This window comes from Rattus norvegicus, chromosome 15, assembly GCF_021556685.1.
Source record: "Rattus norvegicus strain SHRSP/BbbUtx chromosome 15, alternate assembly SHRSP_T2T, whole genome shotgun sequence".
NCBI lineage: Eukaryota > Metazoa > Chordata > Mammalia > Rodentia > Muridae > Rattus > Rattus norvegicus.
Window position 1 is genome coordinate 10640302 of NC_141548.1, and position 60948 is coordinate 10701249.

General features: G+C 47.5%; 2 long non-coding RNA genes and 1 other non-coding gene across 3 annotated transcripts; all 3 read left to right on the plus strand.

Moving 5' to 3' along the window:
- Positions 1-28499: 28499 nt before the first annotated feature.
- LOC102552344 (uncharacterized) lies at positions 28500-40979 on the plus strand. The gene is made up of 3 exons (XR_015638222.1): positions 28500-28655; positions 34549-34730; positions 40636-40979. It is a non-coding gene; the product is annotated as an uncharacterized LOC102552344 (long non-coding RNA).
- Positions 40980-44009: 3030 nt separating this feature from the next.
- Trnas-aga36 (transfer RNA serine (anticodon AGA) 36) lies at positions 44010-44090 on the plus strand. Its single transcript has one exon. It is a non-coding gene; the product is annotated as a tRNA-Ser (tRNA).
- A 4309-nt stretch (positions 44091-48399) lies between these two features.
- On the plus strand, positions 48400-59134 carry LOC148000816 (uncharacterized). Its single transcript, XR_015638223.1, has 4 exons — positions 48400-48880; positions 50160-50253; positions 55930-56069; positions 57572-59134. It is a non-coding gene; the product is annotated as an uncharacterized LOC148000816 (long non-coding RNA).
- Positions 59135-60948: the final 1814 nt, after the last annotated feature.

Genomic DNA, 60948 nt, shown 5'->3' on the forward strand with positions numbered 1-60948 from the left:
TAATTTCAAGGCTGGGGCTGAGAGGTGAGCTGGCACGTGTCCCTCAAATTCACCTGTAGACCAGGCTTGTGCTCTCCTGCACAGGAGTATGGCCTCAAACACAGAACCAAGCAGGAAAATAAAATGGGACCAGGCTGGCCAGGCGCTCCGTTGTTTTCCCCCACCCATTAAGTCCTAGTAGCTGAGCCTTTGGGGGATTTTCAGTCTTGACAAAAGGAACCACCAGGGGCCAGGCAGGCAGTTTTCCCCAAACCACACCATCCTCTCAACAGGTGTCTGCAGTGTTATGAAGAAAACCGTGCCGGTAGCTGGTCTTGACCTAATTCTAGAACTGACTGTCTGGGAGGAGTTAGACTAAGTGTCTTGACCTCACACCTACAATAAAGTGGGAGGGAAATCGCTTTTCTCCCAGTTTGCCTCCTAGAACTCTAATTCCAGAAGCAGAAGAAGGGGCTGCGTGGAGATTCCTACTGTCACCCCATTTCCAACCCTCCCTTCCTTTCCTCAACAGCCCTGTTTCCCTGCTTTGTCAAAGCTGAACTGTTAGAACAAAAGCCATTGATTAGCAGAATATTGATTAGCACCAGTGAGATGATTAACCTTAGGACTGTTGTTCAGTTGTTAAGTCTGCAGATGCAAGGAGAAAGACCCCTTGATGCAAATCATGGCCAAATTTAATTACAGCGGCCTATTTGTGTTCATGGACTCAGCTGTCTCTCCCCAAGGCGGGGTTCAGGAGATCCTCATTGGCCATGGGGAAGATAGGGTTTTCCAAATGGGAGATTTGGTGGCAGACAGACAGTGTTACAACCACAGGACATAAGCATAACAGGTTGGTCATAGCAGCCCCCTGAAACAAAGTCATGGTTCAAGGTGGTCATAACTGTTTGGTTTTGGACTGGGACAAGGGACTGAAGTGCCCATTTTACCTATGAAAACAGACCTGGCCTCCAGATTCTCCCAGCATCCCCCAGCCCCTACCTGGCATACCTTGCCCCCATGAACTTTCCAGGCCAGGGACTGAGCTGCCCTTCCCCGAGAGGCTCTTCCCTATATAATCCAGACATTTTGGTCTCCTTGTGCTCTCTCTCCCTCTCTCTGCATACGCTCTTTGGTTCTCTTGCCCCTCTGCTCCTCTCTCTCCACATAATAACTTCCCTGGCCTAGGTCCTTAGGACCAGTGAACTCACCCGAGAGCAGCTCGCAATAAACCTGCCTTTAATATAATCTAATCTGGCTTGAATTGATTGGCTCATTCCGTTGGTTAAGAAATAACTTATCGACAATCAGTCAATACGTAGTCAGAGGTGGTCACAGTGGGTTTTTAAACAAAGGCACAGCTGCTGTTTCCTGGAACAGGCAGTACAGAACTATTTATCTGTAGTTCTTATTACAGGTTGGGTGTAGCCCAGTCCTCGAGAAACAGAGATTTACTCAAAAACAGGAATTAACCTAGTTTGCCTTTACTGTGGGATGGCTTTTAAGCCCAAGACAGAGACAGGTTAGTTTATCACAATCCCTGAGACTCACATAGTAGGAGAGAACTGACTCCACAAGTTGTTCTCTGACCTCCACATCAGTACCGTGGCACATGCTCGGCCCTCCCCGAGTAGATATGTAAATCATGCTGGTGGGCTTCTGTTGCTCCTGCTGATGCTGGTGGCGGTGGTGGCAGCAGTGATGGTGGTGATACCTTGACAAAGCTAGAGTCATCTGAGAGAAGGGAATCTCAATTGAGAAAATGTCTGTAGAAGGTAAACCTCTAGGCAAACCTGTAGGGCATTTTCTTGATTAATATTATGTAGGAATGTCCAACCCACTGTGGGTGTGGGAGGTTCCTGGGCAGAACCTCCTGACTTATGTAAGAAAACAGACGGAGCAACTCATGAGGAACAAGACGGTAAGCAGCACTCCCCGACCGCTCCTGCTCCAGGCCCTGCCTCCAGGTTCCTGCCTTAAGTTCCTGCCCCCGACTTCCCTCAATGATGTAACCTGAGAGTTGAAAGGGGAAATAAACCCTTTCCCCCACAGATGCTTTTGGGTCATGGCGTTTGATCACAGCGGTAGAAATCTAACTAAGATGTAAATGTAATTAATGTTTCTTTTTTTAAAGAAACAATGACCAAAAAACTTTGTTGAACAGCTTTTGTATACTAGGTTTTTGAAACACAGCCTTAAACAGAAGAGACTTCCTGCCCTCTAGGAACGTTTAATGGTGGAGTGACTGGTAAGCAAATGGAGAAATGCTTGTTGAATCATCTGTGTGGTGAGACTAGCTGCAGAAAATAAAATAAGGTGATGTAGTAGAAGGCCTCTCTAGCATTCATTCACAGCAATCAATGTTCCCACACCTGAGGCCAGGTAACCTCTGGGGTTGTTGTTCAGGCCTCACGTGCTTGCTAAGTGACTTTAGCCTTACTACACACACACACACACACACACACACACACACACACACACACACACCACAACACACACATAACTGTCTTCACGTATACATATAGAATTGTATGTGTCCATTTTACAGATGAGGAAATTGAGGCTCAGGGAGGCTAAGCGATTTGGCCAAAGTCACAGTGGCAAAGCAGGATTCATACTTCAGTTTCTGAGCCTTGAGGTTTTCCTCACTCTTCCTTGTGGGATCCAATAGAATGGTTTAATGTTTATATCTGTCTTCCTAGACACAGTGGCGGCCTTGGCAGCTGCTATGGGTGGGGGGTGGCCTCTAAGACATGCAAGGACAGCAGGGAACCGAATAAACCAGGATAGTGAGGTTGCTTAACACAGGTCTTCACAGGAAGCCACATTAGATTAATGGTGCTGAGCATTTATTCCCTTACCAGATTGGTCTCCACTTCTCCCACCTTGCCCCATCCTACCTCCTCTGAGAACAGCATATCACATTATGCTTTCTGGACCCCAGGCTGGCCCACTGTAGGAATGCCTGGAGACATCCAAGTTCAGGAGCTCTACCTCACTTGACCTGACAGATGCTTGGCAGACTTGAATTGTAAGTGTGGGTTTCCCATATGTCTAATGTGGGACTGCAATCAAGGCCCTAAAGGCTCCTACGGTGGATGTCATTTCTGGGTTGCTGAGACAGGGATTTTCTTTGACTTCCACAAGGCACCATTTTTTTATAGTTTGACCAAGCCAAGAGATGGCTCTGTTTCTTGCAACCCAAATAGTATTGAATGCTCCATAAAGCTGTGGTCTAGCGGTCAAACAGAAGACAGAGGAATCATAAATAATTACAAGCTTGAAAAACTGCCATAGCGGCGTGGAAGGGTGAGGTTAGAGACAACAGGAGACTCTGTTCAGACTGGCTACAAAGAAGAGTCTTTGGGGGAGATTCCACTTCAGTTGGAGCAGGGGGAAGAATATATCACTGAGCACAGAAGACACACGGAAAAGTAACTCAGAGCAGGAAAGGGCGCAGGCAATCCAGAGACTCACAGGAGTAAGAGCACTGGAGCACATGGCAGAGTGTTTCCGAGTTGAGTCTCCTTCTCTTCTCCTCTTGGACAGAGTGGTGTGCATCTCTGAGGGCGTTCCCTTGAAGGGGGCCAGTGTACTTTGGGGGATTGTGTGTGTATATATGTGTGTGTGCATGTATATATGTGTGTGTGTGCATGTGTGTATATGTGTGTATGTGTGTGTGCATATATATATGTGTGTGCACGTGTGTATGTGTGTATGTGTGTGCATGTATATATGTGTGTGTGCATGTGTGCATGTGTGTGCATGTGTGTACATGTGTGTATGTATGTATGTGCATTTGTGTGTGTATGTGTGTATGTGTGTGCGTGTGTGTGTGCGTGTGTGTGCATGTGTGTGCGTGTGTGTGTGTATGTGTGTGTGTTTGGCGGTAACTGCGTGTATGTGTGTATTTTATGTGGTGTGCATTTGGGGGCTGTGTATGTGTGTGCCTAAAATGAAAGTCCATCTGGGAACAGATGCCTTTATTCTCTACAGCACATGACTTACCTCCTGCCCATACATTCTGATAAAGGAAAAACTTGGTTTCCTCAGGTTCAACCCTGGCAAGTTAGAGATAAATTGCCGTGGGCTGTGGTAGCATTGGCCACACAGCCATACTACATAGGGCATATGGCGTGTGTAATCAATGAGTAGAGGAAGACCAGGAAAAGGAGGAGAGGACCCTGGGGATAATCCCTCCCTGCCTACTTAGGTCAATCCACACACCACCTGGTATCTGTTATCTATGACTATGGAACAGATTACCACTAACTTGGCAGCTTCTATCTTGTTGAACAAGGCAAGAAGGCAAGGCATTGATTCTCATTGAGGCTGATTCTCATCTGAGTACCATAGTCCACTATATGATATTGTTGGCAGAATTCACTTCCTGGTGGCTGTAGCACTCAAATGCCCACTTCCTGCTGTCACACAGGAGCACTGGCTTTTCCCAGGCCAGAAGGAAGACAACTTGTTGGGTCTTCCTCTGACACCAATTAGAGAAAACTCTGTGTCTAAAGAGCTTCGGTTAGGCTAGGAGCGGAAACTAGGAACTTCAGTGGTGTCTATAATATGCACTTACCATACCAAGTGCCAGAATTGGGGAAATTTCCCGGGAGGTGAACCACAAGCTGTCTTGGAATTCCACCACCAATGGAGTCATGGCTGTTTACCAATTCCGGCAATTCTGCACAATGACTTCAGAGACCGTCTATCTCCCCGAGTGCTTTAGTTTTATTTCTGTTGATGAGAAAAAAAAAAAACAACCTAACAAAAGACAGCTTGGAGAAGAAAGGGTGTGTTTCAGCTCACAGTTTCCTGTTCCAGGCCCTCACCACAGGAAGTCAAGGCAGAGACCTGAAGCATCACTTCCACGTCTCAGGTGAGAGCAGAGAGAAGAGATGAACATTTCCTGTGCTCACCCACTTCTGCTCAGGACCCGCTCTGAACAGGGTCTCACTGTTCATAAATGTGGCCCAGGTGTGGAATGCTTAATCTTCCTGCCTCAACCTCCTGACTACTGTTCCTGGGATAGCATACATTACCACCATGCCTAGTTTAAAAGCTAGTTCTTCATCACCACCACCACCACCACCACCACCACCACCACCACCACCACCACCACCGTCGTCGTCGTCGTCATCATCATCATCATCATCATCATCATCATCATCATCATTATCATCATCATCATCAAGTAAGCTATTATACAAACCAGAGAGTTCATTGTGGCATTTCCATACATAGGTCTTGCTGTTGTTTCAATTTGCCTCTCCCCCTGCCTGGCCTTCACCATAATCCCTGTCCCCTTCCCTTTCTTTCCGTTTTAAATTTAATTGTGTTTGTGTAGGTGTGTTTTCTGCATGTATGGCTGTGCACCTTGTGCAAGCAGTACCCAAGGAGGCCAGAAGAGGGCACTGAAACCCCTGGAGCTGAGTTAGTGACGGTGATGAGCAGCTACATAGGTCCTGGGAATCAAACCTGGGTGCTTTGCAGGAGCAACAAGTGTTCTCAAGAATAATAAGAACATGTTTTCCATATGCAGAAACCAAGAAAGTTTCCCTGAGGGACAGAAGAGATGACTTCGAGGTTAAGAGCCCATACTTCTATGGCAGAGAAACAGTTTAATTCCCTGCATTCACATAAGGTGACTCAGCACCACGTGACCCTCCAGTTCCAGGGCAGCCTACGCTTCTGGCTTCTGCAGACACCTGCCCTCATGTGCACATACCCCCTCCCCCACCATACGTATGATTAAAAATAATTAAAACGAATGCATCTTTAGAAGTCGAGCTGAAAGTACAACAGGAGTTGCTTGAGATTTGGACAGGAAAAGGGTGGGAGAGAGCAGTAAGCCTACACAGGACAGGTCAGGGTATGTATGGAAATAGCTCCCGGGATCCCAGCAAAACAATGCTAACAATGACTACCTAGGAAAGGGAACTCCAAAGCTTAAGATGCAGCTGATGCTGTATACAGCTGTCTTCTCACGTCGTTTTACACGTTATTAGTAAGTATCCTTAAAGTGTAATCATTCAGGCCGTGTGAAGGCTCAGCAGGGTAAGCATGCTTGCCTCCAAGCCTGATGACCCGAGTTCAGTCCCTGGAACAGCCCACATAGCAGAAGGAGAACACCAACTTCTATAGCTGTCTTTCACACTCAAGCCCCTGTACAAGTGAAACCACCCCACACCTCATACATACACCACACACACACACACACACACACACACACACACACACAAATTAAATAAATAAATAACATTTTTAAATGTGACGATTCCTGGTTTAACCTGGGCTCTGGTTATCCTTGTATTAGTAAGGGTTCTCTGGAGGAACAGAATTAAAAAGATAAGCACATGCTTACTGGTTTGCCTTACAGAGTACAGCTGTTACACTCCAACAATGGCTGTTTGCTATCGGAGGAGCTGAGAACCTGGTAATTGATTCATCCGTCTGCTGGGTGCCAGTCCTACTCTGACACCAAAGGCCTGGCGGATCCTGGAGAGCTCCTGGCCTTCAGTCCATATCAGAAGCCCCTGGGGCTGGAGAGATGGCTCAGGGATAACCCCTGTCTGCTCTCCTGGAGGATCTGGACTGAACTCCCAGCACCACATCGTTGCTCACATTGGAAGCCCAAAGAAGCTGGTTCCAGAAACCAGGAGCAACACAGGGCAGAGATGAGCTCAGCGGCAGGAGGAAGCCCAAGCCCCCAAACGTCAACAGCTCTCCTTTCACGTCCTTATGTCTGGCCTGTCAGCGGAAGGCATTGATTATATTGGGGGGGGGGAGCTTCTCACATTAATTAAGGCAATCAAGGCAATCCCCCATCTGGGCCAATAGGAAAATCCCTAACTCTCTCTTCCCAGGTAGTTCTAGGTTGTGTCAAGATAATTAAAACTGAGGAGAGTCTCACTCACTGCTTGGGAAGATTCTGCACAGAGAGGAACAGAGGACGGGCATTGCAGGAGACACCTGTCATCCCAACTCTTGGAAGGAAAATGATCAGAAACTCAAGGCCATCATGGGGTACAACGCCAGCACCGACCACATAAGACCCTGCCTCAGATAGATGAAATAACAACAACAATAATTAATAATAATAGAATAAACGAGTCAACACCAGCAAATTACCATGCTGTACAAGGAGCAACCCATCCCTTACATTATGAAAGAGACAAGTGATAGCCGCTTGCCATGTGGGCTGGCGGTCTCCAGGAAGGAAGCGTAGTTCTAACGGCCTCCTCATCTGACGCTTTATCGTCCCAGTGCTCAAGACACACGCATTTTTATGACAGCCTTTAAAATATCGAGAAACGTATCATAGAAAAAGAGAGTATGTAATATACACACACTACTTAAGATTAATAATAAAACAAGCACAAGGCATTTCATAAGAGAAATAGCAGCGTGTAAAGGCTTGGTATCACTGGGTATGAAGTATTTGACGTTTTATTGTGGAAATGCCAACATACAAATTATCCTGTTCATTTTTTTTATTACTACAGTTCTATATTTCCCCATACGATGCTGTGTAAACATTTTTATCAGAAATGTTAAAGAAATCCCACCATTAACACACTAGGAATTTGATTGCAGATATAACAGCCCTGGGCAACCGAGGTGGGGGTGGGGATTGTTTGTGCTGGTTGCTGCACTCAGAAAGGGGTGAGAACAACATATTGAAGGTGACTGTGAAGAAGCACAGCACAAGCTTGAAGGGCTACACAGAGATGAGCACTAGCTCCTTTTCCACTGGACCTGAGTTTGGATCTTACCATTCACATTGGGGGCTCGAAGCTGGCTGTGATTCCAGATCCAGGAGACCTAGCGCCCTCTTCAGGCTTCTTTATGCATCTGCACATATGTCACACACACACACACACACACACACACACACGAAAATACATTTAAATCTTTAAAAAATAATAGATAGGCAGTCGCAGCCCACACCTTTCAAACACTGGGGAGTTTGAGGCCAGCTTGATTTGCAGAGTGAGTGCCGAGACAACCAGGGCTACAGAGAAAAACCCTGGTTCTAGGGCTTGAGGCCCAATTGGAAGATAATTGCATGCAGCACGCACACTCAGACTGAGGTCTTGGGCTTGGAAGTCTGGAGTATGTGGAGCTAGAAGGGAGGGTTTGGGTCATAGTGGAATCTGAGCTAGGCCCACAGGTCTACACATCTACAGTGTAAGGAGGGTGTAGACAGGCCACTTGGGCCAGAAGCCTGAACTTCTGTCTCTGGTGGCGGTTTAGCCATGTGGGAACTCATGCCTTCTTGTGCCTCAGTTTCTTCACCTGTGACAGAAGCAGGGTGGCGTTATGACAGAAGGACTTAGCATGGAAAGTCCGTAGAATAGAAGCAGCCACAGTACACGAGAGCTTCCTGGTTCAGCAGTAGGATCCTGCAGAAGCCTGGGAGACACAGCCTGCCAGTTTCCCTGACTGTCTCCTCCCTGGGTCCACTCTACCCACTGACTTGCCTTCTGCTCCGCCAGTATAACTGGCTGCCCCTGTTCCCCACAACGTTCAGGGCTTTGTGGCACTTCAGGCTATCTCCCCAACCCCCCCCCATACTCCTAGCCCCTCCTAGCACCAATCTGTGCCTGTTATTTCTTTAATGTGTTTACCACCATTTGAAGTTTTTATTAAATTGTATTTCTTTGGGGAAAGCACAAAGTCCCCCACTACCAAATGTGGCCAAGTTTCCCACATTTGGGGATACACTGGAAGGGTCAACATGTCCAACGTGCAATGGACAAGCCTCACCATGGGACAATGACCTTCACGGCCTTGGGACCTCCCTGACAGGCAAATGTTGACATATACATATACATGCACACATAACATTTGGAGACAAAGGTCTCCCCAGTCCCCATACTGGACTTGAACTTACAATCCTCCTGCCCCAGAATCCCAAATGCTGGGTTTACCAGCCTGAGCCACCAGGCCTGTCTGTCGCCTTCTGGAATTCTTCCATTTCATTGTGTACTCGTTAGAGGTCTCCCTCGATAGGGTAACCCCCTTGTCCCAGTTTGCCCGGGACTTATGAAGTTTTTGCTTGGAAAGGCCAATATCCTAAGCTTCCTAGGAACCCCAAAGCCTTTGCTCAGGGTAAGTTATCTGAGGTCAGGGACTGGGCCAGTGCTACCCATGTGCTGAGAGTCAGCTGAGCCATGGCTGCTCCTAGTTTACATTCCCGGAGTCAATGAAGAATAAAGCAGTGAATGCGATGGGAACTCAGGAGACAGCGCTCGTGGGGAAGCACATCTATCCCAGAAAGACAGACCTGCTGATACCATTTCCCTCGTCTGCCAAATCAATCCTACTGCCCTGAGACTCACCGCCTGATTCTGGTACAGTCACTGATGCTTATATTCCTGTCTCCATGGTTACCGAGGTACCTTCAAGGCCGGTAGCTGCTTTGCACCCCAAGATTAACGCAGTGTCCAGAGACTGTGGCTGATCAAGGCTAGGTGTACATTTGGAAGTCAGCGTCACTTGCTTGTGGACTGTCACAAAATCACACTTGGCTTTTTGGGGCTGTGAGCTTTTCCCTCACTCTGCAAACTGTAGACAAAGCAAGGCCTCACCAAAAAAACTTCTTCTAAGCAATCAGACCAAGAGAAGTTAGAAGGACGTTCCACAGAGCTAAGAAGTGTAGATGGCCAAACATTGAGGAATTAAAAGCCAAGACGGGTTTCTGTTTCCTTATAAAGTTCTACCATACAGACACTTAGGACAAATATAACATATAACAGAGTTGAAAAGGAAAAGAGGAAGTCCAGAATCATCCCCCTCCCTCCCCCCCTTCCCACTCCTATGTACCTATGGATGGATACATTGTTATGTATGTAAGTGCCCTCAGTGTAGCTGTGGGTGGATACATTGTTATGTAAGTAAGTGCCCCCTGTGTAGCTGTATGGAGGACCTAGTGAACACACTGTTAAGTAAGCACCAACCTTGTGGGACAGTGAGAGTTGTATCTAATTGTCTCCAGCCATTAAAAGGGAATGTCGTTTCTACCCAGACTTACTCATGAAGATATTTGTTTCGTTAGTACTGGTGATCAGCCTTGTCCTGAGTTGAGTGGAGTAGATGTTCTCCTAGGAGGTGTGATTAAGTGGGTGTGTTGTTCATGATGAGTAAGTTAATCAATTTCAGTTGCGAGGTTGGTTCCTGCTGTTCCCAGAGCTTTTACAATGGAGCAGAATTACTGTCTCTTAATCCATCAAAACAATGGGGACTCAGAACAACTTCTAAGGAAGCTGTCTAGGACTGGGATGTAGCCCAGTGGTTGTGATGGCTACATTTATGTCAACTTGACACAAGCTACAGTCATCTGAGAGGAAGGAATCTCAGTTGAGAAAATGCCTTCATAAAACTGGGCTGTGGGCCAGCCTGTAGAGCATTTTTTTGCTAGTGATTGATGGGTGAGGGCCCAGCCCATTGTGGGTGGTACCATCTCTGAGCTGGTGGGCTTGGGTTCTATAAGAAAGCAGGCTGAGCAATCCAAAGGGTGCAAGCCAGTAAGCAGCACCCCCTTCATGGCCTCCAAATTGTCTCCTTCTTCGGGGATCCAGTCCTGTTTGAGTTCCTGTCCTGACTTCCTTCAAGGATAGACTACAGTATAAGTATAAGCCCAATAAACCCTTTCCTCCCTAACTTGCTTTTTGGTCATGGTGTATCATTGAAGCAACAGAAACCCTAACTGAGACAGTGATGGAGTACGCACTGAGACAGTGATGGAGTACGTACTGAGCCTGCCACAGGTCCTAGGCTCAATCCCAGCAACACCAAAAACTTAACTCTAAGGCTATGTGACCATAATTTAACTTTGGATATTAACGCTTAATATTTATTTTTGAAGCCACAAGGGTAAGAATATTCCAAAATATATTCTTTTAAATAAGAGGGATAGGGACTTTGATCCGTGTCCTACAGGATGAAGGTGATGCAGTTGGCATCACCAACCAGTGTGGTTTCTACTACAAGGAAGCTTTCCAACTTCTTGGCTCACAGAGAAATCCACCTCGTCGTCCCTTCTTGAAACCCTCTGCTCTGGGCAACCTTCCCTCCGTATTTTACTTACGCCGATGCTTTGATGCTCTTGACCTCCCATTCTGGCCCAGGAAATCCCTCCAATGTCCTCATCCTGTGCTGATCCTGTTTGCTCTCTCCTCACACGAACCGTCGGTAGCTCTCCCTTCAATCTAAACAGCAAACTTGTGCCGGCAGAGCCTATGCACTATTAATTACTTACTGAATCCTCCCCAGAGCCCACGGTGTTCGGCTCAACACGGAGGCTCAATAATTAGTTATTAAATTGAATCCAAGCGGAGATTGGGGGCCACCTTGTCTACATGACAGACTCTAGACCAGTCAGGGCTGCAAAGTCAGACCCTGTTTAAAAAATAAAATTGAACCCAAGTGGGACAGAATCTCTGAAATTGACAGGAACAATGCAATGAGCTGAGAAAAGCGTGTGTCAGATGTCAGAGCACAGGTCCTAGTAGTTAGGTCAACCATTCTGCACCAATGAGCACTGCATGTGTGTGTGTGTGTGTGTGTGTGTGTGTGTGTGTGTGCATGCATGTGTTTGTGTGTGAGAGTGTTTGAGTGTGTGTGTGCATATGTTTCTGTGTGAGAGTGTGTGTGTGTGTGCATGCATGTGTTTGTGTGTGAGAGTGTTTGAGTATGTGTGTGTGTGCATGTGTGTATGTGTGTGTGCATGCATGTGTTTGTGTGTGAGAGTGTTTGAGTGTGTGTGTGTGTGTGCATGTGTGTATGTGTGTGTGCATGCATGTGTTTGTGTGTGAGAGTGTGTGTGAGAGTGTTTGAGTGTGTGTGTGTGTGTGTGTCTGTGTGTCTGTGTGTCTGTGTGTGTCTGTGTGCCTGCCATGGTGTCATGTATCTGAAGATTTGGAATCTTCAACTGAATGCTGTCTCTTTCAGGAACACTCAGAGGGGAACCTAGTACACAATGCTTGTATGTGCTCGGCCACAGGGCCTTCACAAGTCACTTAGATATCAGAGAACAAAGATCCAGGAACAGGTGTGGACTGAGTACCGTGGGACATGTTTGATTATAAGACACCATAGGGAGGAAGAGTCTCCAGTCTCCATGGGAAAATGTACACCCTCTTGCACCAGCCATGTAAGGGAGGAGGCTGGGGAAATGTGTAATAATTTGCACTTCTGCCCAGAGGATGAGATGTGTCATTTTTTTCTGCAACAATCTGTGCTACTGGCTGACAGCATGGAATTTCCTCCTAGTCTGAGCTGGCAGCTGCTCAGGCAAGTAGCCAATCGGGCTGTGCAAAAGCAGCAGCAGCAGCTTGGATCGCTAGAGGAGGAAGAGGGGAGGGGAAGGCAGCTGGGTTCCATAGCAGAGGGCGTCTGCCCTCGGCAATTCACAAGTTCCAAGTGATTTCACTTCTTAGTACTTCCCACCCCCATCCTCCTACCCATCCCTCCCTCACTAGTAGCTCACTAGCATAGCTGACACTTCATAAAAGTCCTTCTTCCAGCCCTGCCTAGACCCAGGGTTGCAGGTCTGTTCTACCCACAGAGCCTGGGACACAGTGTTATATAACCAGGGAGACTGTGGTGGCTCCCATAGGCTCATCTATGTGGACCGCTTAGTCACCAGGGAGTGGGACTATAGGAAAGGATTAGAAGGCTTGGGGGGTGTGGCCTCGTTGGAGAAAGTGTGTCACTGGAGATGGGCTCTGAAGTTTCAGAGGCTCATGCCAAGCTCTGTCTCACTCTCTCTCCGCCTGCAGATCAGAATGTAACTCTAGACTACGCTTGCTGCCACGCTCCGTGCAGTGATGATGATGAACTGACTCTCTGGAACAGTAGGCAAGTCCACAACTAGGTGCTGTCTTTTATAAACATCGCCATGGTCATGATGTAGGTCTCGGGGTGTTTGCAAAGATGCTATCTAGCCGCTACAATCATTAATCTTGGCTGTCAGCCTGACTGGACCAAAAGACTCTAGGAGTAGGAAGGCTTACTTCCGGGTGATTGGCTTAGGACAACGATTACTTATTCTCACAGCTGTGAGGGTCAACAGGAAGCCAGATGCTGTCTCTGCTGCCTTTGTCTCTCTGATTCCTCCTAAGACTTGAGGTCTAGCCTAAGAAGGTTGCTGTTGCCAAAATTCCTTTCTAGAAGGGAATGTAAGCAAAGTCTACCCCTCCTCCTAGCTCTCAGTGATAAACCAAGGCACAATCCCACCAAAGTCACTCTAGGGAACTGGTGGGTTTACTGGGTCTCTTTACTTACTATGAGGGAGGGAGGGGCTACTCACAGGGGTGTGCGTGCTCCTTTCCTTAATGAGCTGCAAGTGGAAAGCCTTTACCCAGCAAGAATGAGGGTTTCCCTATAGCCACGTAGGTGAAGTAGCCCCCCTTTCCTAGTCTAGCCCCTCCCTGTAATTAAGGCAGAGCTGCACAAGTGGTAGAGAGTGGTTGGATCCTCGGGGAAGGGTTTCATGGCTGTGACTCCTCTCCATGAGTGGGTACAAGTCATCAACAAACCCACCTTGTATACTCCCTTTGCAAGGAGGGGTCACAGCTGAACTCCGAAGATGGCAACAGTGTGGAGGAGTCACTGACAGTTCAGGAGGGACAGAACCACCTACAAGCACACCCCAAGCCTCTAGTCACACTGAGTATCACAGGATCCCGTTAGCCAAAACACTTGTCGCAGTCAACTACAAAATGAAGGCCAGAGTGTGAAGGATGTGGCTACATGGAGGGCCAGAGAGTTGGACAGCATTTCCTTGTCCACTAAGCAGGCGGTGGGAGACGTTAGTGCAGTCCAAGACCAGTAGCTCTCTTCACAGTCAGGCACAGGTGAAGGCATGGCTCCGGGTGACTTCTCTAAACCATGAATTTCTTTTCTAGTCATGAATAGTATGGCCAAAAGAACACATGGAGGACTGTCCGCCGTCCAATAAGCTGCCATTCTGCTCATTCGCCCATTCTTCCTGCCTAACTCAGGATGACAGGTCCCAGAATCCTCATCCTAACCCTCTGGCAAAGACATGGCCTGATGCTCAAGTGTTTAATCAGCCTCTGAACCCACTGCTGTCTGCTGACCACAGGGCAGGGACTCAGACACAGATGTGAGTGAGGCCTTTCCCAGAAGGCTCAGCTCTTCACATTCAACTTTTGATTCTTGTGCTTAAAATAAACATAGTCTTAGAAAGTACTTTCTGGAATGGTCATTCTGTTTTGTTTGTGCTTATTTTCAGATTGTGTGGGGTGTGTGTGTGTGTGTGTGTGTGTGTCTCTGTGTGTGTGTCTCTGTGTGTGTGTGTGTGTGTGTGTGTGAAGGTCAAAAAACAATTTGCAAGAGCTGGTTCTTTCCCTTCCCCCCTCCTCCTCCTCTTCCTCTTCCTCTTCCTCCTCCTCCTCCTCCTCCTCCTCCTCCTCCTCCTCCTCCTCCTCTTCCTCCTCCTCCTTCTTCTTCTTCTTCTTCTTCTTCTTCTTCTTCTTCTTCTTCTTCTTCTTCTTCTTCTTCTTCTTCTTCTTCTCCTCTCTCTCTCTCTCTCTCTCTCTCTCTCTCTCTCTCTCTCTCTCTCTGCTCCACCCACTCTTCAAAAATGGTCCCAGTGATTCTCTGCTCCTACCTACCTAGGGTTCAGACTTCCTGCGTCAGACTCCCCTCCCCCAACCCCACTGAGCCCGTGCTGAGTCCATCTGGCCGATGTAACAGATATGACATTGCAGAAATAAGAGGGACCCAGTCTACAGGCAAAAGACACCGCAGTTCCCATCTCGCATCTGTAGCTTCCCACTAGGGAAAGCAGCACTGTGGTGTAAGGTTACCCAGTCAGTAGATGTCTATCTGCAGATGAGTAGATAAAGAATGTGTGGTAATAGACTCAATGGATCCCGTGCAGCTCAAAAATAAATGAGCCCATGACACTTACAGGAAAATGAATAGACCTGGAAATCATTAAGCAAAATAAGCCAGACTCAGGAAAAAGTACGGCCAAGTTTCTTCCTTTTTTTTTTCTTTTTTTCTTTTTTTTTTTTTTTTTTCGGAGCTGGGGACTGAACCCAGGGCCTTGCGCTTGATAGGCAAGCGCTCTACCACTGAGCTAAATCCCCAACCCCCCAAGTTTCTTTTATGTGCAAAATCTAGATTTGAAATTATATATGTATGTGTAAGCATTTGTGTGTGTAGGTGCATGAGTGTACATATGTGTGTGTGCATGTGTGTGAGCGTGTGTGTATAGTGTGTGTATAGTGTGTGTATGAGTGTGTGTGTGAGTGTGTGTGTGAGTGTGTATGTGAGTATGGTGTGTGTGTGAGTGTGTGAGTATGTGTGTGAGTGTGTGTGTGTTAGTGTGAATGTGTATGTGAGTGTGTGTGTACATGAGTGTGTGTGAGTGTGAATGTGAGTGTGTGTGAGTGTGTATGCGAGTGTGTATGTGTATGAGTATGTGTGTGAGTGTGTATGTGTGTGAGTGTGTATGTGAGTGTGTGAGTGTGTATGAGTGTGTATGTGAGTATGGTGTGTGTGTGAGTGTGTGAGTATGTGTGTGAGTGTGTGTGTTAGTGTGAATGTGTATGTGAGTGTGTGTGAGTGTGTGTACATGAGTGTGTGTGAGTGTGAATGTGAGTGTGTGTGAGTGTGTATGTGAGTGTGTATGTGTATGAGTATGTGTGTGAGTGTGTATGTGTGTGAGTGTGTATGTGAGTGTGTGTGAGTGTGTATGAGTGTGTGTGTGAGTGTGAGTGTGTGAGTGTGTGTGTATAGTGTGTGTGTGAGTGTGAGTGTGTATGTGAGTTTGTGTGAGTGTGTGTGTGTGCGCGCATGTGTGTGTATTATGTGGCAACTGAGCAGATTATCAAACAGGAAAGAGAATCATGTTAGGGGAGAAGAGCAGGCAATGAGAAACATGTAGTAAAGAACAGAGGAACTATCTAGAGAGAGGGAAGAAAGCACACAGGCTATTGGGAGGCAGAGCAACCCAGTAGAGAGCACTGACTGAAATAGTGTGAGAGAAAAAGGGGAAGGGACCAGGACCCCTTTATATACTTCAGGGATTTCTTCCTCTATAACCTACTTCTATCAAAGCCAATTCCAACAGCTGGAAACAGCAACCACAAACTGGAGACCATGACTTCAGCTCCTTAGGAATCTTCCAGATCCCAAGGGAAGCCCAGCTATGTCTCCCAGGACCACAGGCTACAGAAAATGCAACATTTATAATAAAGGCTCATTTTTATTTGCAGCCACTAAAGCATGAGGCAATTTGTTATGAAGTAGCAGATATTAGTTCAAATAGAGAGGTGGTTTATGGGTAAAGTGCCTGCTATGCAAGCGTGAGGACCTGAGTTCAGATCCCCAGCATCCTCGTAGAGGTCCCGAACGGTGGTACTCTTTTGTTACACAGAGATGTGGGGACAGGAAGGCAGGCATGTCCTTGAAGCTCATTGGCCAGCTAGGCTAGTCAACTCAATGAGCTTCCGGGTCTTTGTTGAGACCCTACTCAAAAACACTAACAATAACAAAACCCAAGGTGACCTCCAACCTTCACACACTCACTCTAATGCCTACATATACATGTATGCACTCCCACCTGTGCATATACCTACATACAATAGTACATGCACTACAGAGAGGGGGGAAAGGAGACCAGGAGGAAGGAAGGGGGAGGGAGGGAGGAAGGGAGGGAGGGAGGGAGGGAGGGAAGGAGGATTCAGGAAGGGCTGCTTGGCTATCTGGTCTGGAGGAGGGAATGTAAATATGTTACAACTGTAACTGAATCTCATCAGTTACAGTTTCAACCAGTTTGGGATCTCGTTCCTACCCAGCCTGCAGTGGCATCTGCCTTCTGAACTCCACGGCTTTTGAGCTTCTTCTGGTCAGTTTCAGTTTCTTCATTCTGACCGGTTGGTTACCCAGGTTTCTACCTGTTTTCCCTTTTCTAAAGGATCATCAGCTCTGCTCATCGGCTGCCAGGTTCTAACTTGCTATTTTGTTTTTCCCCTGTGAATTCCAACTGTTTTTAATTTACTGTCACCGGAGTAGGGTCTGAGGAGAGGGCAGACTTAATTAAGTTCCATCTGCCCTAAGTAGTGAAATCAGAGTGTGCGAGGGGACGTGGGGCTGGGGACAGATCTGGAGGGGTTGACAATGAGGAATCCAAAGGTCGGTGCTGTCTTCTCCCACTCCCCACCTCAGTTTGTGAGGCAGCACTTGCCAGTGACTTTGGAGCACTCCAGTTCAGCTCTGCTGGCTGACCAGTAAGCCTCCTGTCTAGTCCTCCCCAGAGCTAGGAGTCCTCCCCAGAGCTAGGACGACCAGTGCATGCCACCGCACCCAGGTTTTTATGTGAGTTCTGGGGATTGAACTCACTCAGGTTCTCCACGTTGCGAAGCAAGCAAGCACTTTGCCAGTTGAGCTTCCCCTCCCCCCACACACACCCCATGCTCCAATCCTCAGAGGTGAGCTCTCTCGAACCGAACCCCCACCCTATCCCCAGTCCTCAGAAGTGATCCCTAACAGGTTTTGAATTCTCCCTCGCCGTGGAAGGCCATGACCACTAAGGCTACTCCTGGTTTTGTTGTTGTTTTCTTTTTTTCCATTTGCGTGTGTGCGGTGGTAGGAATTGAACTCAGGGCCTTCCTTATACCTCCATCGCCAAGCTCCACCTTGAGAGGGCAGCCTATACGAACAGGTGTTTAAAGAACCCACAGTTCTGGGAATGTTTGTATGCCTTGGAGGCTGCAGTGCCGACAGAAGAGGCCCCAGCCCTTTGAAGAGATATCAAGCGGAATGATTGGAAGTAGGGTAGTAGGAAGATGCTGAGAACAAGGGTCCCGAAATGGATTGAAGCTGGAAGAGGAAGGACACATGGAATAGCAGTGTGTGTGTGTGTGTGTGTGTGTGTGTGTGTGTGTGTGTGTGTTAAAGTCCAGACCCCCCTCCTTAGGATACCATAAGTTTTGGTATCATAGTGTTTGCCTATAATTCTAGTATTGAAGCAGCGAAAGCAGAGAGGTTTCTCTATGTTCCAGGGTAGCCTGGTCTACTTATGAGTTTGAGGCCAGCCCAGTCTTTACAAAGAGAAAGTTTGAGGTATCTAGGACTGCAAAGTGAGATTTATTTATAAATAAATGAGTGGGAGTAAGTGGAAACAGGCACATGGCTTCACACAGCAGCGTCTTCCAAAACAGACGCAGACGACAAATCCACTGTGCACAATGAAAGACTCTTGTAGAAATGCTTGAATTAAAGCACAGTTGGTGTATCACAGTTGTTTGGACATAGACTTCCTCATCTTCTACTTTCTAATACATATGTCTGCCCTCAGGGTTGCCCCATGATCCAAAACTGTCTGTCAAAGTCACAAGTCAGAGCAAAATACACGAGGACAGAGAGAGGTCTCTCATTTAGAGTAGCTTCCTGGTGAGAAGGCTGGGCTGACTCCATGACAGGCTTCAAATTGGCAGTTCAGGAGGCTAGGCCTAAATCTCTGTTTCTAAGAACTGGAAGTCCAGGCAAGTTCAGGCCTCAGAAGCTGCCCTGACACCTAGCCTGTTTCCAGACTTCCTCGGGTACTTCCTTAGCAACAGTTTCCAGACCTCCCCAGCAAGTTTCCCACCCCCTTTAAAGGAATTAAAGAATGTCCATAGATGGACCCAACAGACTAACATAGAGGTCACCTACCCCGGAACTCCCTAATGTGCTTTAAATCAGGCCTTCAAGTTCACTTGGTTGTCTCTCTATTCTGGTAATGGGAGACCTCAACATGCTGGACTTCTGCAGAATAAAACACTCTGCGTTTTACGTACTATCTGACTTACGTATTCTTTGTCAAATCATGAACCCTTACACACTATAAGGCCATCCATTTCATAAATCCATCTCATGGATTACAATCAAGTTACATATTTATATTTAGCAGCAAGAGCTTCTGAGTAATTAAATTGATTGATTGATTGACTGATTGATTTTGATACTGGAGATGAAATGCAAGGCTCTATATATGGTGGGTAAGAAGTCTACTAAAGCCACTCCTAAGCCCTAGGAAATCATCCTTTATTCTTGGTCATGTGTGCCCAATAAGGAAGAAGGAAGCAGAGGAGAGACACAGGGGTGGCAACTAGCCATCTCTGCATTTGGCAAGACAGAAAAGCCAGGCCTTGCATGTGAACTTCTAGGGCAGAAGTTTTTCTAGGGTCTCAAGAGAATGCCTGCTTCCTCCAGCTCTGCCTGCTTTGTCTAGGCTCTTCCAGGGCGGAAGACAAGCCTAAGGGCAAAGACATCCTAGTTTTGACAGTTGCATTTATTTATTTAGAAGCCTTAGGCCAAAAAATCAATTAAGAAAAAAAAAAAAGTAGAGCCTAGCTGGGTATGCTGTGGCAGCACCACCGTAACAACGCAGGGCAGAGGAGTGCACATCCGTGGGTGGCATGTGACGGTTAGAATGAGAAATGCCCCCATAGGCATTTGAGCACAGGCATTTGGGTGCCCGGTCCCCCGCTGGTGTTGCTGTTTGAGGAGGCTCAGGTGATTCAGCCTTGCTAGAGGAAGTCCCTCATTGGGGACAGGCATTAGGATTATATCACCCCATTTCCAGTTCACTTTCCCCGCTTCCTGCTTGTGTTTGAAGAGATGAGCTCCCAGTTTGCTCCTCCCGCTGTTCCGGCCCCTTGATGCTGTCCCCCTGCCTTGGCGCACTTCTCACTTAGGAACGGCGAGCCCAAACAAACTCTTCTATACAGTTCCTTGGCCATGGTGTTTTATCACAGCCACAGGAAAATAACTGACACAAAGGGATACAGTCGTATGGTGGGGTCGGAGGGGAGTATGACTCAGGAATGGCAGTAGGAATGTGAGGCATGTGGCTCTCGTCAATCACGTGTCACGGGGCTCCTTCAGTGACCGCTGATGCCATTCATAGCAGACCCATGCATACTTCTGTGACCGCCACAGTAGTTCAGCAGTGCCCAGCTATGAGGGTCAATGTGGTCAATCTAACTATCTAGAACCGCTGGCAGACAAGCGTCTGGTCATGCCTAGAGGGATTATTTAGATTGGGTTAATTCAGGTGGGAAGATCCACTTTGGCAGTGGAACTAATGTTGTTGTAAAATTATATTAAAATGCTGTCTTTTACCCCCACTAGGTCTGGCACCACAGTGCCCCAAGATATCTGGTAGATATCTTGCCAGAAACACACATCCCAATTCCGTGGCGGCCACGTGTCTCACAGCCCAATAACCTTTGATACCATTGATAAGATATAATTGCCCACCTAAACATGCAAAGCCCTGTACACATCCATCCCTTAAGAACACTCATAACAACCCGTAAAGGTAGAGCATGGAATCTTAACATCAGCCTCCATGTTCTCTCGTCTCCAGTCCTTTCCATTCCAGTCTTCTCCTCTTCCCTCAAACTTTTCTCCCACCCATCCTTCCTTCTCGTCCAATGACAGGCCTCATTCTGTCTTGTACCTGCCTAACCTGTATGACATCATCCCACAAGCTAAAGTCCAGGACTAGATGAAATGGGGAAACAGAGCTGAGCCCCAGCAGATAGAACTCTGCTTCCTCGCCGTGGATATAACATGACCTCTTCCTGGCTGGTCTTCTGTCGACTCAACACACAAATCTAAAAGGAAGGAACCTGAGCAGAGAAAACTCCTCCATCAGATCCAGCTGTGGGGCATTCTCTTAGTAATGCCCATTGTGGGTGGTGTCACCTCTGGTCTGCTGGTCCCGGGTTCTATAGGAAAGCAGACTAAGCAAGCCATAAGGAGCAAGGAAGTAAGCAGCACTCCTCCATGGCCTTTGTGTCAGGTTCCTGCCCTGCTTGAGTTCCTATCCTGACTTCCTTCAATAATAAACAGCAATGTGAGGTATAAACTGAATAAACCCTTTTCTCCCCAAGTTGCTTTGGTCACAGTATTTCATCACAGCAATAGTGACCCTAACTAAGACACACTTCAAGCTCCCATTGCAAGTTTCCACCATGATGGACTGTACCCTTGAGCTTTGAGCCAAACCTTTCCTTCCATCAGTTGCTTGCTTGGGGCATTTTATCACAGCAACTGGAAAAGTAAATAACACACCAACCTATGCCATTCCTAGCTCAAGATTAGATTTCAGGCTTGGGTGTATGAAGGCCAACTTGCCACAAGCCTGCAGATCATTTCCAGAGGTAGAGGCCATGAACCAAGCCCATTGTCCTAGCACACTTGGCCTGCTATAACAAAAGTCCATAAGGTGAGTGGCTTATGGTATCAGTTACCTTTCAACTCACTGTAAGAAAACACCCAGAAGGAAAGAGGGAAGACTTGTGTCAGTCTATGGTTTAAGGGGCTATAGTCCACAGTATGAGTCAGGGTTCTCTAGAGTCTCGGAACTTATGGACTGTCTCTACACACTAAGAGAATTTATTGTGATGACTTACAGTCTGTAGTCCAACTAACCCAACAATGGGCAGCTGTGAATGGGAATCTAGTAGTCGCTTAGTTCCACAAAGCTAGCTGTTTCCACTGGTCTTTTGTGGAAGTAGGGTCCAACAGATGTTCTGGCAAGTAAGTGCAAGCAGTTGAAAACAATGTGTATCTTCCTTCTTCCAAAGTCCCTATGTAGGCCCAGATTAAAGGAGTGTACTTCCACACCTAGATCTGGGACGTGCTTTGTCCCGGGCTAACCTTGAACTCCGAGATCGACTTGCTTAATCTCCTGGGAGTAAAGATATGTACTACTTTGCCTGGGCCTAAGATTTTCATGGCCGTTATGACTAAAGATCTTCTTGTTGCCAATATCCAGGTCAGAAACTTGGGTCTTCCAGCCTCAAGACCTGGATCACAGGTGAGCCCTTCAATTCTGAATTGCAGTTCATTCCAGATATAGTCAAGTGGACAACAGGGAGTAGCCATTACATCCACCATGGTGGGATCAGCATGGCACAGCAAGAACATTTCAGGGTTGTGGCAACAAGGATATGAGGTGGTTTGCTCGTGTGGTTAAACAATCAGGCAACAGAGGACAATGAATGCTGACATTCGACTGGCTTTCTCCCTCTCCCCTTTTATTCTGTCTGGGAATGCAGACCATGGGATATTACAGCCTATATTTAAGACACGTTTCCCTGCCCTCAGTTAATCCTCTCTGGAAATCCCCTTACATATACACCCAGGGGTAGAACTCAGCAATGCCTTAGGCCTTTTGGGTTTTTATTTTGTTTTGTTTTTTAATTTCTTGAGACAGGGACTCTCTGTGTAACTTTTACTGTCCTGGAACTTGCTCAGAGATCCACCGGCCTCTGCCCCCTAAGGGCTGTGGTTAAAGGCATGTGCCGCAATGGCCAGCCCCTTAGACTTTTCTTAGTTCAGTTAAATTGGCAACTGAAAATAATCACCAAACTTACAAGCAATGGGAGTTTATTACTCATGGTTCTGGAAGTTGGAAGTCTAATACTGGCAGCTCATGTGTTTGCACCATAGACAATGCCTTCCTCCTACCCTTTCCTAGAACCGAGAGGGGGATACAAGCTCCCCAAGGCTGCATGCTCCTCCAGGCACTGATCCATCTCTGACTTCATCACCTCTGCACCTCAGGAAGGGTCTCGTTTGGCAGGTGTTGCTGCCTACTTGCCTGAATGGGACTTGTTATGGCATCAGCTGCTCTAAGATCTGAGGACTTGTTACATAGTCTCAAAAACAAATAAGCAAACCAAAAAAAAAAAAAAAAAAAAATCACTGGCTGAATGTTAACTACCATATAAACAACGGGAGAAAAGCCCTTCTTTGAGCTGCCTCAACTGAGAGGGAGTGTCCTGGCCATGTGCAAAACCTTCATTTGTGACTTTGTCTTTGATCGTCTGAGGCCAGCCCTCAGCCTCCGCCCCTGGGACCTGCCATCCTTGTGTACTTTTACAAGAAAATAAAGTGCAAGAAATCAGCGGTTCCTTCTTGATAGAGGAAGTCTCGGGTCCGGCCAGGGTAATACTCTTGTTCAGGAGCTTTGGGGGTGAAGGAGTGATACAAAGACAAGGAGAAATGAGGAGTACAGAAATGAGCCCACCTGCAGGAGGCTCGCACCTGGCTTACTGTGAACCCTGGCTTCTTACCCTATCCCACACCACTGGTCTTCAGTTCTCGTCGTTTTTGCTGCCCTGGCACCAACATCATGAAGGTTCCTTACTAGGTTCCGAGTTACTGTTCCCCCTGCATAGAAACCAAGGCCCATGCTGGTGAGCATTATGCTTTGAGTGCAAACTGTAGCCCATATTTTCATGGGTTTGAACTTGGTCCTCAGCCGGTGGCGAGGTTTCAGAAGGTTTTGTGGAACCTTTAGGGGGCAGAACCTTCACCGAAGGAAACGAGTCACTAGAGATGGTCTTTGAGGTGGGATGGACCTTGAGTCCAACCCCATTTCCTGTTGTAGACACAGTATGGGCAGCTACCTCATGGTCCTGCTGACAATCCTTCCACCAGAATGAAGCCTTTCTCCCTTACTCTGGTTACAACTGTAAGACATGTTAGGATATAGCAGCTTTCCCGGGTCAGCGACTCAGAGGAGGCAGAGGTTGACTGGGTTTGCCTACATGGTACAGGTTAGGTACTCACTGTCCTGCACTATGCTTGTCTGCACTCTGGAGAGCTCCAGAGCCCAGGCAGCCGCTCAGTCCCCAAAGCTGCGTGTCTCTGCGGTCCCGACCTTGTGCTCAGGTTGAAGGACTCCTGCGGAGACGCTGTCTTCCGTCCATCTTGGAACCCAAAGAAACTAGGTTGTGATGTTAAGGAGGGATAGCAGCAGTGGTAATAAACACCAACCAGGGAAGCGTTCCATTTTTGCACGTCGAGACACGTGTGAACACACACATACAGTAAATAAATAAATATGTAATAAGCTTTAATTATACACCATCCCGAGGATTCCATGAAGAGGAGGTGGTAAATACTGTGATGGTGGGTGGCACCGTGCTCCGTGCAGCCTGCGCCTTTGACAACCTGCTCTTGCCATTTAGACACACACAGCTCTCTGCTTCTCCTGACGTGCTCAACAAGGATACTTCAGTCAGCCCGGTTCTCACTGTCTGTTTTCCAAGGAGCTAACGCCAATTCCGACCTGCTCACTGCGCATGCCTCTCCCTCAGAGTAGTAAGGGTGGTGCCCAAGCCGCAGAAACAGCTTCTCTACCTTCTGCAGCGTAATTGACCTTTCCGTACTTTTAAACCCTGATTCTGCTCTGTGCTTCACGGCCACAGAAGTGGATTCCTTTAGTCTCCTCCACTGACAGGCATAATCCTCCTGGAATTTGAGCTTTTGAAGTATGACTCCTGAGGCTGTTGGAAAGGAGGCCGGCCCTTGGGACCTGCCTCTGCGGGCAGGGCTGTGGGGGAAGCTCAGGCTTCCTGGGGGAACACACACCTTGATGTATCCTGGGGCGTGGCATGCCCAGACAGTGCAGGGGAAAGAGCTCTGGGCTCAGACTTGGCTTCCCTCCACGTCTGCACAAGTGTACACTAAGGCCAGTCTTGGAGGAAGGAGGAGCTGAGAGAGGCTATAGACAAGAGAGAAATGGGAAAGGAAAGATGAGTCTGGCCTGAAGAAAGGGGGCTCACTTTACAACTGACTACTGGCTATGCTGGTGGCTGCTAAAACATAAGCCCAGCCCACAAGTAGGCGGGCCACAGGGTGACTGGCTAGTAGCGTACTGCTTGAGGCCCAGTCCGACCGTTTTGTTTTGTTTGTTGTTGATTTTTGTGTTTTGGTCTTGATTGGCCTTGATGCCCGGAAGGGCGGCTTGGGGGAGAGGTGCTTCCCTGGGGTGTAACTGCTTGCATATGAAGACCCTTAACACATAAAAAATAACGTGTAAAGGAGAACAGCCTTACCCATCTGCCCCTGCAGGCTGCCTATGGGTCAGCTTGTAGCACAGTAGCTTGTGTCACAGTGGCCCACATGCAGTGAAGGCCAGGCTGTAAGCGCTAGACAGCTCTGAAAGACACGTAGACTCCCTGTGGCGTCCATAATGGCTACTCTGGTGCCCCAGCTCACCTTGCCCTCAGCTTCTGTCTCCCTCTGCTCCCTTCCAGGGAGCTCTTCCCAGGGGTGGCCCCTGTTTAAGCAGTCTTCCCTGAGGGTTGCATATGAAGACTCTAAACACATAAAAAGTAAAGAGTGGGGCTTTATGCGATAATTATAAAACTACTTTCAGATCTTGATTCACTGTATTGTTATATATACCACCCTTCAGTGCTTGGCTCATCTCTGGGCGCACCATTTGCAGATGAAAAGGCTATCCTCATAGTGACTGTCGCCTCCAGTTACAGAAGTCTCAGCCAAGGGACAGGCAGCTGGACGGCTTGCCAGAGGTGAGACACCTTATACAGGGTCAGCATTTGGCCTCAGGCAGGCTGGCTCCGGAATCTGCTGTCAGGGCACTGTGCTGAAGAGTGTCTTAATTGCAGAGCCCTGCCTGCTCTATCAGTCCTGGGACTGCTTCTCTCTACCCTGCTGGGATGTGTGAAGTTCAGGGTTCTATTTCCATCATACACAGTCACAGCCAAGGTAGGTGAAGCAAATATAAAACTGCGAGAAGAAAAAACAGCATGCAGCCAGGCACAGTGACACATGCCTGTAATCCCAGCGCTGGGGAAGCTGGGGCAGGGGGATTGCAAGCTGCAGAACAGGCTGAGTTACACAATGAGACCCTGTCTCAAGAGGAACGGAGAAGAGGAGGGGAGGGGATGGAAGGGAGAAGAGGAGAGGGGAGGAGAGGGAGGGGAGGGGAAGGGAGGGGGAAGAGGGGAGAAAGGGGAGGGGAGGGGAGGGAGGGGAGGTGAGGGGAGGGAGGGGAGGAGAGAGAGAGAAGAGAGGAGAGGGGAGGGGAGGGGAGAAGAGGGAGGGAGGAGTTAGGGGAGGGAGGGGAGGGGAGGAGAGGGGAGGGGAGGAGAGGAGAAGAGAGGAGAGGGGAGGGGAGGGGACGGAAGGGAGAAGAGGAGAGGGGAGGAGAGGGAGGGGAGGGGAAGGGAGGGGGAGGAGGGGAGAAAGGGGAGGGGAGGGGAGGGAGGGAGGGGAGGAGAGAGAGAGAAGAGAGGGGAGAAGAGGAAGGGAGAAGAGAGGAGAGGGGAGGGGAGGGGAGGAGAGGGAAGAAGAGGGAGGGAGAAGAGAGGAGAGGGGAGGGGAGTAGAGGAGAGGGGAGGGGAGGGGAGGAGAGGAGAGGGGAGGGGAGGGGAGGAGAGGGAGGGAGAAGAGAGGAGGGGGAGGGGAGGGGAGGAGAGGTGAGAAGATGGAGAGGAGAGGAGGGGGAGGGGAGGGGAGGGGAGGGGAGGGGAGGGGAGGGGAGGGGAGGGGAGAGGAGACTTTCTAACCCAATAGGCAAACCTTGGAGGAGGGGCAAACTTTTGTTTTGCTTTGCTCTGTTTTTGAGACAGGGCCTCGTGTAGCCTGGTACAGTCTCAAACACACTGTGTAGCTGAGGCTAGCCTTGAACTCCAAATCATCCTACTGTCTCCACCTGAAATAACTTCAAAAATGGAATGGTTAATATCTTCCTGGGCAAGAAAATTTGTCACAGGTTCTGGGCCCTAACAATGCTAACTGAAACCAGGTCTGTTTCCCAGGCCCACCCTCTCCATCAGAGCTTCCCGCACCCATGCTGGTTCGCCAGCCACACCTCATTGCTTGCCCTGCTCCTCACTGTGCCGCGAAGCCCTGGGAGCATGATGCCCACGCACAAGCGAGCGTGATGCGCCACTGGCTTTTCATTCTGTTGGAATTCGCTTATATTTAGTATAAACACGAGTGGAAGGCCGCTAGGATTGGGCTTCGCCAGAGGAGTATGGTTTGACCTGGAAAGGATATGCCAGTCCGGCTGGTAGCACTCACCTTTAATCCCAAACACTTGGATGACTGAGGTACGAAGTTCTTTAGCACAAGACCCATTTGGGCTACAGAGTAAATTCTAAGTCAACCTAAGCAAATTGGTGATACCCTGTCTCAAACAGGGCTGAAGATGTAGCATTTGCTTGGATAAAGCAAGTACCAGAAAGGTGGCAAAGCTGTTGTCTGATGATTAGCTGGGCAGCCTGTGGAGAGCAGTGGAGACTGTGGTAAAAATTGTATCCACAGTACCAGGAAAGACTTCCGTGTAGTTAAGGTCACTGCCTTGCCAGAACTATGGATTTTCAGAAAAAGATAGTAATGTGGGGTCTTCCTGTTTCTACGTCAGCCAGAGATGTGTGAGGTCTCTAGACATATAGGAGCTGTGTTGAGGAAAGTCTGTCCTCTTCCCTAACATGCTATACCATCCCACGCTGTACTTGATTACAATGCCTAGCCATACAAATCACTTCAAGAAGCATTTCTTGAATACCTACTGAATACCAGAAAGTAAGTCAAGTCAAGGACTAAGAAGCCACTCGTTCCCTTGGCCCAAGTTCTAACAGGCGTGACGAGAAGTAATGGGGAGTCAGGGCACCAGAGATCAGGCAGCAATGAGGGCTGAACAGAAGACATGAGAGCGAACAGAAACCGGACCGTGAGTAAGGGCTGGCCAGATGGTAGGGTTGAGCAGAGCCCTACGCAGAGCAGGCAGGCGCCGCGGTGAGCAGGGAAGAGTGGTCGCGAGCAGTGGATGAGGGAACCCACAGCCGTCAGACAGGACTGAAGCACCAATCGGAAGCCAGAAGGGGCAGAGGAATGGAAGAAAAGCAAGGGCAGATGACGGTGACAGACATACAGTCTATGAAGAGAAGGTCACCAAGCTTGTGGGGGGACGATGGATGTATTCCTCCAACAAATAGTCTCCTAAACCTGGCGTGGAAGATAGGAAGCCTACTGGCCGCTAAAACGGTCTTTCTTCCAGGGTTGAGTTCTAGCTGGGGCAGAAACAGTAAACGGTGGAGAAGTACCACTGGGAAAATACAGCAGCCTTAAAAAAAGAGAAACGGCAGTAAGGAGGAGAACATCCCAGAGACGTGAAAGTGGAAAGTCATGTGATCAGACCTGAGTGTTACAATATAACCAACAGGACAATGAGCAGAGCCAGGCTCCACTCCGAGAATCAATTTGCAATGATGTTTTATTACCAAGCAAAACCCAAACTGAATCCGGGAGAGCAAAGGGCGTTTGAAAAGAGCAGAGCACGCTTCCTTATTCTCTGGCCTCTGTCACGGCACTTCCGTTTTCAGTGTCCTGTAATCCCAGCTACCAGTGCGTGCGTCCTGCCTACTGACTGTAAGCGCTGCCTCCAGTTTGCAGCCAGCGCTCTACATTTAAGGTGGCAGGCATAGTCCCATGATAAGCACTGCAGCCTGACCCACTGTCACTTTGAATCTCTACTCTCCCGTCTGCCCACCGGGCAGAGCACACAGGGCTAACCTTGTCCTGTGTCACAGGTAGCTTCAACCATTTTCGTGAACATAAACATCATTACACACATATCTTTTTTTTCCTCCCTCTTCTTCCCTTAGGTTAAATTTCCGGAAATGGGAGGTAAGTGGGTCGAAGTGAATACTTCTTATGAGCCTGTGTTGTAAGATGCCAAACTGTTTTTACAGCAACGGTCAAAGGTAAAACAGGAGATGGAACAGGAAAGGGAGTGGTGGAAACCACAGGCGAAAATCTTAACATCGCAGAAGGTTATGATGCCCGCCACACAGTAAGCTACCACCAAAAGGGTAAGTGACTGACTTCTGTGTCCAGGTTTTACAGCTCAAAATTGATTTTTTTTCAGGGTCCAGAAACATAGATCAGTGATTTTTTTTTAATTTTTATTTATCTAATGTATATTACAGATGGCTGTGAGCCACCATGTGGTTGCTGGGACTTGAACTCAGAACCTCTGGAAGAGCAATCAGTGCTCTTAACCACTGAGCCATCTCTGCAGCCCATAGACTGGTGATTAAGAGCATGTGTCGCTCTCGTCAAAGACCCAGACTTGGTTCCCAGCATCCACATAGCAATGTATAGCACAGACCTGTAACCTAGTTCAGGGACTCCGATGCCTTCTGCTGAACTTTTCTGACTCCTGCATATACATGGTGCACATAAACATAAGCAGGCACATACATATACACATAAAATACAGTAAAACAGTTATAGACTTATTTTACTTTCAATCATGTGTAAATTTCTATGTCTATGTGAGTGTATGCCATGTATGGGGGGTGTGTGTGTGTGTGTGTGTGTTTGTGTGCGTTTGTGTGTGTTGTGTGTGTGTGCACACGCGTGTGCATGCGTCAGAGCCCATGAAGCTGGAACTCCAGGTAGTTGTGCACTGTCTGATATGGGTACCAGGGACAGAATGTGGATCATCTGGAAGGGTTAAGCATGCCTTTAACCACTGCTCTCTAACTCACATTTTTTTCTCTTTCAGATTCATTTAAGAAATAGTAATAATAATAATAATAATAATAATAATAATAATAATAATAATGTGGCTTAGTTGGAGGATTGAAATGCTCACCACCAAGCTTGAGAACCTGAGTGTAAGCCCTGGGACCCACCTTGTGGAAGGAGAGGATTGAGCCTGGAAGTTGTCCCCTGGCATACACTAAAATGTTTTTATTTTCAGGCTGGAGAGAGGGCACAGTGGTTGAAAGGTCATACTGCTCTTGCAAAGGAAGCAAGTTAGAGTCCCAGCACCCATGTCTGGCGTTGCACATGCAGTTCCTCTGACTCCAGGGGATCCAATGCTCTGTGAGTCTCTACATTCACATGTGCATAGCCCACACGTGGACACACATACACATAATTTTCCTTATTTACTGATTGATTGATTGATTTTGGCTTTTTGAGATCAGGTTTCTCTGTGTAGCCTTGGCTATCCTAGAACTTGCTCTGTAGAACAGGCTGGCCTCAAACTCATAGAAATTCACCTGCCTCTGCCTCCTGAGTGCTGGGATTGAAGTCATTCAGCTTAAATTTTTTAAAGATTGATTTTTTTTTCAATTAAATCTGCTGTTCCTTGAGGAAGAGGAATTGGCCAACTGGGAATGAATATTTTGCAATCTTCTGATTTGTTGCTTTGGCTTGTGATCTGAAAATAAAATGACTTGAACGTGACTGAGGTGATGTTTGGGTGAGTAAAATGATTGTTGCTCAAGAGGAAACAATTAAGAGGAATGTTTGACTTCCACATCCACACACTTTGGCAAGAGCACACACATGCACACAATTAATTGATTAAATTTAAATTAAAGTGCTTGGACCAGTATAGGCAGGTTTCAAATCTGTTTTAGTACACTGTAGCTGTCTTCAGCCACACCACAAGAGGGCATCAGATCTTATCGAATCATTACAGATGGTTGTGAGCCGCCATATGGTTGCTGGGATTTGAACTCGAGACCTCTGGAAGAGCAGTCAGTGCTCTTAACCACTGAGCCATCTCTCCAGCCCCACCTGCAGTCTTCTAATGCACTTCATTAAGGACGGGCAAATACCATTCATACGAAGGGGTGGACTGGAGCGCAGGGGAGCCACAAGCAGCACAAGGTGTTCAACAGTCTGCCCCTCAGAAGGACAGACAGGCCCACCAGGGTTTGTCCTTCCTGCTCAGACCGCAGCCCCGCTACTTTGTTACCTCCGAAGGACTCGACTCATGATTGGTTGTGTAATTTGCCCTTCTGGCCTTTCTCGGAGAGCACTTAACATCATCAAGGGTATTCCTTCCATGACTTCCGAATCTCAGCACTGACTGGCACGGCTGCCCTAACTGTTTTCGCTTGGGCCCCTATTTAACACTGCCCCAAAGCTAAAACTCCTCGGATTGGCTTCACTCTGGGATTCACCAGCTCCTCCCAGTTCAGTGGTGGAGTAGGGATGGCCTGCTTTGTTTAAGGAGCCAGGGCCACTGGTTTAGCCCAAAAGTTCTCATTTCCATAGGAACCTTGGGCAATAGCCATCTCCTGAGGGGTGAAAGCCTTGTAATTACTCTCTATAAACCGGAGACCATTGCAGCAGGGCAGCTCCATGGGCTCTCTAAAAGGAGAGACTGTGGGTTATTAAAAAAAAAAAAAAAAGTCACCTCAAGGGAGGGGTCACAGCCGTGAGTCACAGTTTTCTCTAGAGCTTCTCTGATGAGGGAAAAAGCACGTTGCAGTGTGGAGGTTTTCGACCTTCTGAAACATTTGCCCCGTGGGTAGAACCAATCAGGCCAACTCCTACTGAAGAAACGTGGACGATATCTGTTCCAGGGGTGCTGAGACCACGGTTGGCTTATAATCCATAATCCTTGTCAGCAGGATGGAGCTGCCTCCAATCCTCAGCAGACTGACTTCTTACATATTGCTGGCTTCATTCTTTCCTGGTTCCAGGAAGGTTCGTGATCTAATGAAGAATTTTTTTTTTTTTTTTTTTTTTTTTTTTTGCTAAGGAGGAGCTGTGTGGCAGGAGAAGAATCAGTCTTCCCGGGATATCATTTTACTTGCTTTACAGAGCATTAAAAAGAAAATTTAAGTGATAAATGCATTAATCCACAGCTACTTATGATTAGCCTGCTCCAGCTAAAATGGGGATACATTATCTGCAAGACATCTTTCATACTCCCAAGGCACTTTCAAATAATGAAAACATATAAAATCATATCAGAGTAATTAAAGTAACGGCAAATAAAAACGTAGCCCGATATGGAATTGCCTATCAGACCAATGTATCTCTTTTTATAAGCCCTTTGTGATATTGCTATTAATTTTTAAGTAACAAAATATTGCTCCCAAATCAAAAAGGGGATATTAACTAACACATACACAATTGCTTTCCAAGTGCAAAGCCCTACATTCTAGTTTATAAAAAGCAGCTTCAGTGGGCATCTAGTAAATTCTACACCCAGTGGTCATGGAAGCCATAGAGGAAACTGTGTGGAGGTCTTTAAAAGGAGAGTCTAGGGCTGGGGAGATGGTTCAGCAATAAAAGTGGTTTCCCAACAGATCTAATGACCTGAGTTTCGTTATTAGATCCCACCTAAAAAAGCCACATGTGGTGACTCTCGTCCAGGCCATGACTAGTGGTTCATGTCTGTGACCCAGCACTACCGAGGTGAGACAGTTAAGGTGGAAGAGGAGACAGGAGGACCAGCTGGAGGCTTGTATGAGCAGATTCCTCCTTAAAATCAATGGAACAAGAAAACAGACTCTCAGAGCATTGTTCTCTGACCTCCACATACACACTTACTCATCAACACAGTAAAAATAAAATTTAAAAAATCTTAAAAATGAGAGAAGAGGGCTGGAGAGATGGCTCAGTGGTTAGAGTGCTGACTGCTCTTCCAGAGGTCCTGGGTTCAAATCCCAGCAACCACATGGTGGCTCACAACCATCTGTAATGGGATCTGGTACCCTCTGCTGGTGTGCATGAAGAGATCAAAAGTGTGTATGTGACATAAGTAAATAAATTTTTAAAAATATGAGAGAAGAGGTAAAAAGGAGGGAGGGAGAGAGAGGAAAGGAAAGAGAGAGAGAGAGAGAGAGAGAGAAAGCAGTCATGCTGGCTCAGACTTATAATCACCAGGTATTTTAGGACCAAGGATCACTCAAGTTTGAGGCCTGAGTTGTACAGGTGTTTGAGGTCAGCCTGGGCTACACAGTGAGATTCTGTCACGGAATGGGCAAGGCAGGGGTATTGATTAACTTGTGGATTTGTATGGGTAGGAAGCCTAGTCCTGTCTACCAGTCTCCTCACCTCACTCACACATAGCAGATGGGCAGGCAGAGAAGAAAACTGGCATTTAGGTAAAATCAGATCATGTGGTCACTGTGTAGAATGTCAGCCTCCGTTAGCTCTGAGGCTGCGAAGGGTCCCCAGATTCCCAGAAACCTGGTCTAACCCTCGAAGCACTTCAACTTTTTAACAGGGCACAGACCTTTTATCCTGCATTCGGCAAATTCTAGTTCCAGTTTCAGTGAACTTTGGATGTTAACACTGATTAATCGTCAGCCTAATCTACATTCAAATATATCAATATGTAAGGCCAACACATATAAGCAAATATTTGCCTCTTGAGCTAAAGTAGGTGACTTTTAAACAACAACAAGAACAGACTTTGTCTGAATCACTAATGAGCATTTTTTTAATCATTTTTTTTTCTCCCAAGTCTTGAGAAAACTTGTCTGGCAAACTATATTTACTGAGTAATTAACTTGTTTTCCTTTAAAGAAAATTAATCCCAGACACATTATCATTTGGCTGCCTTCCCAGCCAAATGCAGATACTTGTTATCTGAATCCTCTTCATTTGTTGAGTTTTAAGTTTTCCATTTACTGTGACTTACAGTAGACTGTGTCTAAGCATCTAGGACATCCATGATTCTGTTGAACCACATCCTTAGTGAGCGTGTTCCTGAGCACAGGGCCGCTCACCAGCCAGTGGAATAGAACAAGCAGCCTTCGGACTCATTCCCTCACCCATGGTTCCCGGTAAAGACGCAGCGGTCTTGCTCAGGAGAGTTCGTGTCCACTGAAATTCCCTATATTTAGTGTAATAAACCCACCCCCAGGATCCTAAAACCTTGGCGAGAAGAGCTTGCTGACTCTACCTCCATGATTTCAGCGTACCTCGCCCAAACTGTTGTTGATGGAGGCCCCACTGCATTCCCAGCAGCTGCAGGAGAAATGTTGCTAGACCCGTCCATGGAGGGGGACTCCAGCTTTACAGTTTTGAAGCTGAATAGGTTTTCAGACTGCTTCTCCTACATACAGGGTTACCTTATTTTATTGTGAAGGGGGAAAGGAGGCGGGCACCTTATGTTACCCAGGCTAGCTTTGAACTTCCTAGGTAGCCAAGAATGACCTTGAACTCCTAATAGCCTGCTTCCTAGGTGCTAGGATTGCAGACCGTGCCACCGTGACCATCTTTCATGGTCACTGGGGAAGTGGGGATTGAGGGCAGGAGTGGAGCTGTCTCTCTCTCTGTTCAGTCTTGCCTGGCCTCAAACTCACCATCCTCCTGCCTTAGCTCTCAACAGCTGGGATTCTAACCTCAGTCAGGAACAGTTTTGTAGCCGTGTTCATTTATCTGTCTAAAAAGCAGTTTGGTGCTATGCCAGGTATGAGGAAAATACTGAGACAGGAGCAAGGCGGGAGGGCTCTGCCCTAGTTTTCCTGGGCCCCGATGGATCCTGGAGAGAAGGCCCAAACAGGCCAGCTCTCTGCAGCTGAAATGGGTGATATTTCTGAGTACAGCTTCCCCCGACTTAGTTTCTCAGTGCTCCCTGCTGTGGTTCAAGCCCGTCAGCTGCTCCTTGCCCAGGGGAGGAAGTGCGTAGCCAAAGCAAAAATAGAGGCATTTGCCCTGCACTCCAGGAGCTGACAGCTAGCAGATGCAAGATACTTATTAGAAGATTCCTCCAGAGCTGCCAGAGGGGAAACTTGAAAAGAGGGTTAATGTTGGAGGGGCCATGAGCCTGCTTTCTGGGATACTTCAGGGAGGTCATGGCGCCCTAAAGGTGAAATCCTTTAGGTGAAGTCCACAGCCACTTTGCCTTGCTTCCCCCGAGCTCCACATGGAGGGCACAAAGGAAAGGCTCTGTGGTATGTCTAAATCCTACTCTAGTCCTCCTGTACCCCACCCCCTCAGGCACAGACCGCAGCCTCTACTGCTTCCCAGGACACACGAATCTGGGGCAATCTAAATATAACGACAGCCAGTGGCCAGTGACCCACCTGCACTTGGCAACAAAACTCTTCAGGGCAAAGAGACCATGACTTTGATGGAGATTCCAGCATCCTCGAAGGAACAGAAGCTTGAGCTGGAGATCAGTGAGTAGTTTTAAAATGAAACTTTCTGTCTTTGGTATCAGAGCTGTCTAAGTTTATTAGCACAATAGCCAAGGTGTGAGACCAGTCCGCACATGAGTGGAAGGGGAAAATGCAGTCAGGTTCCCAAGGAAAGTTTATTTTGGGTGTCAAAACAGTGAAATTAAAGCCTTTGGTGGAAAATGGGTCGAACTGGAAGTCATCACCACGCCAGACAAAACAAATCCACTCAGGAAAACAAAGAATGCATGCTTCCTCTCACACGCAGAATGGAGATTTAAACTTGCATGTGTGTCGTATGTCCATGTGTCTGAATGCATGTGCTCATCCGTGGAGGACATGAAAGTACAATGGGGTGTCCAAGAGGGAGAGAAGACATCATCTGAAAGACAACGGAGTCCGTGTGGCACAGAAGCAGGAAGGGGGCTGAATCAGTCGAGGCTCTCTCAAGGGAGGAAAGCAATAGGGTAAACACACACACTTCACCACACATACTTTCAAGACTCCATTAAGTCAGCTTTATTTAGTAAGGTCAGAACCATTCCTGACCGCTGAGAGCACTCGTTTCAGGTTCTTGAGGCTGGCTGTCTCAGCGGGTGGCAGAGTCCCACAATGGCTGTCTCTCGCTGAGCAAGGTCTGACAATGGGTGGTTGCTCAAAGCATCAGAAACCTTCTGCCAGTGAGGTTTCATACGCAGGTGATTGTAATTTGCAGTGAGTCGACCTTAAAACCAACGGTAGGTAAGTCAGCGTGGAGGGGTGTAAGCCAGCGTGGAGGGGTGTGTGTGTGTGTGTGTGTGTGTGTGTGTGTGTGTGTGTGTGTGTGTGTGTGTGTGTGTGTGTATGTGTACCTTTAATCCCAGAACAAAGACAGACTGAGTTCAAAGCCAGCCTGCTATACAAAGGGAGTTTCAGGTTTCAGGACAGCCAGGGATACACAGAGAAATCCTGTCTAAAACAAAACTAAACAGAGAGAGAGAGAGAGAGAGAGAGAGAGAGAGAGAGAGAGAGAGAGAGAGAGAGAGAGAGAGAATGAGAGAGAGAGAGAACGAGAGAGAGAGAGAGAACGAGAGAGAGAGAAAGAGAACAAAAATGTCACAGGTACTAATCAGAGGTGGAGAGGAGACCAACAGAAAAAGAGAGCATTGTGCCTACTATCTCCCTGGCCACAAAAAAAGTTAGTTAAAAAAGAGTTTAGTGGACTAAGTTGGTACAGGGAGAGGAAGGAGTTCTTTAATTGCCTATCTTTCTGCATGTTGTTCCCTCTTTATTCTATAAACATCACATACAAACTTCTACACTCTAATACAATACCAGAGTCAAAGAGGGTAGAGGTTGTTTTTCTTACAAAGCTAAGAACCTGGGTCTCAGAACCAGTAAGTCTCACTGAAGCCCAGTACTACATACATACATTTTGCTAGACTTTTTTCCACTGGGATGAAAGAATGATTTAAATATCAACATATTAGGGAAGACTTTTGCTTGTTGATTTTGTTTGTTTGTCTCATTATGTAGTCCAGCAGTCCATTCTGGCCTTGAACTCACAGAGCTCAGCCTGCCTCTGCCTCAGGTGTGCTGGGATTAAAGGTATGAGTCACCAAGCCCGGATTTAGAGACCCTGATCTCCCACTTTGCTTGTGATATCCCGAAGCATCAAATGGCTAAAGCTGAGACAAGAAGCGGCAGACTGGTCATGGTGTGTGCCTGCAGTGCCAGCACTCAGGAAGCTGGGGCAGGACAGTCATGAGTTCAGGATCAGCCTGGGTTACATGTATTCAAAAGTGCACACATATACAGAAGTGTGCATGTGTAAACCTGAGGTAATGCAGACAACTGACTCTCACTGTTAATTCGAGATTTTCCCCTCACCTGGAGAGCTGGGAGTTGGGGAGGAGAGATTAAGCCAGTGTCTCACTTCTCATATCCTACCAGCTGAGGAAGATTCTAGTGTGCCCTGTATGCCCCCCCACTTCCCCCATCCCTGTCTCCCATCCCCCATCCCCTAGGAAACACAAATATAGGAACTAGACATCCAGGCAAGAGCACTGCATAGTGACTCAAAGTTACCTGAACTTTTAACCAGATCCAGTTTGTGTTTGTCCTCTCTGAGAGAGCTAGTTAGTGTTTGTTCAACTTGACTGGAGCTAGAGTCGTCTGGGTAGAGGGAACCTTAACTGAGAAAATGGCTGCATTACATTGATCTGTAGGCAAGTCTATTGGGCATTTCCTTGATTGATGAATGATATGGAAAAGCCAACCAATTCCGGTGATGCTACCCTGTACAGGTAGTCCTGGGGTGTATAAAAAAGCAGACTGGTGTGTGTGCCTTTAATCAAAGCACACCCACGCTTAAGAAACAGAGGCAAGTGGATCTCTATGACTTTAAATCCAGCCTGGTGAGTTTCAGGCCAGCCACTGACACATGGTAAAACCCTGTCTAGAAAAAGAAGTGGTGGCCGGTGGGGCAGGGAAAGAAAGACAAGCCAAGGGAAGCGAGCCAGTAAGCGGTGCCCATCCATGGCCTCTGGGATTGCTCCTGCCTCCAGGTTCCTGCCTGAGTTCCTGCTCTGACTTCCCTAGGTGGTGGAGTTCGACCTGAGAGTTGCGAAGTGAAATTAACCCTTTCCTCCCGGTTGCTTTCGGTCTGTTTTACCACAGCAATAAAAAGCCAACTTGGGGGGTTGGGGATTTAGCTCAGTGGTAGAGTGCTTGCCTAGCACACGCAAGGCCCTAAGTTCGGTCCCCAACTCTGGAAAAAAAGAAAAAAAAAAAAAGCCAACTTGGGTACCAGGTTTCACTGACCTTTGGAATGCAAATTAGGGGCTGAGGGCAGGACTTGGTGCGCAAAGGTGCCTGTGTACAGATGAATGACTTGAGCCCTATCCTCCCTAGAACCCGTGAGACGGAAGTGAGAGAACTGACTCCCACAAGGGGTCCTCTGACATATACACCTAAACACACACGCACACACATGCACTAGCACACGTACATACACGCGTGCACACACACGCACACACACACATTTACACATGCACCTATGTGCACACTAAAAAATGAAAGATAAAATGCAAGTAAGTTAAATTCCTCCAGCAAATGGCTCTTAAGTCCATCTGTCCATCCTGCCCCTCTCCCCCTTCCCTTCCACCTGTCCTTCTTTCCAGCAACAATTCTGTATGTTTAGCACAGAGTCAGTTGGGATACCTGGGGCCTGAATATGGGCACCAACACCACAGAGCCACAGTCCCCATCTAAACTCTAAGATGTAAGACAGTTGGTTCAAAGCTAGGCAATCCATCCAGGTTATAGGGCAATGTGTCTGTTAGACATGTGGCTTACTTGATTCTGTCTTTGACTCCTAGACTGTCTTCACCGTCTTGTCCTGTTTGAAGGACAGACCCTATCTTCTAACCTAGTCACTGAGTAATGAAGAAAGGGGAACTGTTTTCTTAGACAGAGGCTCAAGAAGCAAGAGAAGAGTGCCGGGAATTCTCTCTCCCACAGCTTCTACAGAATGCCCAAGCCTGGGTAAGGCAGTGCAGCACTGTATGACCCCCTCAGCTCGAGGGCCTGCAACGATCTTGCTTTGGAGTTCACATGTGGGATAAACCGCAGATGTGTCTCCGCGTAGAAAAACCTACGTTTTGCCTTTCCAGGCATCTGCCTTGATGCCCACACCAGCGTTTTATTATCGGCTATGACTCAGAAGTGAGATGCTGTTTTGCTTAAATTAAATGAAATTGTTACTTCACTGACTGGTGTAAAAAAAAGAAAAAAGCCATCCCTTTGCTGACCTCGCATCCTGTAACCCTGACGTATCTCGGGATTCCCTGTGTGATAATTGTCTTCTGAAAGGAAAACACAAGGAGGGCTTACCTCACTTCTTCAGCTTTCCCAACAGCATCAGAGCTCCCTCTTGGACCTTAAGCTGGCATGACATTTTCTATATACAGCATTTAGAGAATATGAGGATGAGTTGAGATGTAGCTTGGGGTTCAATCACCCTATTTCAGTGGGTTTACATAAGATGCTGTAATCACAAGAAAAACAAACAACATATATATATATATATATTCATCCATAAAGAAGAAGAAAATTTTGGCACTGTCAGGAAAATGGGTGCAATTGAAGATAAATCAAATTAAGAAGATGAAGTCATTCTCAGAAAAACTATATTTGCCTTTGCCCATTTGTGGTTCCTATATTTTATACGTAAAATCATCTACGAAGGGTCTGGAGAGAAGGCACAGCGATTTTCAGCCACAGTCATACAGTGCTGCACTGCCTTACCCAGGCTTGGGCATTCTGTAGAAGCTGTGGGAGGGAGAATTCCCAGCATTCTTCTCTTGCTTCTTTAGCCACTGTCTAAGAAAACAGACCTGAGTTCAGTCCTCAAGCCTCGCACTGGGCGGCTCACAATCACCAAGCTCTAACTCCAGACCACCAGACACCCTATTCTGGCCTCCACCAGCAGCACCCTCCATGCACACCACATACACAGAAACCAGAAATAAATCTAAAAGTCACACGTGTGTGTGTGTGTGTGTGTGTGTGTGTGTGTGTGTGTGTGTGTGTGTGTGTGAAAGCAGAAGTCAAACTGTCAGAGACCGTCCGTGAGCGAGGCAGGGGCGGTGGGAGCGGATGTGCTCAGGGTGTGACAGTGTATGACTGTTGTAATGCTGAGAGGTCTCAGCAGAAGGCGGGGCAGGAGAGGCAGCTCTGTGGTTCAAGATCCCCAGTCTGTCCTCCAGAGGACTGCGGTTTGACTGCCAGCACCCACTGTCAGCTCATGACTGTCTACAATTCCCGTTCTAGGAAGTCTTGGAGACACCAAGCACCTATGAGCAGACATACATAGAGGCAAGACATCCAGAAAATAAAAACATATAAAGAAAAAAAGGGAAAGATAGGAAAGAAAGGAAGGTTAGGGAAGGAGGGAGACACACAGAGCTAAGGTCTAATTCTGGAGGAACACAGGCTTAGGCAAACCCATAGGTCTGTCCCTACACCCCTCATTTTAGCTCCATCCAGGTGGCTCTCTACTTTCCCACCCAAACACTCCTAACTTATTAGACAATATTGGAGAGAACACTCTAAGGATAAAATATCTGTGAGCTGGATGACCATAAAGATTTACTTAAGGGCAGCCTTGGTGGCTCATCTCTGTAAGCCCAGCCGCTTGGGAGGTAGAAACAAGAGGATAAAAAGTTCAAGACCAACTTCAGCTCCGTGTTGAGTTCAAGGTCAGTCTGGGCTATATAATTAGACACTGTAAAACACAACAAAAAGGGGTTGGGGATTTAGCTCAGCGGTAGAGCACTTGCCTAGCAAGCGCAAGGCCCTGGGTTCAGTCCCCAGCTCCGAAAAAAAGAAAAAAAATTTTGTTAGTGGGCAACAGAAAAGGATAGGTAAAGGAAGTATATAAGGTTCTCTAGAGTCACAAAACGTATGGAATGCACACACGCGCACACACGCACACACAGGATTTATTGGAGTTGTTTACAGACTGCAGCCCAAATTATATATACAACAATGGCTAGATGTGACTAGGAAATCTGAGGATTCAGTAGTTGCTCCGTCCCCCAAGGCTGGGTGTCTCCGTTGGTCTTCTGCACGTGCTGGAATCTCAAAGATGAAGGCTCCATTGCTTGGCAGAAATCTCTCACAGGTGTGCCCTGCATTTCTGAATTATAGTTCACTCCAGATGTAGTCAAGTTAACAACCATGAATAACCATCACAGGAGGGAAAGGGGAAGGGTGATGGGGGAGGAGGGGAGGAGAGACGAGGGAGGGGGAGGGAGGGGAGGGAAGGAGAGAGGAGGGAGAGGGGGAGGGAGGGGAAGGAAGGAGAAGTCTTATGGCAGGGGAGAGTGGGTTCTGTCAGACTGAACCTCTGCTTTGCCTCCTGCAGTGAACGTCACCCTGTGGGTCTGTTGGGAGTTAAATGAGATGGTGCAGCTAGATCCGGAATTCGGCGCTCAGGAGAGCTCAGAGGATGGCCTTCCTGGTTAGCCGGCATTCATCAGGATGACAGCTCACTGTGCTGTCACTCTTCCTGGGTGGTTTTTTTATTTCACATTTTCATAACAGTCTCTGATGATTTCATTCGAAGGAGGAAGGTCTCTGGGAGTTTCCTGTGTGCACAATGGGGTCACCAGGTTTCCCTAGGCATGTACCCAAGGATGCCACCACCATATTTGCTTTGGTATTTAAAATAAAGGCCACACTGAATCTCGTGCTTTCGTTGTAACCAAAGAACACCTGGCTCGACTGTTCTTGCCAATACATAATTACCACAGCACTCAGAGGAATTCCAGGGACAAAGTGCCCAGGGATGGGACACACTCCTCTCCTCACTGTCTCATGGGAGTCAGGGTTAGCATGACTAGCACGAGTCCCATGTCCTACCTGGGACAGTGTCACATATCTCCGTGGTCCCTAAGTGATTATTAATAGCAATTTTTTTCTTTTAATTATCCAGGCTTGATAATGAATTAGTTCTCTTAATCATAATGAAAATTAATGAGCAAAGAAAGAGTTACAAAAAAGAAAAAAGGCAGCCTAACTCAGGGGCTCTCTGTGCATTTGTTAGGTATAGAATTCAGCCCACAAACACATTAGTCAAACACAGCAGCCTGGGATGTGTCTTCAGGTTAGAAACTGAGATGTGAGCAGCTGCCTCATACTGGTCCTGCAGTTGGCTGGGCAGAGGACCATCACTTTGCCATTCTGTGGCAATGTGCACACATGCATAAAGGTGGGAGTGTGCACACATGCATAGGGGTGGCAGTGTGCACACATGCATAATGGTGGCAGTGTGCACACATGCATAAAGGTGGGAGTGTGCACACATGCATAGGGGTGGCAGTGTGCACACATGCATAGGGGTGGCAGTGTGCACACATGCATAATGGTGGCAGTGTGCACACATTGATAATGGTGGCAGTGTGCACACATGCATAATGGTGGCAGTGTGCACACATGCATAGGGGTGGCAGTGTGCACACATGCATAACGGTGGCAGTGTGCACACATGCATAGGGGTGCCAGTGTGCACACATTGATAATGGTGGCAGTGTGCACACATTGATAATGGTGGCAGTGTGCACACATTGATAATGGTGGCAGTGTGCACACATGCATAAAGGTGGGAGTGTGCACACATGCATAAAGGTGGGAGTGTGCACACATGCATAAAGGTGGGAGTGTGCACACATGCATAGGGGTGGCAGTGTGCACACATGCATAATGGTGGCAGTGTGCACACATGCATAGGGGTGGCAGTGTGCACACATGCATAGGGGTGGCAGCGTGCACAGATTCACAAGCCCACTTCCTTCACTTGTCACTTGCCTTCCTGCACCTTCCTGATAGGAGCAGAGCCACCCCGTGGATTTGATCTTTCCCTCACCCTGCTGCCTCACTTCCTGCCAAGTCCTTGGTCGAGGTGCTTGTGACTGTCCCTTCCTTCTTCCCTGCTCACACCCTGTCCCCTTTAGCTCATACCTGCACAGGTAAGCTCCAGAGCCTAACCCAGTCTCCCACACCCATCCTTTTCCTTCCTGATTGATACACCTTCAGCTCAGCACGGATGACTCAGTGCTGCCACCTGATGACACCCCTCCCCTGATATCCAAGTCCTTGGCTGACTTCCTGCAAAGACAGAAGCCAAAGGGGCTTTCCAAGCTCAGGCCCTGCCTGCTCATTTGGCCCCAGTCTCTGTATGCCATGATCCCTGTTATGCTCCTAGCAGCCATCTCCCTCACCTTGGTGCAATGGTCGGAGTGGCCCTAGTCTGGCAGCATGAGCCCTGCGCCTGTCTCAATACCTCAGTGTAATTATGCATGTAGCTATTTATGTCTGACTCCCCAGCTAATAGCCATCCAAATTACCAAGTCTGTGCTGTGCTGCGATAACTGCACAGGCCGAGAGAGTTGACTCTCTCCTTGGCTCCTCCGTAAAGATAAAAACCATTTCCCACTCCTTCCCCACCTCCCCTCCCTCTTTCCTCAAGTCCAGGAAGCTGGCTTCTAGTTAAGCCGGGAAGGTTAGCAGCCTGCCCGGACGTACGTATGTATTCTGTGAGGAAGCCAGACCGTAGGATAGACGCCCTTTGTTTTGAGAGATCGAAAACTGATAGCTCAGACTTGCTTTGACTTGGCCTATGAAATATTTTACATGAAAAGTAAATGTTAGTCTAAATTTTCAAAATACAGATATCCTACAAGAATCCAAATTTTGACACCGCGATGATTAACTCCGATCAGCTAACATGCAAGCTTGTGGGTGATTCTATGAGGAATTGTCTTAATCGGATCATTTGAATCAGTGAGACCCGCCCTAAATTTGAGCCACATCTTCCGGTAGCGGCCCACATAAAAGGACACAGATAGACGGAAGCTTTGCCTTTCGCCTAGGTGCCCTGACCTCACTGTCATGACCATCTGTCTGCCTTGCTGCTGAGGCCTTCCTTTACCTGTTCAGGATTCCAATGTGCACTGAGAGCTCTGGGCTCTCCAGGAATCCTCCGGGACTCTGGCACCCAGACTGGGCGCGCCAACTTTAACTCATAGGCTGAAAAGCAACCAATTCTTCGACACAAGTTGCTGAACAACTGGGCCCAGAGCCTGTGAGCCAGCCTAGGAAATCCCGATGAGTATACCTTTCCATTCTATCAGTTCTGTTCCTGTAGAGAACCACCACTTACACAGATATACTCTAGAAACAATTAAATCCTGGACCCACCCACATTCTCACATGGCTACATGTGGCAGGCTTAAAGAGGAGCTGGGCAAGTACTTTCCATTTTCCACAGCCCCACCGCTCCCCAAGGAGACCCGCCCCCTGCGCCAGACACAAACATGCCTATCCCAAGCGGAGTTACAGACAGAGAGACAGAAGGTCCTAGGGGCTCGCTACCCACACAGTCCAGTCCAAATGATGAAGTCCAGGTTCAGAGAAAGACGCTGTTTCAAAAAAAAAAAAAAGGAAGAGAGCTGGAGAGATGGCCCAGTGGTTAAAAGCAATGTGCGCTCTCCCACATGGTGGCTCACGATCGTTAACTTCAGATCCAGGGGATCTGGCGCCCTCTTCTGGCCACTGTGAACACCAAGCATGCAAGTGGCGCATGAAGGCAAAACACAAATAAATTTTTAAAAAGGTGTAGAGTGACTGAGGAAGACACTGGATGTGAACGTCTGGCCGCCCCAGGAGCATGCCTGGGTAAGCATAGCAACAGACACTCCTACGATAAACAAGTGAAGGAACTCTTTTAAAAAGAACTAAATCGGGGTTGGGGATTTAGCTCAGTGGTAGAGCGCTTGCCTAGAAAGCGCAAGGCCCTGGGTTCGATCCCCAGCTCCGAAAAAAAGAACCAAAAAAAAAAAAAAAAAAAGAACTAAATCGTGGGGCTGGTATGATGGCTCTATGGGTAGACACATTTACTATCCACACCTGAAGACATGGTGAAAGGAGAAATAGGACTCCTGAAAATTGTCCTCCAACCAGCACAAGGGTGTCATGGCAGTCACATGCCCACATTCATACACACACACGCGCGCGCGCACACACACACACACACACACACACACACACACACACCACATAGCATAATAAATTAAATGTTTTTTTTAAATGTTTAACAACCAACTACAATGAGGTGAGGACCTTCTTCACAATGACTGTCACTGGGGCAGGGGAAGGTAGGGGAAAATATCATCCTGGTGGTGCCTCTTCTGCAATTCCAACACTGGAAGACCCAGACCGGAGACCTGCTTAGAGGGCAGGCAGTATGGGACTTGTCTTATAAATAAATAAATCCAAAGACTGACCTCAAATTCACAGATTAAAAGCATGTACCTCCTCCAGGCCCAACTACTATAAACAATATGACATAGCCACATTCGAGATATGTAATCATCTTAGTTATTTTCTATTGCTATGAGGAGACACCATACCCAAGTCAACTTATAAAGTAAAGCATTTAAGTAGGGGCTTGCTGACAGTTTGGAGGGCTGGTCTATTATCCTCATGGCAAGGAACACAGAGGCAGCCGAGCACAGCGCTGAAGAAGTAGCTGAGAGCTCACGTCTGATCTGCAATTACAGGAAGAGGGAGACTGGGCCTCGTATGGGTGTTTGAAACTTCCAAGCCCATCCCCAGAGAAACATATCCTCCAACAAGACCACACCTCCTCATCCTTCCCAGACAGTTCCATAAACTGGGCCCTGAGTATTCAAATATATGAGTCTGTGGAGGTCATGCTCATTTAAACCACCACAATAATGTACTATAAAAAAAAACTCTCGGAACATTGGCTTTGTTAGTCTTATACGTATTTGATATCTATTTTTAGTGACTAACTTAAAGTTATTAGTTACGGGGCTGGGGATTTAGCTCAGTGGTAGAGCGCTTGCCTAGGAAGCGCAAGGCCCTGGGTTCGGTCCCCAGCTCCGAAAAACAGAACCAAAAAAAAAAAAGTTATTAGTTATGTGTGTATAAGTGTGTCTTTGTTGGGGCATATGCACATTAGTGTGGGTACCCATGGAGGTTAGAAGAGAGAGAGAGGGCGGGGTCCCGAGGAGTGCAAGTTACAGATACAGCTACCTAACCTGGGTTCTATGAAGCAAACCCAGGTCCTCTACAGGAACAGCATGTGCTCTCAACTGTTGAGCCTCCTCTCCAGCCCCATCAACATTTTTTAGGGTACCCAATTTTGCAAAATTTCCCAGGGTCACTCTGAAAGCCTAGGCTCAAAGGATGGGATCAGACCTAGAGTATCTCGTGCTATAGCTGTGTGCCAATGTGCACCACAAATACTCACTAAATGCCAAATACCAGGAGGTAGAATAAACAGCCCCAACTCTTCATGTGGGAACCAAAGGGAAGCTACCAATGTATCATCTACAAGCCCCAGAAACCTCGGTCAACGGCATAGCGTAGTGGGCAAAGTTTCATCTGAGCAAGCCCTACGACCCAAGTTCAGTGCCCAGCGCCCACCTAAAAATAGTTGCAAAGAGCTGATTTCACAAAGTTGTCCTCTGACCTATGCATTGCACAGAAGTACCACAAACACACACACACACACACAAATACACACACACACACACACACACACACACACACACACACACACACACGTGCACATGCACACCCAAGAACCCAGAAGTAACCAACCAGATGAGTTGACTAGACCAGCCTAAGAGACTAGAAAACAGTTTGGAGTTTTTGCTCTGACTGTGTTTGTTACAATGGAGATTTTTTCCGGGCAGCTTGCCTGAGTGCAGGATGAGAGGCCAGCACCTTCACTGGCCTTGAAGTCCAGATCCATTTCTTCCAAGTAGTTACTATAGCACTGAGGCAAAGCAATGCATGGCTTGTTTCAAAGAACAAAAGAATTGGCCAGGCTTTCTAGTATCTTACAATTCCAAGTGTAGTCCTGGTCACAAACTCTGGCTCAAATGGATCCATCTCCCTTCAGAGTTCGATAAAATGTGGACTCTCAGGTCACCTCTGGAAGCAGAATCTGCAGTGTTTATTGTGGGGCTAGGGAGACAGACTTGTGGGATGAAGGTTATGCCATGAGGCCTGATGACCTGAGTGTACTCTCCAGAATCCACACAGTGGAAGGAGAAGGGGGGCTCCAACAAGTTGCTCTCTGACCTTCACGCAGACGCACCGCGGCACGTAGGCAAGCACTGTGCACACACAAAATCATCATAAAAAGCTTCAGCTGAAAAGTGTCTTGGTCGATCGAGACTGTTTCCACACTGATTTGTGGTCCTCCCCAAAGCCCATCCACAGGACGCATAAAATACAAACCGCACACACACCAAGCAGGCCACTTTCCACCTTTTTGTTCTTCTTTCTTCCTTGTTATTTTTTTTGTTTTGTCTCCTGCATGTTGGAGATCCAGCCCAGGGCCCCATACAGGGTAAGGGAAGCCTCTATCACTGAACTACCTCGCCAATCCTTCATACATTTTCCCAACAGTTTCCCAAGCTGACTAACATTGTGGTCCTAGTTCCTCAGCCTCCTGAGTTGTTAGGATTGGAGGCCTCCATGCCCGGCACCAGGCACCTTCTATCTGTATAGGCTTGACTATTCCAATACATCCCATGAGCAGAGTCACACAGTGTTCGCACTTAGATGACCGGTTCGTTTTAGCTACCAATGTCCTCAAATGCTGTTAATGTCGCAACAAAATCAGCTTTTCTTTTTCCTTTTTTCTTTCTTTTGTTTATGTTTTTCGCTGTTTGTTTGTTTGTTCTGTTTTTCCTTAGTGGGAATTAAATCCAGAATTTTCTGTATACCAAACAAGTGTTCCCCCAGGCCTCTTAAGTTCTACTTTGAGACGGGATCTTGTTAAGTAGCCCAGGATATCCATAAACATAAAGCCAGCTGGGTTTAAAACTTCACTCTTCCCCCCTCCAGCTTCCTGCTCCACCTAACTCAGCTCCCCCAAAAGCTGGGGTTACAGGCATGACCAGGCCCATGGAAAGTCTACATTCTGACAGGACCTTCCTTGTATGTTTCATATGAAGAGCCCAACTCTTCCAGTGTCCTGAGAGCTAATGGGGTGGAAAAGGAAATCCAAGGGGGTCGGTCCCAGCAGGAAGTCAGTCCTCTATTTGAGGATTACATCCTGGGTCTAATCCTTCAGTGTGAATGGTTAAGCTGGCCTAAACATGAAAGGGTTAAAGCCTGCGGGAATGACACTTGAAGAGTGTTAATTACTGTGACTTACTCAGCAACACTGACAGTAGCATGGATGGTTGGACTGCATGGTCAGGAGCTCACTTAGGGTCACACCAATTTAGTAACACATGTATTCACAGCACACTAGCCACCACCCCAAGTGTCATCAAGTAGTAACACGTTTTAAAAAAAATATTTACCTTTATTTCATGTGCATTAGCATTTTGACTGAATATATGTCTGTTAGAGTGTCAGATATTGGAGTTACAGATAGTTGTGAGCTGCCATGTAGGTGCTGGGACTCGAACCTAGGGCCTCCTGGTAGAGCATTCAGTGCCCCCAACCACTGAGCCATCTCTCCAGCCCCTCAGATATAACATTTTTAACCCTCATGACAATGCTGGGAGTGGGGAATCTGATGTCTCGGACAAACAGATGGAGAGGGTGAAAGTCCAGCCTGTTCAGTAATCTCCCCAGGGTTATGACTGGTAAATGGTAGACGGGAGATTTAAACACGAGGAAGAAGACCTCAGGCTCTTCATTCCACACTGCCTCCTTTCTGACAGCTGCTCGGCCAAGGCTTTGGCTAAAATTTAACTAAAGGGTATCACGTGGACTGTGTGTATGTGTAATGTGTGTGTGCATGTGTGTGTGAGTATCAGAATTTAAAAAAATAAGTAGGAAGCCCCTCTGATTTGGTGAACAGGAAAAAAAAATGAGCTTTGTCTGGTTTCCCTGGGGGCCTCTGGCCACTTCTCCTCCCCCCTTGCAAGCTCTTCCACGCCCATTCCAGCGTCTCCAAAGCCTCTTCTCTCTCTCCCGAGTCTCGGTTGTTCTCTGGCCTTGAAGCAGGCAGTCCCCAAGGCACGAGTTCATACTGCATCCTGGTGGAATTGTCAGCCCTTGACGTCAAATCCCACATCTGGGGAGATGAATCACAGTGGCTGGAATTCAAGAGCCACGTTTGGAGCTCCAGGTCACTGCCAGATTGTTCTCCAATTCAGCACACCCCAACGGCACCGCTGTCTCTCCACACCACCAGGCTCCAACTCGAATCTCATTCCTAAGGCCACACCACCTTTTCTGAGGTTTGAAACCACACTTCGCTCCTCCATTTCTCCAACTCTCCGGGATTTGTAGAAACTCCTCCAGGAACCTCAGCCCTGTCTTCTGCTTTTCTAGCCGTCTTTGCCCAAGCAACATCTCCAGTCCCAACCCCACTTCTATACACAAAGGCTGGCTCTGAACGGAGAGTAAGCCCACTTCCTGTCCTGCTCTCCCGCTCCACCTGCGGGTCTCAGACGGATTTGCACAACCTCCATCCTTAAAATAAAGGAATCTCCTCCGTGCTACAGAAAGGAGCCTAGCATGGCTGTCCTCTGAGAGGAACAGCAGCTGATGCAGACAGATACAGACACCCACAGCCAAACAGCTTGGGGGTTCTTACGGAAGAATAGGAGGTAAGATTGCGGGCCCTAGCTTTGCAGAGACCAGAAGTGGGGGGAAACGCAAGGGGACCTCCACCTGCTCAGAGGAGAAGGGGGAGGAAAGAATTGTGGGAAAGGGTCACTGGGAGGGGGTGACCAGGAGTGGGTCAGTGAGCTGGATATAAAGCGAATAACTAAAATAGTAATAATAGTAATTTTTTAAAATACAAAATTAGTAAATAAATAACAGGAATCTCACATAGAAATATGCAGGGAACGTCCCCAGAGTGCTTTGCTCCCGGACCATCTGAGAGCTGCAGACCTAACGGAACCGATGCCTGAAAGTTCTAGGATACATTTCCTTTCAAAGGAGGGCAAGTTTCTTTATACAATGTGGCCATTTTAAAGGTTAGCATGAGTACAAGTAACAAGTTAGCATAGGTGCAGCCCACAGCCCACAGGCTTCTCTCAATAGTGACAGAACTGGGCAACGTGAGTCCTGTCTGTCTTCTCTCCATGCTCCTTCAACCTGAACACCTCACTCACTCTTTCATTATTTTCTTCCATCCCATCTTGGTGTGACTCAGTTTCCCTTGATGAGATTCAGGCAGCAATACTACTGATATGGTGCTGGGTTCTGTCCATTGCAGCGTCTTTAAAAAAAAAAAAAAATTTTTTTTTTTACATGTATGAGTACACTGTAGCTGTCTTCAGGCACCAGAAGAGGGCATCAGATCTCATTACACATGATCGTGAGCCACCATGTGGTTGCTGGGATTTGAACTCAGGACCCCTGGAAGAGCAGTCATCAGTGCTCTGAACCACCGAGCCATCTTTCCAACCCTCTGTTGCAGCTTCTTGTGTGGTACACATTAACATGCTGTCCCCACCTTGGAGTCAGCCAGGCTATACAGTGACTCTTTCCCTTTTGTTAGCATCTGGGGCACTCCTGAGCCCACGTAAATGCCTCATTTCTCATTAGTCAGAAGGGTCCAGGAGTCTCCCATCTGTGGTGGTTAATCTTGGCTGTCAGTTTGACTGGATCTGGTGTCAGCTAAAAGATGAGTTACTGGGCACACTTGTGAAGATTTTCTTGGCCAGGTTTATTGAAGTAGGAAGACTCACCCTAAATGTGGCTGCACCTTCCAGTTGTGGTCCAGATATATTTTTAACAAGGGGGTGGGGAGCCTTTCTTTTCGTCTGCTTGCCCGAGTCTCTTATGCGTGAGTACATCTGTGCTACTGCTGTGTGGCTATGGCTGCCACATTCCTTCACTGACCTTAGAAACTAACCAGCTTCTTTGACCTTCCAGGGTGAATTAAGGACCAGTGGCTCTGGATTCTTCATGCCTTCTGGTTGGGACTCCTGAGGTAGCCAGCCAGCAAGTGCCAACCTCAGCCTCTCTGGTATGAAGAAAGATGCTATTTGAATACCCAGGCTATCTATCATGTAAACCAACCTAGTAAGCCCTCGAGTGTGTGTGTGTGTGTGTGTGTGTGTGTGTGTGTGTGTACGTGTGTGTGTAATATGTGCATATGTATTCATGCATTCTTTCATTTCTGTTCCTCTAGAGGACCCTGACTAATACAGCATATTCTCTACTGGATTGCGAATGATCTGTTCTGATCAATACTTTCCTGCTCTCATTGGCATCGTTCCCATCCCACTACAATTGCCTATTTAAAGTGGTTTTCAAGCAGAGCATGATGGTGTACATCTAATCCCAGCACTTAGGAGACTGGGGCAGGATTGCTGTAAATTCAGGGCTTATCTTGGGCTACATAGATAGCAAAACCTGTTCTCAGGGGGTCTGTGGGGGTTCAGTCACATTTCTGGCCACAGAAATCTGTTTACACAAACCTTGAGCTGCATTCTTACTCAAGAAACAGTAGCTGTCTTCTGGATATTTGTACCCATGTGCTTACGGGTGACTTGACCGTGAACAATGGCTTCCATAACATAAAGACATTTTTAAACAGCTGGGCAGTGGTGGCACGTGCCTTTAACACCAGCATTCGGGAGGCAGAGGCAGGTCTCTGTGCTTGAAACCAGTCTAGTCTATAGAGCTGGTTCCAGGGACAGCCAGGGTTACACAGAGAAACTTTGTCTAAATAAATAAATAGAATAAATAAATAAATAAATAATAAATAAATAAAAGATAATTTGGCAGAAGACCATAGCACAGTCTTGTACCAGCTCTGCCTGTTGCAGGCCATCAGACATCTCCACAAAATACACTGACATTTCTGTGGTTCTTAATAGTATAGAAAATTAAAATTTAGACGCACTGCAAACCGGATCACAGGTGAAGTTCACATCCTGCAAAGGGCATGGTGAAGCCCAGGGAAGCGATATCCAGGCTTGAGTAAGACAAGATGGAGGCCACCTAGAGAAAACAAACCAAACAGCCACAAAGACACAGACAGTCTTTGTAAACGGGCAGGAGCCACAGACGGCCTTTACACTTTGATAAGGCCCTCAAGGATTTGGGGGGAGGAATGACTTTTTTTTTTAAAGATGTATTTATTTATCATATATAAGTACACTGTAGCTGTCTTCAGACACACCAGAAGAGGGCATCAGATCTCTTTTACAGATGGTTGTGAGCCACCATGTGGTTGCTGGGAATTGAACTCAGGACCTCTGGAAGAGCAGTCAGTGCTCTTAACCACTGAGCCAGCTCTCCAGCCCAGGAATGACTTTTTAATACATGAAATGAAAGCAAAAAGTGAGAAAAAAATAAGGACAAACACAAAATGAAGGATATGTCCCAGGCTGGCTTTGAACTCCTGATCCTACCTCTGCAATGCCTTAAAGTAGCTGTCATCTGCAGACATATAGCATGGTGCCTGATGGACACTATTCAACTTCAATAGAAAACAGGACAAAATGTGTCACATTCTTTGTTCTTAGAATTAGCCTATAGCTAAAATTAGTATCTATTTTGTTTGTTTGTTTTGTTCTTTTGAAACAAGGACTCAGGGGTTGGGGATTTAGCTCAGTGGTAGAGCACTTGCCTAGCAAGCGTAAGGCCCTGGGTTCAGTCCCCAGCTCCGGAAAAAAAAAAAAATGAAACAAGGACTCAGTACTGGCTAGCCTGAACTGGCCCTGAACTCAGAAATTCACCTGCCTCCGCCTTCTGAGCGCTGGGATTTAAGGCATGCACTGCCATACCTGGTTTATAATCTAAACCTTGTTAGACAGTAAAATTATGTTCAAAATTCTGTGTCTTTTTATTCTGGGATAAAACGCCCAACTACTTTTTTTCCTGTTTAAAGCCTCAACTCCTCATGCCTGTCATCCTAGGACTTAATGTGCTGAGTTCAAGGCCAGCCTGAGCTACATACCGAGGTCCAGGCCAGTCTAGGACTTTACGTCAAAAACCCAGAATAATAATAACACAATTCTGGTTCTCGGGTGGGTCCTCTTTAAAAGCTTTGTCTGTGCCAGCGAATTGGAGGTCAGCTGGTACCTAAATCAGGAAGTCCAGAACCATGGAGCAAGCAAGAGTGAGCCCCTGACCAGCCAGGGTTATGTCCACCTTTCTTCCCAGCAAGTGAGAGCCTCTGTCCCTTAGTGCCCTTGTAGGTATGCCTGTCTTTTATCTTTTGGATAACTCTTTCTCTACTCCTTGCTTCCGTCACCCTCACGATGCGCTCTCTCTCTCTCTCTCTCTCTCTCTCTCTCTCTCTCTCTCTCTCTCTGTGTGTGTGGTGTGTGTGTGTGTGTGTGTGTGTGTGTGTGTGTGTGTGTGTGTGTGTGTGTGTGTGTTTAGAGTCCAAAACGCTGGCAACACTTCGACCCCAGCACACTCCACTAGCGCCACCCAGTGGCACTCACAGGCATTTCTCAGTCCCACTCAAATCCGTTACCTGCCTCCGGCTGAGGAGGATGAATGGATTGGCAGCTACGGGGACCACGCCCATAATCCCAGCACTAGTGAGATTGCTAAAAGAGAATTGAAAGGTAGAGGCCAGTCTGGGCTGGAGAGCAAGGCCTGTCTCAAAAAGCAAAGAGCAGCAAAAGCAGCTGAAGGGCTAACTCCCCTTGGAGGACCTTCCTTCCACACTGCTCAGCCCCTGCAGTCTTCCTGACTGCCCCAGGCCCAAGTCAGGAAGCACCAATCAAGCCCTTACCTGGAGATCTGCTTCCTAACAAGTAACAGGAATTGGGATATCCATGAGTTTCTAGAATTTACTGTTTAAAAATGCAAAACAGGTTTAATGGCCCCATAGAAGCCAGGCAGGCACGTCTGTTACCTGTAACTCCAGCACTCAGGAGGGAGAACTGGGATGAGGCAAGCTGGGTGAGCTCGGGGTTCACTGAGAGATCCTGCCTTAAAGACAAAGCAGAGGACCAGGGAAATGGCTCAGCAAATAAAGGCGCTTTCTGATCTGAGCTCAGTCCCCAGAACCCACAGGGCAGAAGGAGAGAACCGACTCCCCCAAATTGTCTGCTGATTTCTACATACACACCATGGAGTGTGTGTGTGTGTGTGTGTGTGTGTGTGTGTGTGTGTGTGTGTGCATTTATTGGAAATAACTAATTAATATAAAAATAGTGTACTTTGGGGCTGGGGATTTAGCTCAGTGGTAGAGCGCTTACCTAGGAAGCGCAAGGCCCTGGGTTCAGTCCCCAGCTCCGAAAAAAAGAACCAAAAAAAAAAAAAAATAGTGTACTTGATTAAAACATGAAATGAAGGGTAACATCAGAAGACACAAAGTGACAACTTCAGGTCTCCATGTGTACCACATGTGTCACACACACCCATACACATTTTTCTTAATTATTTTTTTTCTTTATTAACTTGAGTATTTCTTATTTACATTTCGATTGCTATTCCCTTTCCCAGTTTCCGGGACAACATCCCCCTAACCCTTCTCTATGGGTGTTCCCCTCCCCATCCTCCCCCCATTACCGCCCTCCCCTCAACAATCACGTTCACTGGGGGTTCCGTCTTGACAGGACCCAGGGCTTCCCCTTCCACTGGTGCCCTTACTAGGCTATTCATTGCTACCTATGAGGTTGGAGGCCAGGGTCAGTCCATGTATAATCTTTGGGTAGTGGCTTAGTCCCTGGAAGCTCTGGTTGGTTGGCATTGTTGTTCATATGGGGTCTCGAGCCCCTTCAAGCTCTTCCAGTCCTTTCTCTGATTCCTTCAATGGGGGGTCCCGTTCTCAGTTCACACACACATACATTTTTAAAAGTCCAAACCAGAAGATGCTGATACAGTTCAATTGTTAGGTACTTGCCTACTATGTACAAGGCCCTGGGTTCAATCCCCTGCACTACATAAAGCACTGATTGCCTGTAATCACAGAACTGTACCCAGGAGGTAGAGACAGGAGGATTAGAACTTCTAGGTCAGAAGCTACACACCCAGTTTGAGGCCAGCCTACCTGAGTCCCAGGCTAAAACTGCAACCAACCACGGTAAACCAGAGGTGCACAGAACCTTCTATGAGCGCTCCTCTTGAGTATTTATCAGGGATCATCGCACACCAGAACCTCCCCTAAAGTCCCCATTCCCCAACCCATGAGTAAGGTGGGGTCCTGCTCTGTAGACAAGTTAACTATTGGGAGGATTACAGCGCATACCTGTCCCTGCCCGTTCTCTCTGGTTCCAAAAGATCCTGAAGCATCCCTCCTCCCTCGGTTACTAAAGTGTAGCTAACACCTGCTTTTTAACTTCTACCTCAGCTCTTTCTAAAGAGCTGCCGCACCCGGTGAGACAGCCATGGAAAGTACATGGCTACCATTATTATGACATGTGAGCAGAGATGTCTAGTTGCTTTTGTCCACTGGTGTATAAAGATGTGGACCAGATGTGACTTAAACAGTCTTGTTAAGCCGCCGCTCTGAACAAAGCAGTCTGATTCCTCTCCCTCCCCTCCCCACTACGCTCTGTCTCATAGTTTTTCCTAGCCCCATTGATTTCATTTCTCCCCAGAAGAAGAAATTTGTAAATTGGTCCTGAAAGCCTTCTTTTTGCTCTTCCTCTATTCAAAGGGACAGTTGGGGACCTCTGTCAGCCCCAGCACTGTCCACTCCCTGGATGGCTGCCGCTTTGCAGAGGGATGTGGGAGGAGTAAGTTCTCCCGCAAGTTAGACCCTCATCCCTCAACTGATTGGGAACAAAGTTCTTGTTAGCTTACAGGTGATTACTCTAGGCTCCTCCCAGGGACCTAGCCTGCTGTCATTACCTGTCACTGCCAGGTACAGGTGGCCTGGCTTATGAAAAGACTGCTTGACATGCCAGTTCTTTCTCCCTCTCTTTCTCTGTTACCACATGTTCCTCCCCTCACCCCCGTCCTTCTCTGTCCTGCTTCTCTGGCCTCATGGCTCTTCTCCTGTCTGTCTGCCTCTACCCCTTCTCCAGGCCCTCGCTCCCTCCCATTTCCCTAAATAAACCTCCAGTGTACCAGGTCTGTCACCTGGTGTGATTTCTCAGCAGACACCTTGCATGGGCCCACCAGGTACCCCACCCACACACTGCAATATATGTCCTAACAGTTCTCATATGCAAATCCACAGGAGCAGACCTGACACTGCACATCTTTAAATAGAACCATCCGGGCCCCGGCTTCTGCTTCATTTCCAGAAGAGCCCCTAAATCTGCTTCCACATTTTAGAAAACCTCTCCAATTATTTTTAGCATGCTAGCCCCATGGATCCCAGCAGGTCTCCAAATGTCCTAATGATGTCCCTCAGTCCTCACCAGACGGTTATCTGAAGATGTTTCCCAGAGCATCCATTCACGGAGGGTCACATGGTCTTAATCCCAGGGTCATGGGTGGACAGCTAAGGAAGGTACATCCTCCCAGTCAGCCTCCCAGGCATCCCCTCCAACCTGGGCACACATGGGGATTGCAGATGACTGGCTCACAGCTTACCAGGACTCTGCTCTCCCATGGGGAGGGTTCCCTCTCTGTCTCCAGGGTCGGAAACCACATCTTCAGTAGGATGCTTCCCACTCCAGGCATAGTCAGTGCCTACTTGGGGATGTATTGTTTGCCTTTCTGTTTGCTGGGATAAATACCACCATTAAAAGTCACTTAAGAAAGGGTTTGTTTTGGCTTACAGTTCCAGAGAGAAGAAGATTCCATAATGGCAGGACAGCAAGGTGTGGCAGCAGGAACCGGAAACCAGCAGGTCACATTTTATCCACACTTGAGCAGAGAGAGTGAGCAGGAAGGAGATGGAAAAATAGAAGTATAAGGGGGGTAAGTCCTCCAGCCAGACTGCAACTCCTAAAGGGTCTATAACCCACCCACACAGTGTTACCAACTGGACCTACTAGGGGGCACCCGTGATGGTTTGCACCTGGTGATGCTTGGACCAGGGTGCAGCACCATTAGGAGGTGTGGCCTTGTTGGAGTGGGCGTGTCACTGTGGGTGTGAGCTTTAATTCCCTCGTCCTAGCTGTCTGGAGGCCTATCTTCTCCTAGCAGCCTTCAGATGAAGATGTAGAACTCTCAGCTCCTCCTACACCATGCCTGCCTGGACGCTGCCATGCTCTCACCCTGATGATAATGGACGGAACCACTAAACCTGCAAGCCAGCCCCAAGGAAATGCTGTCTACAAGTCGCCTTGGTCACGGTGTCTGTTCACAGCAGTAAAACCCTAACTAAGACAGCACCTCTCACTTAAGTCATCACAGAGGATAAGAAACAACTTTAATTCCCCTCAGTTACTATAGAGAACACAGTCTCTCGGTGATACCGGAAGAAGTCGTTCAACTGTCTGAGAGCACGCAATCCTTAAAACTCCCGCTGGTGTAGGCAACCCTCCCCAGTGTGTTTCACATTCCCATCTTTCCATGCAGACATTTATTACCGTTCCAAAATTGGAGTCCCCCAAACCTAGGTGTTTCCATTTTAAAACAGTGCCTTGGTGTCCCTCTTAGTCAATGCTGTGAAGAGACACAAGAACCACGGCAAGCATTCTAACGGAAGGCATTTAATTGTGGCTGGCTTACAGTGTCAGAGGTTCAGTCCATTATTGTCCTGGTGGGGAGCACGGCAGCATGCAGGCAGACATTGTGCTGGAGACATAGCTGGGAGTCTACATTTGGATCTACAAGCAGCAGCAGGAAGAAAAGATATTGAGCCTGGGTCGAGCCCTTCAAATCTGGAAGCCCACCCTCAGTGACACACCTACTCCAACAAGGCCACACTTCCCAATCTCTCTCAAGTAGTGTCACTCCCTGATGACCATGCATTTGAACATATGAACCTCTGGGGGCTATTTCTATTCGAACCACCAGTTTCCTAGTTTATTCTTTGTTGATGTGATCGAAAGCAATGTGGGGAGGAAAGGGTTTGGGGTTTACATTTTACATTACAATCCATTAGGATCCATCCAGGGCAGAAACGCGAGGCTGGTGTCTGGGGGTGGGAACTGCAGCAGAACCACAAAAGGTGGTGCTTACTGGCTGGCTCTCTGTGCTCTGATTACTCAATTCTCTTGTTTTATGTAACCCAGGACCATGTGTCCAAGGGTAGCACAGTCCACCATAACCAGGCCCTCTCACATTAGTCATCAATCAAGAAAGGTTCCACAGAGTTTCCTATAGGCAATCTGATGTGAGCTTCTTGTCGGTTAAGATTCCCAAGGACCTCTACTTGGTGTCAGGTTGACGAAACTCCCTGGCACACTTGCTTGATAATAATTCCAACAGGATTTCTAACCTTCTTCTTCATCATCTCCTTTCTTTTTTGACAGAGGGTCTCACTAAGTAGTCCAGGCTGGACTGGAAGTCGGAATTCTCCTGACTCAGTGCCCCAAGTGCTGGCATGTGTGTGCCACCATGCAACAACAACTGTTCCTAAGGACTGACCAAAGGGGTGTGCACAGGAGCCAGGGGGCCTCAGGCAATCACTAAGCTTATCCTCCTGCCTCCCGAGTGCTGGAGTTGCAGCAGTGTGCCCACAACATCTGAGTTTAACCTGCGCAGGTTCAACACACATTAGTCAGGAATAGTTCCTGAAGAAAACCTCAGTTTCACAGGATGCCCATTCACAGGCGCGCAGTTCCCTGCCCGCGCTCGCTCCTGCGTGCGACTAGTAAAGGGAATCTGTAGACAGAAACCTTCCAAAGAAGGAAAGAAGGCCTCTCTTCCCTTCCGGGTCTGACTTAGTCAGGGAATGCTCTAGGGGCACTTTTCACCTGCTCTGGAATCCCCAGCAAGCCACCAAGCTCCGTCCCAGGCTTTCCCAATCCCACAATGCATCTGCCCCTGTGGCTAACCAAGCACCTGGCATCCCAGCCCATCCTCCTGCGCTTAGGCCTCCTTTCCCTTCTGCCCAGATGGAAGGGCTACTTTTTAAATTTTTTGTTTGTTTGTTTGTTTGTTTGTTTTTGTTTTTTCAAGACGGGGCTTCTCTGCGCAGCTCTGGCCATCCTGGACCCAGCTGACCTCAAACTCAGAGATTTACCGGCCTCTTCCTTCTGAGTGCTCAGAGTAAAGGCGCGTGCCACCACCTCTGGGTTAATTTTTTTTTCCTTTGAAGTATTTTCAAGCTCTGAGAACATTTTTAAAAACAAAATTTGGAAGTAGGTGCAGACACTTCGTGAGTTTCTTTCGAAGTTAAACACGAATTAGCAACGTGACACAATAATTCCATTCCCAGGTATGCACCCGATAAAACTGGAAGCAGGCTTAGGAACAAGTTGTTGTGCCTATGTACACTTATATGTCCAGCAGAGCAGATAGCCAGAAGCAGAAATCACTCATGGCTGTCAGCAAACAGGAAAACGAAATAGGTCTTCCATACAGGAAAATAGTATTCAGTCATCTTAAAAGATAAGTATTGACATATGCTACAGCTAGGATGGATTTTTAAAACATTATGTTAGGCTGATGATGAAAGGCTCATCAGGGAAAGGGGCTTGCTGCCTGTCTGGAACCCACATGAAGAAAGGAAAAAGAAATCAACTTCCACAGGTCGTCTTTTGACCACTATACAAACAGTGGCTTATATATGCTCCCCTAATTAAACAATATAGTAATCTAAAAAGTGTATTTTACTAAAGAAGCCAAGCTCAACATAGTAGCATGTGCACTCAAATTGAGTCAGGAGGATTGCTGTGGACCCAAGCCAGCTAGGACTAAACTAAACCAGCCTCAAAAGCAGAGGAGAAGGGGAGGGGAGGGGAGGGGAGGGGAGGGGAGGGGAGGGGAGGGGAGGGGAAGGGAAGGGAAGGGAAGGGAAGGGAAGGAAAGGGAATAGATTCTCCTCCTACCTCTGTTTCCTGAGTGATGGAATTAAAGGCTTGTGTCTCACCTGACTATTTCAGGATTTAACCAAATATCTCTGTGTATATATTCCCCCAAACAGAAATCTCAGACTCAGGAAAGTCAAACAGTCTGCGTCGATCCTGTTTAAGTTACAACCAAGGTCAGAGTTCAGCCCTTCCTTCCCCGGTCGTGCTATTTACAGGGGTTGGATTTGGAATTCCCCACCACAGGCGTGTTCCCTTCTCACATCCTTTAATCTGCAACCACCCTCAGCCTTGCATGGCTTTTCATTTTGCTCCGTCCGTGGCCCTGAAGAGCACAGTCTGGGTCACTCCTGAGCTTCCTGAGGGTGAGGCCGCCTGGTGGGAAGATGCTTGGCGTCCCAGACCACATTACCTGGGGCGCTGGCTCTGCAGGATGAGGTGCGGTCAGCTAGGTCCCGCTGGGAAGCTCCCCTTGTTCCTTATATTTAATAACATACTATGCAATTTTTAAGGTCTAACGAAACTAATCCATAAAACCATTTGGGGGCTGTCATTTTTACCACTTAATTCACCCAGTCCGTACCTAGTTCAAAGATACAAAGGCGTGTGCACATGTGTCTGCCTAATGTTGTAAATCAGGCCAAGAACCCTCGTTGGGGATCTCCCAAGTCCCGGGGTAAGCGTAGCACTTTTAGTCTGGCCAATCCTGGTGGCAATGTCCTGTTCCAACTCCTCATCAGGCAGACAAAGGCAGAAATTCAAAGCCTTCCAGTGCTACAGGGCTAATTCAAGTTCAGCCAGGGTCACTTAATATGCTGCTATGTGGAAAATAAAAATTAAGAATCTTGTTGATCGGGGCTGGAGAGATGGCTCAGCGGTTAAGAGCACTGACTGCGCTTCCAGAGGTCCTGAGTTCAATTCCCAGCAACCACATGGTGGCTCACAACCATCTGTCATGAGATCTGATTGCCCTCTTTGGGTGTGTCTGAAGAGAACAGCAGTGTGCTCACAAACATAAAATAAATAAATACATCTTAAGAAAAAGAATGTTGTTGGTGATCAGGGCTAATTTAATCTCTTCTGTAACTGAAATTAAAAGTTGTTGTCAGGGCCCCGGAAGGCTGGATTATCAGTCAAAGGTCCGGATTGGAGAGAAGAGTCAGGCCAGGACGTCTGTTTCACTTGCTGCCTGCGTTCAGTGGGACCACCTGGGGAGCTGTCAGGAAAGCTGGTCTAAAGTAAGGGCCCAGGTCAGTCGGAAACTCTCAGAAGTATCTGGTTTATATAGGCTTTCAGTACGTTCCGGGCTCGCTGGTTCAGTTTGGAGCAGTTTGTAATCTGCCATTGGCTGGAAATCCGCTGGAACAAAGACTCGAGACAGAAGGTAAAGTTAAGGAACTTCGGGGGAAATCTTTATCTTGGGTATACGCTTGAAACTCCGGTGTGCGGTCCTAGTGGTTGGTGGAGAGGAAGTTCCAAGACCAGGGAAGGAGAGAGACCCAGCCTCAGGAGGAGTCCGCAGCAGGCAAGAAACCTGAATCTGTTAACTGCAACACGTATCTGGAGTCCATTTAGCCTGTGACAGTGGAGAGTCGCTTAGGCATATGCGAACTTTTTTTAAGTTTACAAGAAGAAATACAGGTTTTAGACATAGCATCTTTACCACCATGTGTAATCTGTCATGAAATACAAAGTGTAGAAAAGGTGGTTAAGGGTCTGTAACCAGCTGGAGTAGACGTGCCTCTGTGTCATAGCGAGAGCTATGGTTTTAGGTTAAAAGCACGAATATTCTTTCTTCTGTCCAGAGAGCTGGCTAGATAGCTTGGACAGAGATGTTTTCAATACAACGAGAAGCACTTTTAAGTCTATACTTAGAA